The sequence below is a fragment of the Pollachius pollachius genome (assembly GCF_949987615.1).
Source record: "Pollachius pollachius genome assembly, chromosome: 11".
Lineage (NCBI taxonomy): Eukaryota > Metazoa > Chordata > Actinopteri > Gadiformes > Gadidae > Pollachius > Pollachius pollachius.
The window spans coordinates 1,826,559-1,897,512 of record NC_136944.1 but is presented as its reverse complement, the minus strand read 5'-3'; the positions used below and the strand labels follow the sequence as shown (position 1 = coordinate 1,897,512).

At 46.6% G+C, this 70,954-nt stretch overlaps 5 protein-coding genes across 6 annotated transcripts in view; 3 read left to right on the top strand and 2 right to left on the bottom strand.

The window, feature by feature from the left end:
• eci1 (enoyl-CoA delta isomerase 1) overlaps nt 1–11,877 on the bottom strand; it is a 15,949-nt gene extending 4,072 nt beyond the window's left edge. Inside the window, exons 1-4 of the mRNA XM_079746954.1 lie at nt 11,748–11,877; nt 10,347–10,463; nt 6,206–6,333; nt 4,552–4,698 (exon numbers count right to left, since the gene is read on the bottom strand). Of these exons, the coding sequence (XP_079603080.1) occupies nt 4,552–4,698; nt 6,206–6,333; nt 10,347–10,463; nt 11,748–11,790 (435 nt within the window). The 5' untranslated portion in view covers nt 11,791–11,877. The remainder of the gene's footprint in view (nt 1–4,551; nt 4,699–6,205; nt 6,334–10,346; nt 10,464–11,747) is intronic.
• Nucleotides 11,878–18,159: 6,282 nt separating this feature from the next.
• engase (endo-beta-N-acetylglucosaminidase) lies at nt 18,160–30,570 on the top strand (the record flags this gene model as incomplete). Its single annotated transcript, XM_079747051.1, has 14 exons — nt 18,160–18,326; nt 18,486–18,559; nt 19,481–19,682; nt 22,454–22,602; nt 22,729–22,883; nt 22,993–23,141; nt 24,422–24,605; nt 24,745–24,851; nt 25,643–25,754; nt 26,311–26,561; nt 26,723–26,838; nt 27,325–27,424; nt 27,860–27,968; nt 29,071–30,570. 14 exons carry the CDS (start codon nt 18,160–18,162, stop codon nt 29,470–29,472), a joined length of 2,277 nt encoding a protein of 758 aa, XP_079603177.1. The 3' UTR covers nt 29,473–30,570.
• A 77-nt stretch (nt 30,571–30,647) lies between these two features.
• On the bottom strand, nt 30,648–43,422 carry scpep1 (serine carboxypeptidase 1). 2 transcript variants are annotated; one of them, XM_079747188.1, is made up of 13 exons: nt 43,305–43,422; nt 42,938–43,071; nt 37,497–37,586; nt 37,182–37,337; nt 36,698–36,772; nt 35,983–36,055; nt 35,356–35,393; nt 34,704–34,832; nt 34,550–34,634; nt 33,019–33,132; nt 32,425–32,562; nt 31,067–31,230; nt 30,648–30,934 (listed from the first exon to the last, which is right to left on the bottom strand). In XM_079747188.1, exons 1-13 carry the CDS (start codon nt 43,369–43,371, stop codon nt 30,872–30,874), a joined length of 1,326 nt encoding a protein of 441 aa, XP_079603314.1. In that variant the 5' UTR covers nt 43,372–43,422; the 3' UTR covers nt 30,648–30,871. The 2 variants fall into 2 exon arrangements, with proteins under 2 accessions (XP_079603314.1, XP_079603313.1); XM_079747187.1 differs by having other exon boundaries at nt 42,938–43,074; nt 43,305–43,393.
• Nucleotides 43,423–43,770: 348 nt separating this feature from the next.
• On the top strand, nt 43,771–52,537 carry coil (coilin p80). Its single transcript, XM_079746451.1, has 7 exons — nt 43,771–44,054; nt 45,224–46,370; nt 46,744–46,833; nt 47,179–47,226; nt 50,598–50,667; nt 51,056–51,147; nt 52,334–52,537. Exons 1-7 carry the CDS (start codon nt 43,813–43,815, stop codon nt 52,379–52,381), a joined length of 1,737 nt encoding a protein of 578 aa, XP_079602577.1. The 5' UTR covers nt 43,771–43,812; the 3' UTR covers nt 52,382–52,537.
• A 1,331-nt stretch (nt 52,538–53,868) lies between these two features.
• Nucleotides 53,869–70,181, top strand: rab11fip4a (RAB11 family interacting protein 4 (class II) a). Its single transcript, XM_079746146.1, has 15 exons — nt 53,869–54,069; nt 56,916–57,003; nt 57,478–57,566; nt 60,638–60,879; nt 61,172–61,303; nt 61,411–61,545; nt 63,407–63,442; nt 65,058–65,160; nt 65,257–65,360; nt 66,190–66,330; nt 66,611–66,692; nt 67,046–67,183; nt 68,746–68,880; nt 69,379–69,522; nt 70,044–70,181. Exons 1-15 carry the CDS (start codon nt 53,917–53,919, stop codon nt 70,161–70,163), a joined length of 1,842 nt encoding a protein of 613 aa, XP_079602272.1. The 5' UTR covers nt 53,869–53,916; the 3' UTR covers nt 70,164–70,181.
• Nucleotides 70,182–70,954: the final 773 nt, after the last annotated feature.

Here is a 70,954-nt window from a genome sequence, read left to right as displayed (position 1 = left end):
CACAGTGAGTGAACGAACTGTCAGCGATTCAGCGACTAGTGGGTCTGGGAGGAGTCGACTGAGAACGAACGAGGCGAACGAGACAAACGAGAGAGAGGAACCAGTTCAGTTTGTTCGTCTTAACGATTCGTTCATTCGAACTGATTCGTTCGCGAACGAGTCAACACTAGTCACCACCCGCACTTGGAACTCCGGTACAGACATGGCGATCCCTCTGCTCCACTGGAGAGTTTCAGTTATGCCGATGGGGAGATTGTCGGTCTTGTCCACGCCAGTCGCAGGGAGCGTGACGTCACATACGAGACATGTAGTCTTTCTCATTGTGTTTTCTCTACAGCCTTTAACTGAACAATTGAACAATATACGGTCAAAATCCCAGTAGGGCCGAGATCGTTTATTGGCCAGTGGCATGTGCCACCGCGACCACTGACATAATATGCCGTTCAGGAACGGCATATGCCATTCAGGAACGGCACATGCCGTTTAGGATCGGTAACTGCCGTTCAGGTGGAACGGCATATGCCGTTCTGGAACGGTAAGTGCCGTTCCCAACAATGCTATATGACACCAGCACGCCCCGCCTCCTCCGTATCATTTCAAGACAAGTATTGCCGTAAATGTAAAGCTATACATATTTGGTCTTTATCGACACTATATCACAACATAACACCGTAAATAAAGGGATTTATACGTTTCTCGTGTCCGTTCTGTTAGTATATGTGCGATCTGTTTGTTGTTGCTTTTGAAATGACAGATGCTTTTGAAAACAGCCGGACTTGCTCCGGTGACGGTAGTTAGCCTAGCCACCTAAACAGGTCTGACTAATCGATAACAGAGATTTAGAGCTATAGTCTATGACTAGAGGCAGGTCCCTATATCTACCATGGGGTGGAACTGTAGCCTATGGCTAGACAGTCATCCATTTTTCCACTCGTGTTTTATCAAGGTGTCCTAGTAGCGTAGCCTATATAGCCTACTGTATGACTGCTTCAACTCATAACTATTCAATAGGCCAAATATTAAGTTTTGCATTTGTTCTTATTGGTGTTTAACCCAAAAATTGAAGTAGGCCTACAGGTTCCTATCATTTAACACTGATCCAGTGTCATAAACCTTTCTATACCGACATGATCCAGTGGTATCCTGAACGGCATATGCCGTTCCACCCGAACGGCATTTACCGTTCCAGAACGGCATATGCCGTTCCTGGACGGCATATGCCGTTCCACTTGAACGGCAGTCACCGTTCCTAAACGGCATGTGCCGTTCCTAAACGGCAAATGCCGTTCCACCTGAACGGTAGTTACCGTTCCTAAACGGCATGCCGTTCCACCTGAACGGCAGTTACCGATCCTAAACGGCATATGCCGTTCCTGAATGGCAAATGCCGTTCCTGAACGGCATATGCCATGGTATGTTAGTCGTCGCGGTGGCACATGCCACAGGCCAATAAACGATCTCGGCGTCTCTATTTATATAATTATAATTATAATTTAAATCCACAAACAACATATGTGTAATCCGGGGCATATAAAGACTGGGAACAGAAAATAATTACTTTCTCTCCATTGAAACGCATTCATATTTTTCGATCTCATAGGTCCCATAAACTCTAACGGAAGGGGCGTGACTTCGCCAGTCTATGGCAGAGGGGTGCAAAACAACTTTCGGCCAGTTGTGTTTTTCAGTGATAGGGACCTATTTATTGAATGATTTACCAATGGAAATAAAAACACAAACTGAACTGAAAACATTTAATAGAAAGGTGAAATACTGGCTGAAAGAAAATCTAACATTTAACCACTGAGTCCAGACCATAAATAAAGGAGCAGATTGCACGTACACATACACACACTCTGTTGTCCTTGTTATAATGTATTGTCTGTGCCAGATGCCTGGCTGTTCGCACATGGCTCCCAGACCCCGGGAGCTAAACGCGGCCCAGGCCCACGCCCCTCACTGTCAGGCTGGGTGTAGGCCCCTCACTGTCAGGGTGGGTGTAGGCCCCTCACTGTCAGGCTGGGTGTAGGCCCCTCACTGTCAGGGTGGGTGTAGGCCCCTCACTGTCAGGGTGGGTGTAAGCCCCTCACTGTCAGGGTGGGTGTAGGCCCCTCACTGTCAGGCTGGGTGTAGGCCCCTCACTGTCAGGCTGGGTGTAGGACCCTCACTGTCAGGCTGGGTGTAGGCCCCTCACTGTCAGGCTGGGTGTAGGCCCCTCACTGTCAGGCTGGGTGTAGGCCCCTCACTGTCAGGCTGGGTGTAGGACCCTCACTGTCAGGGTGGGTGTAGGCCCCTCACTGTCAGGGTGGGTGTAGGCCCCTCACTGTCAGGCTGGGTGTAGGACCCTCACTGTCAGGGTGGGTGTAGGACCCTCACTGTCAGGGTGGGTGTAGGACCCTCACTGTCAGGGTGGGTGTAGGCCCCTCACTGTCAGGGTGGGTGTAGGCCCCTCACTGTCAGGCTGGGTGTAGGCCCCTCACTGTCAGGGTGGGTGTAGGCCCCTCACTGTCAGGCTGGGTGTAGGACCCTCACTGTCAGGGTGGGTGTAGGACCCTCACTGTCAGGGTGGGTGTAGGTCAGCGGGTGCGAGCGAATGTGTTGGGTTTGTGTTGTTACGTGATGTACTGTTTTGTGATGTTCTTAATGTCTTTAAGTTTATGCATACATGCATACATTGCGCTGCTCATGTAATGTGGTAACTTGTGACTGTGTAACTCACACTTTGTAGTTATTTTAGAAATAATATTAGGATGATCTTTTTTAGAAAGGCCTGACCAGTGACTGGGGTTGCAAATTAGCCAACTGGCTAGAAACCTTCTATGCAACATATCTACATCCACATTGTTATGGAATTGACTGCTAATTGTTTATGTAATAATGTGCACTGCATTGTCCCTGACAAATAAATAATAATAATGAATAAGAATCTGACCCCTCTATTGAATGGTCTGGGCGAATAGAGTTAAATTACACCAAACAATCACAACTGCCTCACAGCAAATCCCAGAACGGGCTTAGTGGGGGTGGGAATCTCTTGGCACCTCACGATTCGATTCCGATTATGAGGTCAAAGATTCGATTCCAAAATGATTATCGATGCAACAATTTTTTCACGCACATTTCCATGCGTGATTTTCAAAAATATATATATACATCTGAGTTTTCTACTCAGAGTTTGCTAATCACTTCTTACTTTTGTGATGATCATTAAAGACATCAACAGATTAATTAAACTTATCTAATATTTTATTGGCGAAAAAGCTTTTGTCACAAATATGACTTTCTATGAACAATGCAATAATCAATGCAGCTTGCATTACAACACAATATGGAAGTATGTAAAAAATAGGTTTCAGTTTTCTTTTCTTTCTAATCTTTCTTTTCTGTAATGAAAGAAAAAGCTATTCCTGAATTAGAAGGAGTTCTTGTGTCTGGTTGTGAGTTTGCGTGCATGCTATGCGTAGGCTGAATTGCAATCGTGTCAAGACAAATCAGATTGGCCAATACACACTGAAGATAAATTAAATAATTTTAAAATTACTAAAATGATCCCTCTCTTGCGAACAGAATGTTGCAGCAGGAGAAAAATAAATAAATAAAACTTTTCTTTTTCTTCAATTCCGATTATTAATTTATCTGCATCGAGACAGAATCGTTCTAGAGAGAATCGCGATGCATCGAAGAATCGATTATTATTATTATTATTTTTTTTTTCTAGTGGTTAGTAAGGTTAGCGTGGAGAGAGCAAGGTAAGAGTAGGGTTAATGCACACTGTCACATTCAGAATTGAATACAAGGTCCCCCTCCTCACCCACCAGTGCATCCACGGACATGCCCCCCCCTGCCTCCAGGAGCTCCTCACCCCGCAGACCACCTCACGCACCCTTCGCACACACCCTCAGACCACCTAAGACCAAGCTCCGCACCATAGGCGATCAGGCTTTCTCCGCTGCTGCTCCAGGACTATGGAACGCCCTCGCTGACCACCTGAAGGCCCCACAGACTACAGCTGTTTTTAAACTAAACCCTAAGACTTATCTTTTTTAAAAAGCCTTTTGCTAATTTCTCTTTTACTTTATATGTATTATATGTTCTAACAACCCTTTTATCGCTCTTAAACTCTGTAGCACTTTGAGATTTTCGAATGTATTTGCTCTACAAATAAAATGTATTATTATTATTATTATTATTATTATTATTATTATTATTATTATTAATGCAGCTCCCTGCTCTTAGGGGCTAAATCTGCTCCTAGGGTTAAGGTGCTCCATCTATTATGGGCTAAATCCACTCCTAGGGTAAAGGCGCTCCATCTATTAGGGGCTAAATCTACTCCTAGGGCAAAGGTACTCCATCTATTAGGGGCTAAATGTTCTCCTAGGGTAAAGGTGCTCCATCTATTAGGGGCTAAATCTACTCCTAGGGTAAAGGCGCTCCATCTACTAGGGGCTAAATCTGCTCTTAGGGTAAAGGCGCTCCTTCTATTAGGGGCTAAATCAACTCCTAGGGTAAAGGCGCTCCTTCTATTAGGGGCTAAATCCGGGCACTCACATTGATCGCTGCTATGGTGGCTAATTTGGAGCCGTAGAGTTTGAGCCACAGCTCCTGCACCGCTTTCCAGAATTCCCCGCAGTGTTCCGGGCTTGTTTGGTACATCTCCAGGATGTCAAGCCCAGCAGAAAAAATCTTTGGGAGAGACTAGATGGACACAAGTAAAAATATGGGTGTTACTGTTGCTGGATTTGTATGAGTCTGTTGGTTGTTGTGACACATTGCATTTGTAAAACATTGGAAACATCATCACCAATTACATGGATATAATGACAGGCGAGATAAAATGACAATCGTATCTTATATTCTTATTAGTGCTGTCAAGCGATTAAAATATTTAATCGCGATTGACCGCATTAATGTCATAGGTAACTCGCGATTAATCGCACATTTATTTATATTCTAAATATCCCTTGATTTCGTGCTGCTAGCCTTTTAATGAGATCAGAGAGTGTTGAGAAGGACAGTAAGAAGAGAGACCTGCAGTGAATTCAACCCGGTCCACTTGACATCGGGTAGGTGCATGATAGTGGTAGGCCTACTGTAAAACTTCAATAGCCCAGGCTTTTATTTGTTTCAATCACTGAACTTCCGAACAAAACTCTTGCTCAGCAAAGATGGGGAATACTATAACATTTATTATTTAAACCAGTATGAATATTCCTACCGCACGTAGGCCTATACACATTACCAGGCTATCGAATAACGCCTACACACACACACGGTGGCGGAGTGGTAATCGGGAGAGTCGGGAGAATTTCCGGTGAGCCGTTAACGTTTCGGGGCTGTCGGTCTGATTACTGCGGGATAAAAGTATTGTGTTAAGAAAAGCAACCTCTCACTCACTTAACAGACGCAACACTCACACACTGTCAAGGTCGCAACCAAGTTGATTTTGTCTAGAGGCGAGTAACTGAGCGGCCCCTCCTGAAGTGGTACAGCCCAGGAGGGCCTTGAACTGCAATTGGTCAGAAAGACGTAACAGCATTGAACTCTCGTGCAGGCTCAATCACAGAGACACACAAACACACACACACTTTTAAGGAGTTTTCCATCCACTCCGTTTCCTTGCTTGCCCCAACAAGTTTGTGCGGCGTGCTTGTTGTTTTGTTTCCGGTGTAGCTAGATCCGGTATGGTGTTGTAGTTTTTCTAACGTGACTAGTTGCTGCTAGACAGCTGATTTGAAAAAATGACAACATTTGCCAAGCCAAAAGAGCGTTAATCGAGCGATAAAAAAATTCACGTCGTTAAAATTGGTTCGCGTTAACGCCGTTAATAACACATTAAACTGACAGCACTAATTTTTATATTCCTATATAATTTGTATAAAAAATAATTTGCCCAACACATTTACCAGACACTTTTATCAAAAGCGACTTACAACCATTTACACAGCGACGGCGGAAACAACCATGCAAGGCTACAGCCATCTTGTTGGCAGCAGTTAGTGTGAGGTGCCTTGCTCAGGGACACCTCGACACTCAGCTAGCGAGCATCCTTCTGTTTACGACTTACCCGCTTTACCTGAACTAAGCCGACACTACACATGGATGGATGTGGGGAATATCAAAACAACAGTTGCTAGCATGGTACAACCCAACTAGACAGTAAGGTTGAACAAGTGTTTCCTGTCTTTAAAGCGTGGGGACCTACTGAGGTGATGATAACTCCACGACAGCTCTTATCCATCTCAAGCTTCTCCAGTGTTGTGGTGAACTCTGTCAAAAGATCCAGGTTCAGGCTGTTGACAGGTGGGCTCTGCATCCACATAACTGCTACTCCTACAAGAGGCCACACCCACTTTAATGAATAACACAAGGTGCAGGGGTTACCTTACCCTAATCCACTTTAAAGAATAACACAAGGTGAAGGGGTTAGCTAAGCCTAACCCACTTTAATGAATAACACAAGGTGAAGGGGTTAGCTAACCCTAAGTCACTTTAATGAATAACACAAGATGAAGGGCTTAGCTAACCCTAACTCACTTTAATGAATAACACAAGGTGAAGGGCTTAGCTAACCCTAACCTACTTTAATGAACAACACAAGGTGAAGGGGTTAGCTAACCCTAACGCACTTTAATGAATAACACAAGGTGAAGGGGTAAGCTAACCCTAACCCACTTTAATAAATAACACAGGATGAAGGGATTAGCTAACCCTAGCCCACTTTAATGAATAACACAAGATGCTAACCCTAACCCACTTCAAAGAATAACACAAGATAAAAGGGGTTAGCTAACCCTAACCCACTTTAATAAATAACACAAGATGAAGAGCTTAGCTAACCCTAACCCACTTTAATGAGTAACACAAGATGAAGGGGTTAACTAACCCTAACCCTGTTTAATGAGTCGCACAAGACAAAGGGGTTAGCTAACCCTAACCCACTTTAATGAATAACACAAGATGAAGGGGTTAGCTAACCCTAATCCCACTTTAATTAATAACACTAGATGAAGGGGTTAGCTAACCCTAACCCACTTTAATGAATAACACAAGGTGAAGGGGTTAGCTAACCCTAACACACTTTAATAAATAACACAAGCTGAAAAAATTAGCTAACCCTAACCCTCTTTAATGAATAGCACAAGGTGAAGGGGTTAGCTAGCTAACCCTAAACCACTTTAATGAATAACACAAGGTGAAGAGATTAGCTAACCCTAACCCACTTTAATTAATAACACACGATGCTAACCCTAACCCACTTTAAAGACTAACACAAGATGAAGGGGTTAGCTAACCGTAACCCTGTTTAATGAGTAACACAAGACAAAGGGGTTAGCTAACCTTAACCCAATTTAATGAATAACACGAGATGAAGGGGTTAGGTAACCCTAACCCAATTTAATGAATAACACAAGGTGAAGGGGTTAGCTAAGCCTAAGCCACTTTAAATAATAACACAAGATGAAGGGGTTAGCTAACCCTAACCCACTTTAATGAATAACACAAAGTCAAGGGGTTAGCTAACCCTAACCCAGTTTAAAGAATAACACAAGGTGAAGGGGTTAGCTAATCCTAATCCTCTTTAATGAATAACACAAGGTGAAGTGGTTAGCAAGCTAACCCTAACCCACTTTAATGAATAACACAAGGTGAAGGGGTTAGCTAACCCTAACCCACTTTAATAAATAACACAAGCTGAAAAAATTAGCTAACCCTAACCCTCTTTAATGAATAGCACAAGGTGAAGGGGTTAGCTAGCTAACCCTAAACCACTTTAATGAATAACACAAGGTGAAGAGATTAGCTAACCCTAACCCTGTTTAATGAGTAACACAAGACAAAGGGGTTAGCAAACCCTAACCCAATTTAATGAATAACACGAGATGAAGGGGTTAGGTAACCCTAACCCAATTTAATGAATAACACAAGATAAAAGGGGTTAGCTAACCCTAACCCACTTTAATAAATAACACAAGATGAAGAGCTTAGCTAACCCTAACCCACTTTAATGAGTAACACAAGATGAAGGGGTTAACTAACCCTAGCCCACTTTAATGAATAACACAAGATGCTAACCCTAACCCACTTCAATGAATAACACAAGATAAAAAGGGGTTAGCTAACCCTAACCCACTTTAATAAATAACACAAGATGAAGAGCTTAGCTAACCCTAACCCACTTTAATGAGTAACACAAGATGAAGGGGTTAACTAACCCTAACCCTGTTTAATGAGTCGCACAAGACAAAGGGGTTAGCTAACCCTAACCCACTTTAATGAATAACACAAGATGAAGAGCTTAGCTAACCCTAACCCACTTTAATGAGTAACACAAGATGAAGGGGTTAGCTAACCCTAACCCAATTTAATGAATAACACAAGGTGAAGGGGTTAGCTAACCCTAACCCACTTTAATGAATAACACAAGATGAAGGGGTTAGCTAACCCTAATCCCACTTTAATTAATGACACTAGATGAAGGGGTTAGCTAACTCTAACCCACTTTAATGAATAACACAAGGTGAAGGGGTTAGCTAACCCTAACCCACTTTAATAAATAACACAAGCTGAAAAAATTAGCTAACCCTAACCCTCTTTAATGAATAGCACAAGGTGAAGGGGTTAGCTAGCTAACCCTAAACCACTGTAATGAATAACACAAGGTGAAGAGATTAGCTAACCCTTACCCACTTTAATTAATAACACACGATGCTAACCCTAACCCACTTTAAAGACTAACACAAGATGAAGGGGTTAGCTAACCCTAACCCTGTTTAATGAGTAACACAAGACAAAGGGGTTAGCTAACCCTAACCCAATTTAATGAATAACACGAGATGAAGGGGTTAGGTAACCCTAACCCAATTTAATGAATAACACAAGGTGAAGGGGTTAGCTAAGCCTAAGCCACTTTAAATAATAACACAAGATGAAGGGGTTAGCTAACCCTAACCCACTTTAATGAATAACACAAAGTCAAGGGGTTAGCTAACCCTAACCCAGTTTAAAGAATAACACAAGATGAAGGGGTTAGCTAACCCTAATCCTCTTTAATGAATAACACAAGGTGAAGTGGTTAGCTAGCTAACCCTAATCCACTTTAATGAATAACACAAGGTGAAGGGATTAGCTAGCCCTAGCCCACTTTAATGAATAACACAAGATGCTAACCCTAACCCACTTTAAAGAATAACACAAGATGAAGGGGTTATCTAACCCTAACCCTGTTTAATGAGTAACACAAGACAAAGGGGTTAGCTAACCTGTTACGTATTTTAGGAACACAAGCTGTATTTCCCTCACTTAACCAATAGGGGGTAGGACCAAATATATAAGCCGTAAATACTACACATAGCCACAAGGGAAAGCAGGACATTACTGAAGGCTACAATAGATACTTTAGCCACAGAGGGCAGCATCACAGACCAGGCGGGGAAAACCGAGGATTACGTCACACCGGTTTCTCTCCGAGTCTTCCGGTCCTCGCTGAGCCCATAAAGAAGACCACCTGGCCACGAAACCTTTAGAACTCTCCCGGCAGCGATTACCATACGTGGGTTTGTGGTTAGGATCAGCTAGGAGAACACTCTCGCACGTGCTAAGGCACATCTCCAATCTCTCTTTACTTCAGAGCATCAGTTTACCATACCGAAAATACTTTATACAAATAAAGTCTCGTTAAAGCTATTCCTTTGGATTCGACCCCTCTTTCCAAGAAAAACATTGCAAACCCTAATCCACTTTAATGAATAACACAAGATGAAGAGTTTAGCTAACCCTAGCCCACTTTAATGAGTAACACAAGATGAAGGGGTTAGCTAACCCTAACCCAATTTAATGAATAACACAAGGTGAAGGGGGTAGCTAACCCTAACCCATTTTAAATAATAGCACAAGATGAAGGGGTTAGCTAACCCTAACTCACTTTAATGAATAACACAAGGTGAAGGGGTTAGCTAACCCTAACCTACTTTAATGAATAACACAAGGTCAAGGGGTAAGCTAACCCTAACCCACTTTAATGAATAACACAAGATGAAGGGGTTCGCTAACCCTAACCCACTTTAATGAATAACACAAAGTCAAGGGGTTAGCTAACCCTAACCCTAACCCAGTTTAAAGAATAACACAAGATGAAGGGGTTAGCTAACCCTAAACGGCGGGCACCTCTTAAGTGATTGGTCAGATGCTGCTGTTCTAAACCACTCCGAGGGCAAGGCATGGAAACATTAGGGATAATGTGGTACACAAGAAAATTAAATATTTAGAATAGGTCTAGTCGTTTTTTGATATTTAACGCAGAAATCGTACATATTATGACTTTAACAGAAGACACACAAAAATACCTGTGCTTTGGTCAAGAACTACTTCAATCTTGGAGGAAGTGTTGTTGTTCCTCTCCTGACAAACCAAGTGTGGGAGGGTTCGAGGTCCATGTCTTGAGAAAACCTGAGGCAGGAACCCTTTGAAAAAGAAAGGAATGGATCAGTTCATTATTTCTTATCGTGTGACATACTTGAGTAGGTAGCAATGATTCATTGAAAAGAATGCATGTTTTCTTAAAGTAGTAACAAAATGATTACACTAGAAAATTCAATCGTTTTTTAGTTGTAAGGACTAGAATAGTCTAACTTATATTCTATTTTAATATAAAATTAGTAGTCTAATAGTAGACCACAGGCAACTGTTTTTTATTTTTCTGGAATGTGCACAGCATTGTTCCACTATACGATCAATGGTGGCTGGCACCACTACTTTACACTTAACTACGCCTCACTACTTTTAGTACCACTGCTTTAGTTTTCCAACTATTATTGCTTACTTTATATTTTATTGTATTTGTATTATTATTATTTATTAATGTGATCTATTGTTACTGCTACTTTTAAATACTTTTTTTTTTATTTTTTTTACTTATCTTTATCTCTATTTACCTTATCTTGTATTTTTGCTGCAATGTGACTGTTGAGGAACCAAGCCTACGAATTTATTCTTGTGTAGGCCTATTTATACAAAAAGATGCATAAAATAAACTCTAAATCTGAATCTATATTTTATTCTAATAAATAAAGAAAAGCCATCAACTTGAAACTTTATTATGCATCTAAAACAGAAGTCGGTTTTGGTCCTCAATGACGTAGTGACTTTAAAAAACTCTAAATAACCCTGCACTTCTATGGACTCTATATACATACTTTATGCTTTAATAACAAGGCTCTTCGACTTGTAACGATTTCTGCTACGGTTTGTTCCATATATTGCATAATCGTAATGGTTTATCTGCTTTGATATGTTGACAATGTTGTCTCGTTGTTTTAGCTTTAAATTAAACTCCAATGTATGCATAGATGACTTGTATTTGTATGCCTTAATATGTTGTTGGTTGTAAAACTTTCACAAAACTTATTTAGATGATATAGTAAAACTGCAGGATCATGATTTAGATCACTTTGTAGGACTGCAGGATCATGATTTAGATCACTTCGTAGGACTGCAGGATCATGAGCACCTGTGTGTTATATATATATATATATATATATATATATATATATATATATATATATATATATATATATATATATATATATATATATATATATATATATAACCAAGTATAACTGCAGATAGGAGCTGCATAATAAACCAATGACCTTTGTTCCAGTTCGCACACATTATCCAGTCGTCTCTCATGCATGTGACAAGATGTCATGCTTAGTTAAAACCATATTCTATTAACATGTGTTTACCTGCAACGCCGCACTTAGAGAGTCTTCTCAGTGCGTTCGCCATGCTGTCCTGAAGGTTGAGTTGGTAATAGAAGATAATAGAAGAAAAAAGGTTAGACTTCTGCTGTTCGCACAAGGAAGAGGCGGTCCGCGTTAACTCCGCCCACTCTACGCGTCGTCGCGTCATCTGCGACCCTGAGCGATAAAAGCTCAGGGTATATATATATATATATATATATATATATATATATATATAATAATAACGGCCGTTAAACAGCTCATATATATCTATATATATATATATATATACAGAATAATACAGAATATAATAATATATATATATAATATATGTATAATATATATGATAATAATAATAAGAAGAATAATAATAATATATGATCATTTAATAATATATAATAATAAACAGCTCATAAAAACGTTAACGTTTAATTGTTTGGATTTAACCAACTACTCTATTGTTATGCTGATTGTTTTAAATTCATAACATTTTATACAATTTGTGTATTTCTTCATTGTATGGGTGGCCCGATTAAAATGACAACCGTTTACATTCAGGCCTAAATGGTGTGTTGAGAATTCGTTCCCATTTTAGACACAGTGATTCGATTTTCCTGGTAGGAAGACGGAATGTCTGAGCTATAATGAAGCGTACCATCAATTCATTATTAACAATTCACAAAATGATGCGCACACACACAAACTCACTATTTGTGTATAATTGGCTGTTTTCCCATGTAGAAAGTTGCACTTTCGACACAATCTGCTTAGAAGCAAAACAATAGAGTAGCAATACAATTTACTAACAAAATTAACAGCAGGAAATGAACACCGAAATACTGGGAAGAAAAGCTTAAAGATGGAGAGATGAGGAGGGGAAGTCGCTTTACCCTGAGAGACACATTGGAGAGGGAGAGAGAGTGAAACAGGGTGGAGGCTGTTAGGGTGGAGGCTGTTATGGTGGAGGCTAACCCTTAGTGTGTGAGGGAGGGCGCTCGACACAGATTGGCAGGACTCGGACCAGTACTGTGCTATAAACGCACCACAGACATCACCGCTGTCCTGACCAGTAGGTATAACCTTTAGCATTATTCTTTTTGGTACTGATTCTGCATATTTATATATATTTTCTGTATATATTTTTTGTACATTTGGGCCTAATCCGTACCTTACCACCATGGCTGTACAGAAATAGACATGCTTCCAGCTGTAATGAGGATAATGAGATTGTGAGTTTGTTGTTACTGCATGTTAATAACCTTATGGTGAGGGTACTGCCTTACGAACTACTGTCAACAACTGATTGTAGTTTGGTGGTGAACTACACTGTGGTGATGTACATAAGAGATAGACCGACTGAGATGGATGGATAGAGTCCCCTGTATGGGGTTTTGCTGAATTGTATCATTAGCCTTTTGCCCTAAAGCCTACGTTCCACTGTGTGTTCGTTTGCGTGTTTGTGTGTCCATTTGGTGTATTGGGTATGTTCGGTTCTGTTGGTAACATGCAACACCACCTGCTTCAGTACAGGTGTGATCGAAGCTTTATGGAAAATCTATAGCTGTACGTCACACATCCCTGTTACCGTGGGAACCTACAGCAAGTATCCTGAAGACAAGAGCCTCCCTCACTCACTCACTCACTCACTCACTCACTCACACACACACACACACACACACACACACACACACACACACACAACCAACCAGCACGCACGCACGCACGCACGCACGCACGCACGCACACGCACACACACATCCCCACTATATGGATCTGATGGAATCTGACAATGCTGGCAGTGGATGTGAAGAGGAGGACTGGAGACTATCTTCTTCAGACTTCCTGGATAATTTCTCTAACCAATCAGAATCTCAGGGGGAGGAGTCAATGTTTGGACTGTCTGAGTTAGGTTGGTAAAAGGCTATAATATAAACTTTATAGCTATACAGTATAATATGCTTCTAGAAATGTCTAAAATGACAATATAGCAGATAATATTTGTGTTATACATAACATATATCAAAAACTACAGCAACACAACTACATAACCTCTATTGTACTTTTCTTATTTGTGTTGTTCAAAATAGTGTGTGTGACTGCGGTGTGCATTCTGTTGATGCTGCTTGGCATTCTGGGTAATATGTTAACTATCTTGGTGGTTTGGCTCCGCCCCCACATGAGAAGCTCCACCTACTTGTACCTGAGTAGCATGGCAGTGAGTGATCTGCTGATTCTACTACTGCTCCCCCTGGATCTGTATAAGGTACCCTAACACGTACACACACACACACACACACACACACACACACACACACACACACACACACACACACACACACACACACACTTTCATATTTCATATGAGTACGTTTTAATTGGTAATTGAACTTTGGAATAATTTCAGGGAAACAATAGCAGTGACATGAACACTGCAGTTACATGAACACTAGAGTGACATGAGCACTGCAGTGCTGAGGCTGGTCTATGTTCTCTGGTTCTAGTGACTCCTGTTCCTTCTCTGTCTGAAGGCATTTCTCTGTTTCTTCTGTGTCTCCCTCCCATTCCCGCTGTCACACTGACCAATCCCTCACCCTAACCCTAACCCTCACTCTAAACCTAACCCTCACTCTAACCCTCACCCTCACCCTAACCCCCTCACCCTCACCCTCACCCTCTAACCCTAACCCTCACCCTAACTCTAACCCTCCCCTTAACCCTCCCCCTCACTCTTACCCTCCCCCTCACTCTTACCATCCCCCTTCCCCTTAACCTCACCCTCTAACCCTCACCCTAACCCTAACCCCTTAACCCTCACCCTCACTCTAACCCTCACTCTTACCCTCCCCTCACCCTAACCCTAACTCTCACCCTCTAACCCTCACCCTACCCCCCCACCAGCTTTGGAGGCCACGGCCCTGGCCCCTGGGGGACGCGGCCTGCAAGCTGACGATGTTCCTCTCCGAGTGCTGCACCTTCTCCACCATCCTCCACATCACCTTCCTCTCTCTGGAGCGCTACATGGCCGTCTGCTGGCCCATCGTCACCAAGACCTTTGTGACGCGCCAGCGTACCAAGGCCCTGATTGGCTGCCTGTGGCTGGGGGCGGCGCTCAGTGCCACGCCCGTGCTGCTCATGGTCGGTGTGGAGGATATGGGGCAGGAGGCGGGGCAGGGGGCAGGCTGGGTGGAGGTGGAGGTGCAGCGGGCGGAGAGGAGGGTGGACTGGACAGGAAGCGGACGGGGGGAGGATGAGGGATGCCTGACAGGGGGGTTTGTGTCCATGCCGCGGGACGGGGCAACAGAGCGGTGGCCGGCAGGGGGAGAGGGGGAAGAGGGAGAAGGGGATGAGACGAAGGGACGGGTTGAGGGACGCCAGCAGAGAGAGAGCGGGACGGAGGGGGAGGCCGGGCTGTCTGCAGCGGCGGCAGGAGAAGGAGAGGCGGACAAAGGTGGAGGAGAAGGTGACAAAAGGAAGAGTGAATCTGGAAGATCAGGGACGGATGCTGCAGGGAAGGAGAGACCACTGAGGAGAGATGAGCTAGACGGAGGAACAGAGACCCAGCCGGACAACGCAGAGTGCCGCTGCACGGACTACGCAGCCACCTCTGGCCTGATGTCAGCCATGATGATCCTGTCGAACCTGTACTTCCTGGTGTCGCTTGGCATCCTGGCCGTTGTCTACAGCCTGATTGGACGTACACTGATGCTCCGCCCTCCAAGCAGCCGAAGAGATAAAAGCCATCGGTACACTGTCAAGATGCTCGGTGAGAAAAACGGTACACAATACAATACAAGCTGAATTCAGACCTCTGTGGACCCCACGTTGAATACAAGATGAATGCCACAATGTGCAGGCCTACCCTGGTCTTGGGAGTGTACATGTAGGCGGCTCTGGGCAGATCTGTGTCGGGTGCAGGTCTTTGATTTTTTCTGGCTTTCTGAAACAACCCAAGACTCCTTACATGCTCCTTGACCGTCTTTAACCCTGGGAGCAGTGCAGTTAGGACTTAGGTTAACCCTAACCATGGGAGCACTGCCTCTAGTGATAGAGTTAGGACTAAGGTTAACCCTAAGCATGGGAGCACTCGCTCTAGTAATGGAGTTGATTTCCATTCTGTCTTACCACATGTTATATTATTATCCTCCTCTCTCCCCTCCTTCCAGGAGTCAACATCCTATGTCCATTTTATCGCATGGTTATTATTGTCTTCTCTCTCTATCCCCCCCTCCCTCCAGGGGTCATCGTCTTGGTGTTTGTCCTGTGCTGGCTGCCATTCCACATCGGCCGGACTATCCTTTCCTTCTCCCTGGGCTCTACGGTCGGACAGGAAGTGTACATGGGAACCAACATGGACCCACAGCGGCCTTCTGGAAACGTGACGGACGGAAACACAGCCAAGATGGCCGTCCCAGACGGGCCACTGAATGAGGTCACGTATGCACACACCCTACGAGATCACGGAGAACGACCCTTCAACACAGGAAGGCTGACAGAGCACTCGGAGGACAGACAGGCAGACATGGAGGACAGACAGGCAGACACGACGCCCGGTCCTGCGGACGCCCGCCTGCCCGCTGCCACAGAACCCGACCTGTGGACCCCCAGTTACGAGCCGCCGCCCCAGGTCCAGACGGAGGTCCAGATGGAGGTCCAGACCGAGGTCCAGACGAAGGCCCAGACGGAGGTCAAGATGGAGGTCCAGACGGAAGTCCAGACAGAGGCCCAGACGGAGGCCCAGACGGAGGTCCCGATGGAGGTCCCGATGGACCCCTACCTGCTCTACCACCTGACTCAGTACTTCAACCTGGTCTCCTTCATGCTGTTCTACCTGAGTGCCGCTGTCAACCCGCTGTTGTACAACCTGATGTCGGGCCGGTACCGCCAGGCTGTGCGCAGCCTGACACGCGGCCTCGTGCACCCTCGCAGCGGCTCGGGGAGCGGCGTGCGTGCCCTGCCCCCGCCCCCCTCGACCACCACCATGTGAACCTTGTCCGAACGAAGGAAGGGCCATGTTTATTGTTAGACATATAAGATGTAAGAATCAATGGAAGTGAATACTTAGCTCTCTAGATGTGTGTGCATATCATTAGTAGGAAAACCTTTACATGTGTTTATACGTCTGTGTGTGTGCGTTGTGTGTGTGTGTGTGTGTGTGTGTGTGTGTGTGTGAGTGTGTGTGAGTGCTCTTACATCTCTATATGTTACAGGGCTATTCTTGGAATTGATGCCATCAGGCAAACGGCTGATGTTTGGTGTGTATTGCATTACACACTGTGATATGTCAGAAGTTGATATTAATGTTTTCATTAGAGTCTCTGGTTCTCGGGAGCACAATCCCGTTCAGCGAAGCCAGCAGCAGGGACCACAGTCCACACCTCGTGGAGAGGTACATGTCATAATAACCTCCACTCAGAGGTACATGTCACTAAAGTCCTTTAATATTCAACCGAAGGGGAAGGTATTGTTTGATGAGGACTTGGATATGCTACTGTTCTGTCTGATTGAATAGTGTTGTGGCCATGGTCTACATTTTCCGAGATGGTAAAGGATGGTTATTTCTACTCATCTGAATGCAAATTCTTTGACCTCACAGGGGCCAGCTCTACACGACAAGAGCTGAACGTAAACTACAAACTCGTTCCTCTGAACCCCGGTGTCCCAAAATCGACGGTCAACTGAACGAGCTGCTCTTTATATATTTGGTCATTTAAAAATATTTTTATATAGATATAAATAAATGTCTTGTACTGTGTCAAAAGACATTGCTTCTGTATTTAATCACTCATACTCTTACTACTATTTTAAATAATCAAATGCCTTATAAGGAAGGCAGTATGCAAGCATATTATATATATATATATATAATAACTAGAATCAATTATATAATGTACAAAATAATGACACGACATTCACTTCTATAGAAAGGAAGATATTTTTAAAGGCAATAACAGGGGTGATGTTGCTAACAGTAATTATAACAGTGCTGCTATGAATCCATTGAGTTTACAATAACCCTTGGCATGCAGGTCAACTACGGCCTATATAATCTACAGTGTGTAACCGACCGAGGGGCGGAGTGATACCGAGGCACTCCGTCTAGTGCTGCATTCAAGACAACTCAGAACTCAAAGAAGCGATAAGTTCCGAGTTGTCTCGAACCCGGAACCTGGAAAGGATAAGTTATATATATGAGGAACATTTGTCCCCTTCATCATTCACTTGTTTAATTTAGTTTAGTTTCCGATTGTTTTGATGACATCAAACTCTTTGGAGCGATACGACGCAGCGGTGGAGAAGGGCAGGAAATGACGTAAAGACCGGAACCAAATAACTAAAAGATAACTATTAAGCGTTTATCTAAGGATGGATCCCGACCAGAAGTAACTAAAGATACCTACAAAGTCTTAATCTGCGGATGGATCCCGACCAGGGCGATGGACGGAGGGTCGGGGGGCTGGAGGGGGACCAGGGCGATGGACCGGGGGTCTTGGGTCTGGAGGGGGACCAGGGCGATGGACCGGGGGTCGGGGGGCTGGAGGAGGACGGAGCGGCGGCATCGCAGCCCCCCGCGGGGAGCGGCGGGTGGGCTGATGATCCTCACTTATCTTTATTATACCTCATTATTATAACTCTTCGAGTTCCTTCTTGTCTCCTTCAGGCTGGAGTCCTTTCTCTTATATCTTATTTCATATATATATATATATATATATATTATAACATGTTCCTTCACGTCTCCTCCAGGCCGGAGTCCTGTCTGGATCACTCCGATTCAGACGATCATGAATTCGTAACATTCAGACCATCGTCTCTTCCAGGTGACTCCTTGTCATCCAAATGACTCTGCTGCTGTAATAATAATATAATAATATAATACAGGTTACGACTGTTAGACTGTTGATTTAAGACACTGTTAAAAGGCCAGTTGTATAACCACCCTTTTTTTACCACCTTAATGTTTTAACTTCTTCTCTTATTGTGGTTTATGTTCATATTATGTGCTTTTCTTCATGCACATTTTATAACGGTTGTTTCTATAACTTGTGGTATCAAATATGTTCAAGACTATTAGTGTTGATTGTGCTGAACGATCACTGAGCACACTGTGTTGGGAACACTGGCGTGTTTACTGGTCTTTATCTTATGTTTCTTTCCCTGTTGGGAACACTGGATTTACTGATCTTTATCTTATGGTTCTTTCCCTGTTGGGAGCACTGGTGTGTTTACTGGTCTTTCCTTAATGGTTATTTCCCTGTTGGGAACACTGGTGTGTTTACTGGTCTTTATCTTATGGTTCTTTCCCTGTTGGGAACACTGGTGTGTTTACTGGTTGTTATCTTATGGTTCTTTCCCTGTTGGGAGCACTGGTGTGTTTACTGGTCTTTAGCTTATGTTTCTTTTCCTGTTGGAAACACTGGTGTGTTTACTGGTTGTTATCTTATCGTTCTTTCCCTGTTGGGAGCACTGGTGTGTTTACTGGTCTTTATCTTATGTTTCTTTCCCTGTTGGGAACACTGGGTTTACTGGTCTTTATCTCATGGTTCTTTACCTGTTGGGAACACTGGATTTACTGGTCTTTATCTTATGGTTCTTTCCCTGTTGGAAGCACTGGTGTGTTTACTGGTCTTAATGGTTCTTTCCCTGTTGGGAGCACTGGTGTGTGTACAGGTCTTTCCTTAATGGTTATTTCCCTGTTGGGAGCACTGGTGTGTTTACTGGTCTTAATGTTTCTTCCCCAGAGCAACACTACGCCCCAAGCACCTCAGAGCCGGTCAGCAGCGGCCTGCGGACGCTCTCTGAGCTGCTGTCCTGGGGGAGGAGCTCTGCCAGCCCCCTGGACGTGGCCACCGTGCTCCTCGCTGGGCGGGACCCCCCGCTGGCGACCAGCAACCACCGCACCCTGGTGTCACATGACATGATGGGGGGTTACCTTGACGACAGGTGGGACCTGTCAGCTCTTTAGTTAAGAGGCTGCTCTGTTAATTCATAGAGGAAGAAGATTCATGTACAAAGGCTTTGTTAAGAATTTAAATAAGTTAACATTTCCACGAGACTAGGTTGATGTTATTATTTTTATTCTTATTAGGGGTCCTACAAAACCGTAGGAACCTTATTAATAGTATCAATGTTATTATTGGGGGTCAAGTAGTGAAGCTGCGAGACACCTATTGTTTTCGTACATTTTCCTATTATTATTATTATTATTATTATTATTATTATTATTATTATTATTATTATTATTATTATCCTTCAATGGGAGTCTATGGCAGGCCATAGAACGCCTTGGTGAAAAGTTTTGGCACACTGGTTCAGTACAGTCCCATTATCCCATCGAGCAAATTTGAGGTTGCTAGCTCATGAGCTCTAGCGCCACCAATAGGTCAAATTTGGACATGCATTCATGTTTATAACTTTTGACCCATTCATCCAATATTCACAAACAAGGTATCATTTGATTCCTTGGTCCAAGACAAGTTCAACGCACCCTATGTCGTCGTTTTGAGCCATGATGGATCTTCCGCCATCTTGGTTTATTTATACCTTCAAAATCTATCTCCTATCACAAATTTTGTCCAATCATCTCGAAACTTGACAGACATGATCATCAGGCCATGCTTGATAAAACATATCGGACCGATTTATCAAATTCAAAACCGTTTGGCCGGGACAGCCAATCAAATTCGACTGCAAAGTCGCCAAACAGGAAGTAAGCCAATATCTAAGCAGCCCTTTGACATATCATAACCAAACTTGGTACATAGACCCATGGGGACAGTCAATGAATTTGGTGACCATTGACCTCTAGGGGGCGCTATAATTAATAAAGACGTGTTTTAACTCCTCTCTCTTCACATGAGTATATTTCAAACAAATGTTCAATGTCTGGTGATACTATCAGACCTCCCCATGTAGCTAGTAAATGATTTCTCACAGAAACATCCGCGACAGCCAATCAAATTCGACCCCGAAGCCGCCAAACAGGAAGTAAGCCAATATCTCAGCAGCCCTTTGACATATCATAACCAAACTTAGTACATAGACCCATGACATCAATGGCAACATCAGAATTTGGCCGCCATGTTGAAAGTTGTCGAAATCAATAGTACATATCCACAGGACACAAATTATGTCCAATCATCATGAAACTTGCCAAATATGATCTTCAGACCAAGCTGAACAAATGTGCCAAACAGCTTTTTCAGATTCAAAACCGTTTGGCCGTGACAGCCAATCAAACTTGACGGCAAAGCCGCCAAACAGGAAGTAAGCCTGTTCTCAGCATCTCTTTAACATATCATAGCCAAACTTGGTACATAGACTCATGACATCATTCTGGGGACATCCACACAATTTGGTGACCTTTGACCCCAGGGGGACGTCAAACAGGAAGTGAGCTCATTTCTCTGCAAGGCCTTCATGCATCCATACCAAACTTGGCTCATAGTCTTATGACCCTATCCTGGTGATGCCCAAATAATTGGGCATCATCAACGCCTAGGGGGGCGTTGTTAGCAGCAAGTCTATTCCGGCCCTTACAAAGCAACTTCAATGTATTTTCATTGTGATCACCATTTGCCAATATCATCATGTAGCCACCTAACCGATTACATCTTTCCAGCAAAATTCGTTTATTGAGTCCCATTCTGCTTGACCCCCACATTGCTGCTCGCAGCTATATTTATTATTATTATTACTTTTGTTAACCATTAACCCTATATTATTCTTAATATATTCTTCCTGAGAAATTCAGCGATATCTAAAAAATGACATGGTCCAAAGTTGTGTATATTGGCGGGCTTGTAGAACTTGTACAATGGGGAAGGGAATAACAGGGGGCAGATTGGCCCTTAAGTGGAGCTATTTGGATTTGATGCAATGACCACAAGTTGGCCGAAGGCTCACAGTCAATGCCTGAGGTCATAAAAGCTGCTTGGCCCGCCTGTAGCAGGTTAGACCTCACCATAGACCTCAACATGCAAGCTGAACAAGTGTAGCAATTGACCAGAGAAGGCAGAGATATACATTTTTTTGTAAAATACAAATGTGTGACGTTTTAACAGCTAAAGGCTTGGCTGTCTACAATGGCTCAAAAGAGGAGATCCCATAGTATACCCATTCCAAATTTCAAGCCTATATCTTTTATTTGTTTGGAGTTGGTCTAACATTGGCTCTCTTCAATGCTGCCTGAGCCTTAAAGGGGTACACACATCTTTCTCTGAAGTCTGTTTTGATGGATTTTGCTTTGTTTACTTTAGAAACATCATTGGTGATGATTTTGACATGTTGACTTCCGGTAAATCTGTTTTGAAGCCAAACCGAAAGCCATCTTACCATCCCTACCAAGCTCACCATACCTCCACGTATGGAAGACTCCTCCTCCTCAAATTCTATCTCCTCTGCGCGTGGCACAACGTCCCTGTGGTGTGGTGCAGAGCGTGTGGACATGAGATGGGGTCGCAGGTTAGAGTCCGACCCAGCCCATTGTGAGATGAGGGTATTTTGATGTGTGCATTAGGCCAGGCTCACCATTGGTTGCCATCATGGACTCCAGCCTGGTGAGCTTGACTGGAGGAGTGCAGGTATGATGAAGGTTTACAAAGTTGAGATGGCAGGAGCATGGGCTCTGGCACTGAGCCAATCGTAAACCAGCTAGTCTAAGAGCATGTGCTGCCTGGGAGGCGTGTCCTCATGATGTGATTGGTTCCTTTAAGGTTCGTCCAGGGGACAGAGGCGGTGGCACCCTATGCCTTCTACCACTGGCAGCACATCGACATCTTCAACTACTTCACTCACAACCTGGTGACCATCCCCCCGGCCGTCTGGATCAACGCGGGCCATAGGCACGGGGTCCTGGTGATCGGTGGGTGTTTTAAAGAGTTATGGTTCACATGCACCCTGAACATGCTCTTTATCTGCTCACCTTCCATTTATGTTTATCTTTTTCAAGTTTGAAAACCAAGCTAAATGAGTATCTGCTGTCGTCCAGGGACGTTCATCACTGAGTGGACGGAAGGTGCCGCGGTGTGTGAGGCATTCCTCAAAGATGAAGAGTCTTACCGGCAGGTCGCCGACAGGCTGGTTCAGATCAGCCACTACCACGGCTTCGACGGCTGGCTCATCAACATCGAGAACAGCCTCAGTGTGAGTAGCGGGGGGTGATGGTTAATGAGGAAGGGGACTCGCTTAGCTAAACCTCCCATCTTAGAGACAAGCGTTGAAAGGCAGCGTTGAACCTAAAGGCCTTCCTCAGGAAGTGGCCGTGAGGAACACGCCTCTCTTCCTGCGCTACCTGACGGACCAGATGCACCTGCGGCGGCCCGGGAGTCTGGTGATCTGGTACGACAGCGTGCTGGAGGATGGGAAGCTGCAGTGGCAGAACGAGCTTAACACACGCAACAGGTGAGGAGGGTGAGACCATGGACACAACAGGGAAGGAGCATGAGACCATGGACAGGTGAGGGGTTAGCCTCAGTCCTATGCCACTAAACCCTCAGCCTTATACCCCCACCCTTATACCCCCACCCTTATACCCTCACCCTTATACCCTCACCCTTATACCCCCAGCCTTATACCCCCACCCTTATACCCTCACCCTTATACCCCCAGCCTTATACCCCCACCCTTATACCCTCACCCTTATACCCTCACCCTTATACCCCCAGCCTTATACCCCCACCCTTATACCCTCACCCTTATACCCCCAGCCTTATACCCCCAGCCTTATACCCCCACCCTTATACCCTCACCCTTATACCCCCACCCTTATACCCCCACCCTTATACCCTCAGCCTTAGACCCTCACTCTTAAACCCTCAGCCTTATACCCCCAGCCTTATACCCCCACCCTTATACCCTCACCCTTATACCCTCACCCTTAGACCCCCAGCCTTATACCCCCACCCTTATACCCCTACCCTTATACCCTCACCCTTATACCCTCACCCTTATACCCCCAGCCTTATACCCCCAGCCTTATACCCCCAGCCTTATACCCTCACCCTTATACCCCCAGCCATATACCCCCAGCCTTATACCCTCACCCTTATACCCCCAGCCTTATACCCCCACCCTTATACCCCCAGCCTTATACCCCCAGCCTTATACCCTCACCCTTATACCCTCACCCTTATACCCCCAGCCTTATACCCCCAGCCCTATACCCCCACCCTTATACCCCCACCCTTATACCCCCAGCCTTATACCCCCAGCCTTATACCCCCAGCCTTATACCCCCAGCCTTATACCCTCAGCCTTATACCCTCAGCCTTATACCCCCAGCCTTATACCCTCACCCTTATACCCTCACCCTTATACCCCCAGCCTTATACCCCCAGCCCTATACCCCCACCCTTATACCCCCAGCCTTATACCCTCACCCTTATACCCCCACCCTTATACCCCCACCCTTATACCCTCACCCTTATACCCCCACCCTTATACCCCCAGCCTTATACCCTCACCCTTATACCCTCACCCTTATACCCCCAGCCTTATACCCCCAGCCTTATACCCCCAGCCTTATACCCTCACCCTTATACCCCCAGCCTTATACCCCCAGCCTTATACCCTCAGCCTTATACCCCCAGCCTTATACCCCCAGCCTTATTCCCTCAGCCTCAGTCCTCTGCCTTTGAGGAGTTCTGCATATGGACGATGAACTTGTTTTCTGTTTTTTTCAGGATGTTTTTTGATGCCTGTGATGGTTTGTTCACCAACTACAACTGGACGGAGAGCAGCCTAGAGGCCATAGGCTCCATGGCTGCTGAGGATCCGGCCCTCGGGGGCCGGCGGGCCGACGTGTATGTGGGGGTGGACGTCTTCGCCAGGGGGGAGGTGGTCGGGGGCATGCTGGACACGAACAAGGTGCTCATGAGATAAGATGGACTTTATTGACCTGGAGGCAAGCGGAGCGTTGGTGTGTTTAAAGTGGGGCAGTGTAGTGCGGTGGATATAGTAGACTTTCATATGATGGTTGAATTAACGGTTCACCTCTCGTTCACAGGCACTAAAACTCATTCGGAAACACAACTTCTCAGCGGCCATCTTCGCCCCGGGCTGGGTGTACGAGAGTATTCATGATAAGACCAGCTTCCGCATCCACCAGGACAAGTGAGATCCTTCTGCCCTGAAACACTGAACCAGCTTAAGTCCTCCTGTGAAACACTGAACCAGCTTTAGTCCTCCTCTGAAACACTGAACCAGCTTTAGTCCTCCTCTGAAACACTGAACCAGCTTTAGTCCTCCTCTGAAACACTGAACCAGCTTTAGTCCTCCTCTTAAACACTGAACCAGCTTTAGTCCTCCTCTGAAACACTGAACCAGCTTTAGTCCTCTGAAACACTGAACCAGCTTTAGTCCTCCTGTGAAACACTGAACCAGCTTTAGTCCTCCTCTGAAACACTGAACCAGCTTAAGTCCTCCTCTGAAACACTAAACCAGCTTTAGTCCTCCTCTGAAACACGGAACCAGCTTTAGCCCTCCTCTGAAACACAGAACCAGCTTTAGTCCTCCTCTGAAACACTTAACCAGCTTTAGTCCTCCTCTGAAACATGGAACCAGCTTTAGTCCTCCCCTGAAACACTTAACCAGCTTTATTCCTCAGTGACTGGTGTCTACTGGGTGGTGCTGGTCTAATCAGGTCAAAGGTCTCTAGTGACTGCTGTCTACTGGGTGGTGCTGGTGTAATCAAAGGTCTCCAGTGACTGGTGTCTACTGGGTGATTTAATCAGTTCTCCAGTGACTGGTGTGTACTGGGTGGGGCAGGTTTAATCAAAGGTCTCCAATGAATGGTGTCTACTGTGTGGGGCTGGTTTAATCAGAGTTCTCCAGTGACTGGTGTCTACTGGGTGGGGCTGGTTCAATCAGAGTTCTCAAGTGACTGGTGTCGGATGTGGTTTCAGGTTCTGGGCGCTGCTGTCGGACTTGCTGGAGCCCCATCGTTCCACCACACCCCTCCCCTTCGTCTCATCCTTCTGTCAGGGCTTTGGGAAGGCCCTCTACTGGAGGGGCCAGGTACGACACAACGACACAATAAGAGCTAACCCACTAAAGATAAAAAGATTAATTCATTCAACCTACATAAAATAAAATAAAGTCCAGCTTCTTTGTTTCATCTGTTTTGTATTGTACTTATCCAATCACATCTACCACCTTTTGTAGTGTCTTGCAGCACTGGCCTCTACTGTCGAAACAGCAAACATGCCTGCTTTCAGCAAAATTAGCCTACCCACTGCATCTACAGCAGTGTTAATTTAGTTGACTAAGACTATGACGAAAACTAAATAAAAAGTCAGATATGATGACAAAGACTGTGACGAATATAACTGACTCTAAACAACGATAACTATATATTATACTTTATAAGCTTTGGTATTAAATATGTTTTGTGGCTCCAGACACATTTTAATTGGCGGAAGAGGAACACAAATGGCTCTTTTGATAGAAAAGGTTGCAGACCCCTGGGTTAGGGTGATTAGGGTTAAGGTGATGATGGGCGTGGTCATTCTCTACCTCTGATCATATGATCTTGGCCGGAGGCTCTGGTTAATAAGACTCTCTCTCCCTCTAGCTGGAGAAGAGGGGCGGGTGGTTCAACCTCAGCGCCCAGGAGCTGCAGCCGCTGTACGGCCAGGAGGCCCTGAGGGCGATGGCCCCCCCGGAGGAGGGCGGGGGGCTGAGGGCGAGGGGCCCCCCGGAGGAGGTGGGCGGGGGCAGGGTGCTGATGGCGAGGGGCTGCCCGGAAGAGGCCTGGAGCGGGGGCAGCTCCCTGCTACTGGAGGGGCAGCTGCCTGCCGCCGAGCCCCCCGGAGTCGGGTTGAGGTGGGTGTCTGCATCACAAGGGGAGCAGCCCTCCAGTCTCCTATTGGCCCTCATGTTCTCTCTCTCACTCCCTCGCCCTTATGTTCTGTCCCCCTCCCCCCTCTCATGTTCTCTGTCTCTCTCCCCCTTCATGTTCTCTCTCTCTCTCCCTCCCCCCTCAGGGTCTTCTCCCTCCAGCTCCCCCTCCCCCCCGTCTCCCTGATGACGCTGGTCTTCAAGTCTTCAGCCGGAGTCAGCGTCTCACTGGAGTTACACTGGATTAAAGACAAAACGATGGGTGTGTGTGTGTGTGTGTGTGCCAGAGGCTTTATAATCAGGTCAGTGTTTCCCCCAGAAAATGTCAAGTGTTAGTCAAGGTGGTCAAAGAGCGTGGGGGGCTTGTGTCGTGGCCCTGCGGTCTTCGGTGAGGGTTTCAGTTCGAACGGCTATTGTTTTGAACAGTATCACCGATGCATTATTTATCTTTTTTTTTTGTACATGATGGAAGTATGTTTTCTTTCCCTACGGGAGTTTTGTACTTTGTTGATGCATAATAATTAAAAAATTATAAAAAAAATAATAATAATACATTTATATATATATATATTTTTTTATAAATTGGAAGTCAAGGCGGGGCCCTATTGTTGTTAAGGCGGCCGCCTCAACCATACAGTGCTGGGGGAAACACTGCAGGTACAAAGCATTATGTGACATGGTCTTAATGCTGCTAATGAATGAATGGACTACCTGTTGAAATCTGCTTTGTGTTCCCTCCCCTGGCCAGAGGTCACAGGTCGCCCTGTGGCCCTGGAGGACTCGGACCCCGTGGTCAGGACCCTGGACCGGCTCAGTGGAGGCTGGGGCCGCGGCGGATGGACCGTCCGGTGTGTGATGGTGGATGATCTCATACAGTCTAGGGCTAGAATGGGAATGCTAGGGTTAGCCCTAGAATGGGAATGCCAGGGTTAGCCCTAGAACGGGAATGCCAGGGTTAGCCCTAGAATGGGAATGCCAGGGTTAGCCCTAGAACGGGAATGCAAGGGTTAGCCCTAGAACGGGAATGCCAGGGTTAGCCCTAGAACGGGAATGCCAGGGTTAGCCCTAGAACGGGAATGCCAGGGTTAGCCCTAAAACGGGAATGCCAGGGTTAGCCCTAGAACGGGAATGCTACGGTAAGCCCTAGAATTGGAATGCTAGGGTTAAGGTAAGCCCTAGAATGGGAATTATAGGGTTAGCCCTAGAATTGGAATGCTAGGGTTAGGGTAAGCCCTAGAACGGGAATGCTTGGGTCTGATGGTCTGTGCCCGGGGCCCCCCTAGGTGCTACCGTCTGGAGCTCCAGGACTGTGAGCTGAGAGAGGTCCTGGTCTGGGTTCAGCGGGAGCAGCCCCACGACGTGGCCTTCTCCTGCCGTCTGGGGGAGGTGATGGTGAGACACTGAGCCTCTTCACCACCCACACAACATCATGAGGAACGTTGGCTGAACGGGAAGCATGCTCCCGGTAGAGATTGGCGATATGGCCTAAAATCCATTTTGCGATATACATTGCAGCCTCTTGCGATAACGATATATATCACAATATAAAATCATAAAATAACCGTTTCAGAACAGGTTACATAGACCCTAAGGAAAGCCAAACTGCTAAATGTATTTAAAAAAAAGAGAAATATAGTATGTCATTTCGAGAACATTTATTGTGAAACACTGTAATCATACAACATAATGTTGCAGATAAATAAAATTAGTATTGGGTTTCTTTCCTTTAGTGCAAAACATTCTAAAAGGCACTACACTTAGTTTAAGTCCTTGGTTCTTAAATGCCACCTAAGATGCAGAGAACAGGAAAAACGGGTGTCTTTCTAGATAAGGAACACTTACAACAGGACACTGTACTGACAATTAGGGATGGGCATGATTAACTGATGATCGATCATTGATTGTTAAGATTTTTGTCGATTCTGTGATATTTTTAACCATCAAAAGGAGGTTGACCCAGCCGGAGAGGTGATCTCGGAGACGTTGCTCAACATGGAGCAAAGAGGAGACGGAACGTCTTTTGGATATTCGGGTCCGATATCCAAAAGACATTCCGTCTCCTCTTTGCTCCATGTTGAGCCACCACCCGACGGTCCGACAAAAGCAAGTAAAAAGTATGCTGGAAAACATAACTTAAAAATGCCGATGCATTTAACACATTCCGAGTCAGGATGAGGGAGAAGGAGTTGGACCAGTCCGCAGATCAATGTATATCACGCTGGATATCCATGATTGTTTACTTTCACCGGTGCTTCCCCCACCCCCCCTCCTTTTTCTTTAACGCTTTACGCCCCGCGATAGAGCGATAGAATTAAAATCTCTATCGTAGGCCATTTTTGTATCGTTTATATCGCGCATTACTAGCTCCCGGTAGGATAAGGGGACAGGAAGTAAGAAGTCCCTCACTAGATTCATGGGCACCGTTTCAGCCAACCCCAACCTGGGAAAGTTGGTTATATATAAGTGACGTTTCTGACCGCCTGTTAACCTCCAGGTCCTGGACCAGGCCGGTCTTCAGGCCCCTAGCGAGGCGGTCCAGGGGGTCTGCATCGTGGACGTGGTGTGGTTGCGGGGCCCCGGCGGCCCCGGGCCCCTGTGCCTCAGCGCCACGCTGCGCTGGAGCTACCCCCCCCGGCTCTGGCGCTACTTCCGCCTGTGGTGGCGGCAGCTGAGGGGCCCGGGGCCCCGCGTTCAGGCCGGGCCCCCGGTGCCGCTGGGCCGGGCGTACTCCACCCTGTTCCGCCTGACGGAGCTGGAGGTCCCAGGGGCCCCCGCCAGGGTGGAGCTGATGGTGGAGCCCGTCCTCAAGGAGGGGCTCCTTGTCCCAGAAGGGCTCTGGGGCCGGCGGAGCCTGAGCTACTCAGGACCAGTAGAGACCAGTGGAGACATCAACTAACCTGAGCTACTCAGGACCAGTAGAGACCAGTGGAGACATCAACTAACCTGAGCTACTCAGGACCAGTAGAGACCAGTGGAGACATCATCTAACCTGAGCTACTCAGGACCAGTAGAGACCAGTGGAGACATCATCTAACCTGAGCTACTCAGGACCAGTAGAGACCAGTGGAGACATCATCTAACCTGAGCTACTCAGGACCAGTAGAGACATCATCTAACCTGAGCTACTCAGGACCAGTAGAGACCAGTGGAGACATCTAACCTGAGCTACACAGGACCAGTAGAGACCAGTGGAGACATCAACTAACCTGAGCTACTCAGGACCAGTAGAGACCAGTGGAGACATCATCTAACCTGAGCTACTCAGGACCAGTAGAGACCAGTGGAGACATCATCTAACCTGAGCTACTCAGGACCAGTAGAGACCAGTGGAGACATCATCTAACCTGAGCTACTCAGGACCAGTAGAGACCAGTGGAGACATCATCTAACCTGAGCTACACAGGACCAGTAGAGACCAGTGGAGACATCTAACCTGAGCTACACAGGACCAGTAGAGACCAGTGGAGACATCATCTAACCTGAGCTACTCAGGACCAGTAGAGACCAGTGGAGACATCATCTAACCTGAGCTACACAGGACCAGTAGAGACCAGTGGAGACATCTAACCTGAGCTACACAGGACCAGTAGAGACCAGTGGAGACATCTAACCTGAGCTACACAGGACCAGTAGAGACCAGTGGAGACATCATCTAACCTGAGCTACACAGGACCAGTAGAGACCAGTGGAGACATCATCTAACCTGAGCTACACAGGACCAGTAGAGACCAGTGGAGACATCATCTAACCTGAGCTACACAGGACCAGTCCAGACATCTAACCTGACTTAGAGGACCACTAAATACCATGAATCCAATCCTAGCCTGTAAAGGACCGTTCAGGGACAACTTGATGAAGACCTCTTCCTCAGCCTGCAGAGCTACATGAGGTTTCCCTGGAGGGGAAATCCTATTCGTGCATCTGGCTGAAACATGTTCATGAACCATCTGTTGCAGATAGAACCTAAATAATTTGTGTAAAATGCTTTACGAAATAAAACATCAATCCTATTAAGAATTTTGTTTTAATTTTTGGGAACCATTTGTTCTAAATAAGAATAAATCTCTTCACTTAGGAAAAAAACTGCCTTTATTGTTTACAACAGCCATAATAAACAAATATCCCTCAACGTGGTTACAGTACAGGGTAAACAAGATTGTCAAAGAGCACTTTGAGAAAAGTAGCGTCAGGACTGCCGAATCACCATGTTCAGTCAGGACTGCCGAATCACCATGTTCAGTCAGGACTGCCGAATCACCATGTTCAGAGTCAGGACTGCTGAGTCATCTTCAGCGTCAGGACTGCTGAGTCACCATCTTCAGCATTTGTAAAGCCATGGCCCCCTGGTCGGAGGGAATCTGGAGGGACAACATTAAGACGTTGGCCATACAGCCATCTCTCCAAATGCACAACAGGGCTTTGCCCATAAAGGTTTGTCATCTGAAAACTGCTGCTTGACCACTTTGGCAAGGCAGCTCAAACCCCCCTACCATGTGGCCCGCCTTCAGGATCCAGTAGAAGGAGAAGTTCCTGTAGCGCTTGTAGAAGGCTCCGGTGGTCCCGGGGGCCGCTGGGTCATCCAGGGGGGTCCACCTCAGGCCCTTATAGGTGGGGAGCCCCTCCCAGGCCAGAGAGTTCACCCAGCGCTCCTGACCTGTGGACAGTCACCGGTCAGATGGAACAAAAACTGGAACCTAACCCTAGAGGGGCGTGAGGAGGCTCCTAGAGGGGCTGGAGGAGGCTCCTAGAGGGGCTGGAGGAGGCTCCTAGAGGGGCTGGAGGAGGCTCCTAGAGGGGCGTGGCGAGGCTCCTAGAGGGGCGTGAGGAGGCTCCTAAAGGGGCGTGAGGAGGCTCCTAGAGGGGCGTGGGGAGGCTCCTAGAGGGGCGTGGGGAGGCTCCTAGAGGGGCGTGAGGAGGCTCCTAGAGGGGCGTGAGGAGGCTCCTAGAGGGGCTGGAGGAGGCTCCTAGAGGGGCGTGAGGAGGCTCCTAGAGGGGCGTGAGGAGGCTCCTAGAGGGGCTGGAGGAGGCTCCTAGAGGGGCTGGAGGAGGCTCCTAGAGGGGCGTGAGGAGGCTCCTAGAGGGGCTGGAGGAGGCTCCTAGAGGGGTGGTACGAGGCTCCTAGAGGGGCATGAGGAGGCTCCTAGAGGGGCGTGGGGAGGCTCCTAGAGGGGCGTGAGGAGGCTCCTAGAGGGGCTGGAGGAGGCTCCTAGAGGGGCTGGAGGAGGCTCCTAGAGGGGCGTGAGGAGGCTCCTAGAGGGGCTGGAGGAGGCTCCTAGAGGGGCTGGAGGAGGCTCCTAGAGGGGCGTGAGGAGGCTCCTAGAGGGGCTGGAGGAGGCTCCTAGAGGGGCGGTACGAGGCTCCTAGAGGGGCGTGAGGAGGCTCCTAGAGGGGCGTGAGGAGGCTCCTAGAGGGGCGTGAGGAGGCTCCTAGAGGGGCGTGGGGAGGCTCCTAGAGGGGCGGTACGAGGCTCCTAGAGGGGCGTGAGGAGGCTCCTAGAGGGGCGTGGGGAGGCTCCTAGAGGGGCGTGAGGAGGCTCCTAGAGGGGCTGGAGGAGGCTCCTAGAGGGGCGTGAGGAGGCTCCTAGAGGGGCTGGAGGAGGCTCCTAGAGGGGCGTGAGGAGGCTCCTAGAGGGGTGGTACGAGGCTCCTAGAGGGGCGTGAGGAGGCTCCTAGAGGGGCGTGGGGAGGTTCCTAGAGGGGCGTGAGGAGGCTCCTAGAGGGGCATGAGGAGGCTCTTAGAGGGGCTGGAGGAGGCTCCTAGAGGGGCGTGAGGAGGCTCCTAGAGGGGCGTGAGGAGGCTCCTAGAGGGACTGGAGGAGGCTCCTAGAGGGGCGTGAGGAGGCTCCTACCCATGGTGTCCACGATGAGGTCCAGCTGCCCGTTGTAGACGCTCACGTTGACCCCGGCCGCCAGAAGCTGGTCCACCAGCACCACCACCGGCCTCATGAAGTCTCCCGCCATGGAGCTGAACACCTCCTCTGCCTGGCCTGAACACACCAGTCAGACACACACACACCAAGTTCACTTGTAATCCCAGACAGGAAGTGAGGTCAGAGAAGTCTGAGCAAAGTAAGTAGTTAGACGGAGCAATTAGAGTTAGATGGAGCAATTAGTTAGACGGAGCAATTAGAGTTAGACAGAGTAATTAGAGTTAGACAGAAGTCTAGTGATGGAGATCAAATATAAACTAATATAATTATGCGATATAACTAATTCAGTGCATAACAAAAAGTGGGTGCTCAGAGACGCAGTTGGCCGTCGTTCAGGTAAGGGGAAGCCCTCTACATCATCTTTAAATGAGGTCATTCTTTCTGACCTGGTTCTTCATTTAACTTTATAGAAGTACGTACGTGAAATGGCCGCCATGAGCATTAATGATTTAACAGCCAATCAAAGCCCAGACGTTGGACAGAGCATGGCTCCAGCTCTTCGTGACCTCCTACCTCCCCAGGTAACGTTGTGAGGGATCAGCCCCAGCTTGTCCCGGATCTCTCCGTTCATCAGCTGGACCAGAGACTGTCTGTGGAGCGGGCGGATGTGGCGCCGGGCGAGCAGAGCTGTCAACAACGGGAACAGTTAGCAGACGGACAGACAGCTGTCACCACAACGGGGAACAGTTAGCTGACGGGCAGACAGCTGTCACCACAACGGGGAACAGTTAGCTGACGGGCAGACAGCTGTCACCACAACGGGGAACAGTTAGCTGACGGGCAGACAGCTGTCACCACAACGGGGAACAGTTAGCTGACGGGCAGACAGCTGTCACCACAACGGGGAACAGTTAGCTGACGGGCAGACCGCTGTCACCACAACGGGGAACAGTTAGCTGACGGGCAGACAGCTGTCACCACAACGGGGAACAGTTAGCTGACGGGCAGACAGCTGTCACCACAACGGGGAACAGTTAGCTGACGGGCAGACAGCTGTCACCACAACGGGGAACAGTTAGCTGACGGGCAGACAGCTGTCACCACAACGGGGAACAGTTAGCTGACGGGCAGACAGCTGTCACCACAACGGGGAACAGTTAGCTGACGGGCAGACAGCTGTCACCACAACGGGGAACAGTTAACTGACGGGCAGACAGCTGTCACCACAACGGGGAACAGTTAGCTGACGGGCAGACAGCTGTCACCACAACGGGGAACAGTTAGCTGACGGGCAGACAGCTGTCACCACAACGGGGAACAGTTAGCTGACGGGCAGACAGCTGTCACCACAACGGGGAACAGTTAGCTGACGGGCAGACAGCTGTCACCACAACGGGGAACAGTTAGCTGACGGGCAGACAGCTGTCACCACAACGGGGAACAGTTATTTTATTTCCTCGTCCTGTAGACTGAGATGCTGAGCGTGTTGGAGCCGGCTTTATGGAAGGTTTCATATCTTGAACAAAGACATGCCAAGTCACAGATTGGTTATTATATTGCAGTTTCTCTCCGCTCGGTAAATTCATGTTGTATGTTTGACACCTATTCATTCTTGAACATGGGTGAAAACAGACATTTTAAAATTGGACGGGGACAATCTTTTGTTTTTACAGAGGCTGTCCAATTCATCTGATGAAAAATATGCATCTTAGATGCTAAAAATGTTATTATTTTCTTCAAATGACGCTTATGTAAAGCAATTAGTTAGGAGGAGTAGCTCATCATCTAGGTAGCCAGATCTAGTGAGACGGCCCATAGAAAGACGCCAGATTCTCATTTCATAGCATTAAGCTCCAGTCACTGTGCCCCATTTAGCCCTCTGACCGGTGGGTAAGCATGGCATTGTCAACAGGAGTAAAACAGCCTCCTCTGCATTTCTGGTTGATGAACATTCACCAAACACGCACATGTTAAAATAACACATCACATGTTTGTGCATATCCAATGCAAGCTTTTAAAAAGCACATGAAAGAAATAAGTAATTCAGTGTAAGTCGTCTCTGCTTTTTAGAAAAATCCATAAATAGACCATTTCAGAGTCGTACCAATACAGTCCTCCTTTGCCAGTGAAGAGAGTTCCTCGTCCGGCTCTTTGGTCAGGATGTTGTAGAAGTTCACCCCATTTGTGTTCTGCAGGCAGATGGAAACATTGAAGCATTGGTTGCACGTTGGGCTGTCTCTCCAGGTTCTCAAACCAACCTGTTCTATGACGCTCTCTGCAACAGACCACAGCTCCGTGGCCTTCTGGAAGCTCTGCTCCTCCACCGCCTTCCTCACCGCTTCCGCTGCCTCACTGACCTCCAGGAGGCCGTAGTCGTCTAGCAGAGACTGGACAACAGACTCCTTATGGGTGGAACACTGTTCAGTCGATAATAAAGACTGGACAACAGACTCCTTATGGCTGGAACATTGTTGACTCGATACCAAAGACTGGGCAACAGACTCGTTATGGGTGGAACACTTTTCACTTGATTCCAAAAACTGGACAACAGTCTCCTTATGGGTGGAACACTGTTCACTCGATACCAGAGAATGGACAACAGTCTCCTTATTGCTGGAAAATGTTAACTCTTCAAACAAGATTAAAATGGAAATGGGGAACTCAGAGTGGAGGACGATGAAACGGGGACCAGGGAAACCATTTGTCAAATTAATGAAAATGTTCACGATTATATGGGAGCAGATCACAGTAAACTGGCAGTAGAAAGCATCATGGGGCTGGAACATTGAGCTACAAACCACTGCATAGATATATAATGTACAATAACAGTTGTATTAGTGATGTGTCATGTGTCAACTAATAGACAGGTTACCATTCAAGTCAAGATTAAAATATCTATCATTAGCTTACTGTGCTGTAGAGATATGGACCCCAGGTCAGCACCGAATCTGTAAGGAGAGAAGAGTTGTGACTCAAGGGAACACATGACGAGCTTTCAGCCTCTGTGTCCACATCGTTTCTATAGTTGAGCATCGAAGCAAACCTAGCACTGAAGCTAACCTAACACCAAAGCTACCCTGGGCGTAGCTGACCGGTCCCACTTGCCAGATTGTCGCTCAAAGTACAATCAGCTTCCATCTGACCCAGGAGGAAGCATTCCAATCAGATACAGTTAACGTTCTAAAAACGTATGAAGACCACCAAAGATCTCACTCAGTCACACATGCCAATTGCTTGTGCGGTAATGGGCTAAATGTCTACTTTTATAGATAGTATACTATATATATGCATTTATGTATACTATATGTATAAACCACATGTCCAGCGATTTGCTGAAAGCTGACTATGTGTTCTGAGATCTGCATGTTATTCCTGATTGGTCACATGGACCATGGACCAGTACATGCCTACAGGGAGATCCACATGGACCAGTACATGCCTACAGGGAGATCCACATGGACCAGTACATCCCTACAGGGGAGCTCCACATGGACCAGTACATGCCTACAGGGGAGATCCACATGGACCAGTACATACCTACAGGGGAGATCCAGGAGTCCCCGAGGGCCACGCCAGCAAAATTGCACTTAACAGAACCTTGAGTAACAGCCTGTGTGGAGAAGAGTCACTACAACATCATGTCAAATGTACACATCTCAAGAAGGACCACCCCCCCCCAGGTTCCAGTATCAAGAGAAGATATCTTCAACCACCACCACCACCCAATTTCCAGGAGAAGATATCTCAACCTTAAGTCACAAATCTGAACATTGTAAGCACTTCCCTGCACTTTTGGTATTTCTCAGTTTCAAGAAAGCAGATATAAAAAAAGTGGAATGAGTTCATCAAGTAATAGTTACTGAAACTCTTTTCTTGACATCTGAAACCAATAATTCTGGTATCCCCATATCTGACCTAACCGACTCGGTAACCCCGGGCTCCTTGCACCATGGCAACCCCATCATTTAACCCTGGCCACCCAGCTCCATGGTAAACCCATCATTTAACCCTGGCCGACCAGCTCCATGGTATCCCCATCATTTAACCCTAGCCAACCAGCTCCATGGTAACTCCATCATTTAACCCTGGCAGCCAAGCTCCATAAATGAAGAACTCCATAAATGAAGGTCGAATGATGGACCGTGGCCGTCGCTCAGCAGTAGTTCCGCTCTACCACAGCACCATCAGTCATCATGACCCCCTCATGTGGAGCTCACGTTAAAGGCCAAGTGGTCAGAGGAGTCAGAAGTACCTTTGAGAGCTCCACTGAGATTGCAGCAGCCATCTTGCCTCCGTATGACTCAGAGAAAATGTAGAAGGGAACATTCTGCAAAGGGAACAACAACCAAGCCTCAGTGATTCTCAATACCCTAACAGGCCTGTTTTATAATTAGACTGCGGACAAGTCTAAAAATACATATACATCATCTTCCCCATTTGGTATGATGTTGTAAAGCACACAAATTATTCTTCAATGTTCCTGTACTAAAGAAATAAAAAAGGACAGCTGGAAGTAAGGAGGGTGAAATGGACGTCATTCAGAAGCCCCCGACCAAGAAAACAAACGATGAGTTGATGAAACGAGAGTGACGGCCCAAACAAAACCTTGTTCGCATTTTTCTTTTAGAATACTAAGATCAACCAGCCCAATGACTCAGAGTCAGAGGCCAGTTCCTTGTGGGCGCTGGCAGGAGTCTCGTTGATTCGGGCGGGAGAGCAGGACCTGGCAGTTGTACCTGGAGCTCGCTCCTCTGGGTGAAGAAGCTTCTGAGAAGAACCAACATGTCTGAAGCCACTGTGGCCACGTCCCGGGCGAAGCCATCCGGCCCGTCCACGTAGCTGAAACCAGTTCCAACCGGGTTGTCCACAAACAAGAGACTGGCCGTCTGCAACTAGAAACACAACAGGGATCACCAGTGTTCACCTCAGTAAAGGTCCACCACAGTAAAGGTTCCCTCCACAGTGAGGGTCCCCTCCACAGTGAGGGTTCACCACAGTGAGGGTCCATCTGAAGTCATGTGTAAGGCAGACCTAGCGAGCGTGACGTTTACCCAGGAGGTTTTGCGGGGCTGCTGCTCCCGATCCAAGGGACCGATTTCCTCAAAGTTCCCAAAGCCAGTGGAGGATCCGCCAGGACCGCCCTGTGGACGAGGAGTGTAAGTGCCATTTTGCCATATTGTAATTTAGACTTAGATATTATTAGGATTTAGATATTATATATTTAGATTAATATTTAGTGATTGTTTATTATATCGATTAACTAATTGTTTAGCATAGTTTTGCTTTTTAGTTTAATAACTGTTTAGTGTACTTGTTTTCATTGCTTATACTTATTAGAGATGCATAGGACATTGGTTGCTATAGAGGGCGCTGTTATGCCGTAGCATTGAGGGAGAGTAAAACTGTTTTGTATCTTTTTATGGCATTCAGTAAAGACGAGCGAAGGCACTGTTTTTTCGACCGTCGTTTCAACAGTAAACACGCGTAGATCTCGTTCTTTCTGCTAAAGAGTGGTTAATCGACTGAATATGTTTAGAGCAATTTACAAATGCACAAGAAGGGAGTTTTAGCCACTACATTAAGTAGAAAAAACAGTTCGCCGAGGGCGAGAGAACATCGTTGGAAGCCGAGGGAAGATGTGCCGCGCTGGACGAGACCGGATTAAGCTAGCCAGCCAGCTAATGAAGTAGCTAGCTGTGGGGACCACGCAGTACACCAGACTGGAATTCCAAACGACTTTTCAATGATGGATGAGTACACAAAGAACAAAGATTAATTACTGGATAAGCTATAGCTGCATATTTGATGTCCATGATGAAATAAGGATAATTCATTGTAATCAACATAGCCAAGATGTGCGTATAGCCAGTAGTCACAAAGGACATATTTGAGAAAACTGCTATTGCTAGTTATAGTCATATTAGCCCATAACGAGCTTGAGTTTGACTCTGGAAATAAAGACAGCCCTGGAATCTTTCTTTTGAAGACATGCATGTTTTGAGATTAAAGGACTGTTGATCTGGATTTCAGAAGTTTGCAAGAGTTTGCTATAACAAGAGACTTAGCTAACATTAACAGCCAATTGAAATGTCGGATTTGGATGAAACCAAAATGGAAGGCAATGTCGAGCTAGACATTAAAAGAAAGATCAAGTTGACCACAAAGGCCCTAGAAAAGAAACTTGATGACAAGATGAAACTCAGGAAACGTGTATTAGCACGCCTTGTATCCAAAAAAGAGGAAATAGAAAACCTCATGAAAAATGATTCCAATGCACTTCTAGTAAAAAAGGAACATCTTATTGATTACTCAAAATTCCTGAATGATTTTACTGAAGTGAACTATGGAGTTAGTATGCTGTTATCAGACGATGAAAGGGAAGCTGACCAGCAGTATTGGAGTGAGCCAAATCTTACATTGTATGAGAACCTTTTGACCAAACTGGAGCAGTGGATAATAGAAGCAAGACGACACGCTATGGTCGCTAACGAACAGGCTGCTACTGAACAGGTGACTCCAAAGGATGGCACGAAGACACAGCAAGGTGAGTCCGCCATCGAAGATGTGGATCCAGACGACAGTGCATCCGCAGTACTAGAAGAATGTAGGTCATTCACAGCACAAAGTGTACGCAGCAGACACTCAAATGTATCCAAAGCGTCATCTCATGCATCGTCTCTGCGTAGGAAAGAGGAAGTTAACCGTGCAGCCCTACTCGCACGCGCAGCTGCGCTTAATAAGAAACAGGCACTGCAGTTGGAAGAGGCTCAACTGGAAGCACAGCTGAATGTCAACAAGATTCAGTTGAAGGCTCAAATGGAGGAGCTAGACGTTGAAACTGCAATCGCAGAGTCCACAGCAAAGCTACTAATTCTGGAAGAATACAATAATACAGATAACTTGGACGACGACGGGATGAATTCCTACCACGACAAGAAAATGCCGACAGCAGCAACCATTGAACATCATACTCCAGATATCAAACCAAAATTGACAAGCAGTTTTAGAGTTATCCAAGACAACAGTGCTTCTCACAGGCCAACTAGACACACGTCTTATGTGCAAGCAAAGAAGAAAAACAATAACACAAGTACAAGTTCTGATGGGAAGCAAGTTGAACTCGGCAAAGTGATACTGAACCAGAGGGATATCACAGAGATGTTAGTCACACAACAGAGACTAGTCAACCTACCTCAACGAGAAGTCCCTGAATTCAGCGGTGATCCTTTCGAGTTCCTGCCATTCCTGAATGCCTTTGAGCACATCATCCACAGTCGTACAGACAACGATGAAGACCGCTTCTACTATCTAGAGCAATTCACCAGCGGTGAACCAAGAGAACTTGTGAGAAGTTGCCAACACATGAGCGCACGACGAGGCTACAATGAAGCAAGAAAGCTCTTGACCTATCACTATGGCAATGAGGAGAAAATAGCTGCAGCCTACGTGGATAAGCTGTCAAAAGGCCTCAAATTAAAGCAGAAGATGCCAAGTCACTTCACAGCTTCTCCATCTATCTCACCGGATGTAACAATGTCATGGAGGACATGGAGTACCTCGAGGAGATGAACAGCCCGAGCAACCTTCGGATCGTCGTGTCAAAGTTGCCCTTCAGACTTCGTGAAAGATGGAGAGTTATAGCTTTCGACATACAAGAAAGAAGGGAGAAGAGCAAAGTTCTCTGATCTCGTGATGTACATCAACAGACAAGCTAAGATAGCTTTACATCCACTGTTCGGTGATTTCAAAGAGTCCTTCGAAGTGAAAGAAAAGAGCAAGTCAAACACTAGATTTACCACAAGTGTTAGGCCAGATGAAGGGGTTGCCTCAGAACTTGGAAAGAACAAGCAGACAAGCAACGCGTTTCAAGAGCCATGCCTGTACTGCAACAAAAGACACAACCTGAGCACGTTACAAAATAAGAAGTCTGCCAAACAAAGAGAGAATCGAGTTCCTTAAAAGGTAAAGGACTTTGTTTCGGGTGTCTGACCCAAGGGCACATGGTAAAAGACTGTAAAAAGAGAGCCACATGTGAAATCTGCAGCAAGAACCACCCAAGCCTGCTTCACAGCAAAAGGGACGAGAACACCGACCAAGAGAACGCCAGGCCTGAGAAAGGTCAAGGCTCCACCAGCGGACACTCAACTCCACAAGAAGATGCGTCAGCCAAGAGTGAAGTCACGGCAGTCACCGGGGCCGGAGGCAATGACTGTATCCTGTCTATCGTGCCCGTGCGCATCAAATCCAAGAGGAGCAACACGACAATAGAGACGTACGCGTTCATGGACTCAGGAAGTTCCGCTACGTTTTGCTCTGAAAGGTTGATGAGACGGCTTGGTGTCCATGGTAAGAAGACTCAAGTGCTACTCCGTACTATGGGCCAGGAGAAGCCTGTGTCCTGCTACGTGCTCTCAGATCTAGAAGTGTGCGGTCTGACAGAGAACAAGTACATAAGCCTGCCAGACGTCTACACCCACACAGACATACCTGTAACAAAAGACAATGTTATTGAAAACGACTTGGAAAGATGGCCACATCTACGGCAAGAAGTACGGCTACCACAGATCGACGCAGATGTTGAGATACTGATCGGAGTGAACGCTCACTCTGCAATGGAGCCGTGGAAGATAATCCACAGCCAAGACGACGGGCCTTATGCGGTAAAGACGACCCTCGGTTGGGTAGTTAATGGCCCTCTCAAGAAAGGTGACGATCACCACAAGTCAAGCCTCAGTCAAAGGGCTTCAGTCAACAGACTCTCAGTCAGCGGCATGGACAGCATGCTGCTGCAGCAATACAATTACGACTTTCCGAAGCAAGCCTGCGAAGAGAAGTGAGAAATGTCACGAGAGGACATTCAGTTCATGAAGACTGTGACTGAGACAACCAAGAAAGTCAACGGGCACTACAGCATTGGGATGCCTCTCAGGAACAAAAATGTGGTAATGCCAAACAACAAATGTGTTGCCGAGCAACGGGCGTCAAACCTGAAAAGGAAACTCGCCAAGAACTCCAAGTCCTCCACTCCTCTTGACACCGACTCGTGTATAAACGCAGTGAGACATTTCATAGCCAGAACAGGAAAAGTGGAGGTTATGAGATCCGATAATGGAACGAACCTGGTAGCTACAGAACATGAGATCCGCCGGGCGATGAAAGAATGGAACCAGTCCCAGATCTCTGAGGCTCTACTGCAAAGAGGAGTCACTTGGATCTTCAACCCGCCTGCCGGGTCGCACCACGGTGGTATCTGGGAGCGACAGATAAGAACAGTCCGGAAGATACTTACCAACCTTCTGAAGCTCCAGTCACCGGATGATGAATGTCTGCAAACTGTGATGTGTGAAGTAGAAGCAGTGATCAACAGCAGACCCCTTACCAAGTCATCTGATGATGTGGACGACCTCAAGCCACTGACGCCGAATCATCTTCTCCTGCTCAAGGGAAAACCAGCACTCCCTCCAGGTGTGTTTCAGAAGGAGGATCTATATTCAAAACGAAGATGGAGGCAGGTGCAGTATATCTCTGACATCTTCTGGAAGCGCTGGTCCAGAGAATACTTGCCCCTACTGCAAGAAAGTCAGAAGTGGCTGGAGAAGAGGAGAAATGCGAAAGAGGGAGACATCGTACTAATCGTGGACGAGAGGGCTCCAAGAGGGTCCTGGTTAATGGGAAAAGTGGAGAAGACAATCCCCGATGCCAAAGGGTTTGTCCGTCGGGTCCTTGTCAAAACAAAGACCAGCACCTTAGAGAGACCCATAGATAAGTTGTGTCTCCTGCTCGAGATGGAAGAATCTCATGGACAATAAAGGACATTATTATTTAGAACTTTATTATTTTCCATAGTTGCCCATCTTGTGGCCCTCACCTAGATTGGTCAAGGTTGTTTATGTTGTTTTAGACCTATGAAAGAGGACAGAAGGAATTAGAATATGCAAAATTATTCTTTAGTTTTAGATAGGTAATTGTCATCCCCATGATGAGCAATTAGGGGCCGGAAATGTAAGTGCCATTTTGCCATATTGTAATTTAGACTTAGATATTATTAGGATTTAGATATTATATATTTAGATTAATATTTAGTGATTGTTTATTATATCGATTAACTAATTGTTTTGCATAGTTTAGCTTTTTAGTTTAATAACTGTTTAGTGTACTTGTTTTCATTGCTTATACTTATTAGAGATGCATAGGACATTGGTTGCTATAGAGGGCGCTGTTATGCCGTAGCATTGAGGGAGAGTAAAACTGTTTTGTATCTTTTTATGGCATTCAGTAAAGACGAGCGAAGGCACTGTTTTTTCGACCGTCGTTTCAACAGTAAACACGCGAAGATCTCGTTCTTTCTGTCAAAGAGTGGTTAATCGACTGAATATGTTTAGAGCAATTTACAAATGCACAAGAAGGGAGTTTTAGCCACTACAAGGAGGCTGATGGGAACCAACACACAACAAGGCTTCATCATTATGATCTCCCAGACGACCAGACCTACCTGCAACCACAGGACCAGAGGCAGTTCCTGGTAGGAGGCGGGGCTGTTGGCGTAGTACAGCCACCAGAACATGTGGGCGCCCTCCCGGACGTCCACGTACCCCCACGCCTCCTTCCCTGGGGAGGGACGCCGGGCTGCTGGGGTACAGGCTCATGGTGGTCATTCAGTATCGTAGGAGGTCCAAACATCAGGTGGGCTTAAGCGTGAAGCAGTGCACTGGCTAGAGGACACTCTGAAGGCATGCCTTGTTATCATTGACACTTATGGCTGGTTGTAACAATATTATTATATATGGTATACTATTAGTATAACTTTAAACCAGTTTCCTCCGGTTTAAGAGCAGATCCTCAATGTGAACACAACATACCTGCACTGACCACCGCCGCCAGCAGGGGAAGCAGCCCCAGTATGAAATACGTCGTCGTCTGCACCATGATTGAAACGTACAGCAGACCTCCCGTGGAGCCTCTTATAGCAGCAGAACGGTCACGTTACGTGACGGTCATGTGACAGCAGCAGAGCGTTCGCGTGACGGTCATGTGACAGCAGAGCGTCCACGTGACAAGGATCAGCTGGTTAAATCACAGAGGCTTTTTGAATATCGATATAATAAAATTATGTATTTTATATTTTATTTTATACAATCAATCGTTTTTTTTAAACAGATATAAAAAACTCAATTTAGGCCGACCGCTTATAATTGCAATGACTTGTTTAAACGACTGATTAAAGTTGTTAACACGCGATAGAGCCTCCGGAACACCGCGGAGCGGTACTGCGCATAACCGGAACACCACGGGGTGGTACTGCGCATAACCAAAACCGAACAGGGAAGTGTGGCGGTATAGTTGAAACACGCGCCGCCGAGCTTCACCATGGTTTCCAGCAGCTCCGTCCGCGTGCGGCTCCACTTCGACTACCCGCCCCCCGGGGAGGAGCGTCGCCGGGTCTGGCTGCTCGTGGACTTGGACCAGTGCCGCGTGGTGGCGGACCTGGAGTACGTGATCCGGGAGCGCTTCTCCCTCAGCGCGAGGAGCGTGCTTAATCTCTTCATCGATGGCTGCTACCTGCCGCCCATCGAGAGCATCCGTGTGGTGCGGGACAACGACCTCGTCAGGTGGGGCTCCTCCGTCACCTCCTCCTCTGCTGTATCCGAGGCTGTCGCTATGGTTACATGTTATTACTCTGTCCTCCCTCTGCGGCATCCCAGGCTGTCGCTATGGTTACATGGTATTACTCTCTCCTCTCTCTGCTGCGTCAGGTTGTTATGGTTACTATAGTTACATGTTATTACTCCATCCACTCTCTGCTGCAACCCAGGCTGTAGCTTTGGTTACATGTTATTACGCTCTCCTCTCTGCTGCATCGAGGTTGTTATGGTTACTATAGTTTCATGTTATTACTCTGTCCTCTCTCTGTTGCATCACAGGTTGTTATGGTTACTATCGTTTCATGTTATTACTCTATCCTCTCTCTGTTGCATCACAGGCTGTCGCTATGGTTACATGTTATTACTCTGTGACATGTGCGTTCAGGTGTTGTAATGACATGTGTCCCTCTGACAGCATTTGGGTGGTATAATGACACGTGTCCCTCTGACCTAGTTTGGGTGCTGTAATGACATGTGTCCCTCTGACCTAGTTCGGGTGGTGCAATGACATGTGTCCCTCCGTCAGTGTTCAGGTGGTGAAATGACATGTGTCCCTCTGACCGTGTTCGGATGGTGTAATGACATGTGTCCCAGCGTTCAGGTGGTGTAATGATATGTGTCCCTCTGACCGTGTTTGGGGGGTGTTATGACATGTGTCCCTCTGGCCGTGTTCGGATGGTGTAATGACATGTGTCCCAGCGTTCAGGTGGTGTAATGATATGTGTCCCTCTGACCGTGTTCGGGGGGTGTTATGACATGTGTCCCTCTGGCCGTGTTCGGATGGTGTAATGACATGTGTCCCAGCGTTCAGGTGGTGTAATGATATGTGTCCCTCTGACCGTGTTCGGGGGGTGTTATGACATGTGTCCCTCTGACAGTGTTCGGGGGGTGTTATGACATGTGTCCCTATGACCATGTTCGGGTGGTGTAATGACATGTGTCCCTCTGACAGTGTTCGGGGGTGTTATGACATGTGTCCCTATGACCATGTTCGGGTGGTGTAATGACATGTGTCCCTCTGACCGTGTTCGGGGGGTGTTATGACATGTGTCCCTCTGACCGTGTTCGGGGGGTGTTATGACATGTGTCCCTCTGACCGTGTTCGGGTGGTGTAATGACATGTGTCCCTCTGACAGTGTTCAGGTGGACGGCCGACTGCTGACCAGCGGACGCTCTGCTGATCCAGAGGAGAGTCGATCCAGTAAGAAGAGTCGGCGACACTCAGAGGTCGAACCTGAAGAAACGGACGTCTTTATGGAGGCTAAGAAGATAAAGAGAAGGAAAAAGACAGAAGGTTGGGAGGAGGAGAGCGAGCCCTACCCCCCCGAGGAGGAGGAGGAGAAACACCTGAAGAAGAAGAAGAAGAAGAAGAAGAATAGGAAGGAGAAGACAGCAGGGGGTCGGGAGGAGGAGAGCGAGCCTTACCGAGAGGAGGAGGAGGAGGAGGAGGAGGGCGCACACAAGAAACACCTGAAAAAGAAGAAGAAGAAGAAGAAGGAACAGACGCCCACGTCCTCCAGCACACCGCTGACCCCAAGCGAGCAGCAGGTCCACAAGATTCCCAAACCAGCAGTCCTCAATGGTCCCAAACCAGCAGTCCTTAATGGTCCCAAACCAGCAGTCCTTAATGGTCCCAAACCAGCAGTCCTTAATGGTAGAGCAAAGCAAGCTTCCTCCTCAGACTCCAATGACAGTGAAGTGGAGGCCCCCGCTGCTCCCCGTATAACCTCCAAAGTGCAGAAGAAGACCCCTAGAAAGACCCCAGCGGCCCCCAAGGCACCAGCAGCCCCCCAGGGGCCTCTGAAGGCCCTGCCAGCCTCGGGGAAACGCTCCCAGCCTCGTTCCTCTTCGTCCTCGTCAGACTCTTCCTCTGAGGAGACTCCAGCCCAGAGAACCTCCAAACCTCTGGCTGGTGCCGGGGCCCTTCAGACTTCCCCCCCTCCGGGCGGACCTCGTACCTCCCTGACCCCTCAGACCCCGTCCTGCGCCTCGAGGCCGGGGCTGGGGTTGGGGCCGGGGCCGTCAGACTCTAGCAGCGAGGAGGAGATCAAGCTGGTGATCAGACGCCCACTGCTCCCCAGGCAAGGCCTGGGGGCGGAGCCCTGTACGAGAAATAGAGGGCGTGGCCGGGGGAGGGGCCAGCCCCTCAGCGGGGGAGGGGTCAACGGGGGGAGGGGGGAGGGTTGGGTCGGCAGGGGGATTCATCTGAACTACGAACAGGAGGAGCGACGGCACAGACCAGCGCTGGAGGACTCGCTGACCAACAGCTTGGTGACTCTCCAGGTAAGACCGCCGTCTGATTGGTCCACCGCTCGGTTACGCTCCAGGTAAGACCGCCGTCTGATTGGTCCAACGCTCGGTGACTCTCCAGCCTCATGATGCTGAGTGGTCCTTGGGACTGATCCAGCCTCATGATGCTGATTGGTCCTGGGGACTGATCCAGCTACACTACACATCATATCAGCCATCTAAAGATTAAAGCCGGCTTTGCTGTGTTCATGTATTCCTGCGACTTGTGTATCTGCTACTCATACACATACCTGTATGTAGGTATGTGTATCTGTATGCGTATCTGCTACACATACCTACACACAGGTGTGTGTATGTGTCGCTGCCATCAGCCTTAGTTGTGTGTTGTCTCCTCTCTGGGGTCCAGAGCCCCGCTGACCCCCGACCCAGGAAGGACTACAGCAGCCTGCCGCTGCTCGCAGCCCCCCCCGGCGCCGGGCAGAAGATTGTCTTTAAGGTGAACTGGTTCTGACTGGTTCTTACATGGTTGGCTTCTAATGAAAAAGCTGCTGAGATAAGTAATAAATTGGAATGGAAGAAAGAAACTGGTGGACTGGTTTTTTGATCTGGTGCACAGCAACACCACTTGTTTCTGTCTGACCTGTCCATCAACACCACTGGTTATGTCTGACCTGTCCATCAACACCACTGGTTCATTGTCTGACCTGTCCCATCAACACCACTGGTTTATGTTTGACCTGTCCATCAACACATCTGTCCCCTACCTGACCTGTCAATCAACACATGTTTCCTCTATCTGACCTGTCCATCAACACATCTGTCCTGTCTATTTCCTTCACAGCTGCTGGAGCTGACTGAGAACTACACCCCCGAGGTTTCGGAGTATAAAGTGAGTCAGACAGATGACAGCCAATGAGGTCGGCTTCAGGTAGAACCACTTCCTGATGTAAGAGGGAGCTTGAATGAATAGTCTGTGAAACCCTTCAACAGTCCAGTGGAATCGCTCTATAGTCCAGTGGAGCGGTCAGTAGAGCGTTACACTTGGTTGTTTGAGGTCTAGTGGTCTGGACTGTTTGAGGTCTAGTGGTCTGGACTGTTGGAGGTCTAGTGGTCTGGACTGTTGGTCACTGGACTGTTTGAGGTCTAGTGGTCTGGACTGTTGGTCACTGGACTGTTTGAGGTCTAGTGGTCTGGACTGTTTGAGGTCTAGTGGTCTGGACTGGTGAGGTCTAGTGGTCTGGACTGGTGAGGTCCAGTGGTCTGGACTGTTGGTCACTGGACTGTTTGAGGTCCAGTGGTCTGGACTGTTGGTCACTGGACTGTTTGAGGTCTAGTGGTCTGGACTGGTGAGGTTTAGTGGTCCAGACTGTTGGTCACTGGACTGTTTGAGGTCTAGTGGTCTGGACTGGTGAGGTCTAGTGGTCTGGACTGTTTGAGGTCTAGTGGTCCTGACTGTTTGAGGTCTAGTGGTCCTGACCGTTTGAGGTCTAGTGGTCCTTACTGTTTGAGGTCTAGTGGTCTGGACTGGTGAGGTCTAGTGGTCTGGACTGTTTGAGGTCTAGTGGTCCTGACTCTTGGTCACTGGACTGTTTGAGGTCTAGTGGTCTGGACTGTTGAGGTCTAGACTGTTGGTCACTGGACTGTTTGAGGTCTAGTGGTCTGGACTGTTTGAGGTCTAGTGGTCTGGACCGTTTGAGGTCTAGTGGTCTAGACTGTTGGTCACTGGACTGTTTGAGGTCTAGTGGTCTGGACTTATTGAGGTCTAGTGGTCTGGATTGTTTGAGGTCTAGTGGTCTAGACTGTTTGAGGTCTAGACTGTTGGTCACTGGACTGTTTGAGGTCTAGTGGTCTGGACTGTTTGAGGTCTAGTGGTCTAGACTGTTGGTCACTGGACTGTTTGAGGTCTAGCGGTCTGGACTGTTTGAGGTCTAGTGGTCTGGACTGTTTGAGGTCTAGTGGTCTGTTACTGTTTGAGGTCTAGTGGTCTGGACTGTTTGAGGTCTAGTGGTCTGGACTGTTTGAGGTCTAGTGGTCCTGACTGTTTGAGGTCTAGTGGTCCTGGCTGTTTGAGGTCCACTGGTCCTTACTGTTTGAGGTCTAGTGGTCCTCACTGTTTGAGGTCTAGTGGTCCGGACTGGTGAGGCCTAGTGGTCTGGACTGTTTGAGGTCTAGTGGTCCTGACTGTTTCAGGTCTAGTGGTCCTGACTCTTGGTCACTGGACTGTTTGAGGTCTAGTGGTCCTGACTCTTGGTCACTGGACTGTTTGAGGTCTAGTGGTCTGGACTGTTGAGGTTTAGTCGTGCTGACTGTTGGTCACTGGACTGTTTGAGGTCTAGTGGTCTGGACTGTTGAGGTCTAGACTGTTGGTCACTGGACTGTTTGAGGTCTAGTGGTCTGCACTGTTTGAGGTCTAGTGGTCTAGACTGTTTGAGGTCTAGACTGTTGGTCACTGGACTGTTTGAGGTCTAGTGGTCTGGACTGTTTGAGGTCTAGTGGTCTAGACTATTGGTCACTGGACTGTTTGAGGTCTAGTGGTCTGGACTGTTTGAGGTCTAGTGGTCTGGACTGTTTGAGGTCTAGTGGTCTGGACTGTTTGAGGTCTAGTGGTCTGGACTGGTGAGGTTTAGTGGTCCAGACTGTTGGTCACTGGACTGTTTTAGGTCTAGTGGTCTGGACTGGTGAGGTCTAGTGGTCCGGACTGTTTGAGCTCCTAGTGGTCTAGACTGTTGGTCACTGGACTGTTTGAGGTCTAGTGGTCTGGACTGTTTGAGGTCTAGTGGTCTAGACTGTTGGTCACTGGACTGTTTGAGGTCTAGTGGTCCTTACTGTTTGAGGTCTAGTGGTCCTGACTCTTGGTTACTGGACTGTTTGAGATCTAGTGGTCTAGACTGTTTGACGTCTAGACTGTTGGTCACTGGACTGTTTGAGGTTTAGTGGTCTGGACTGTTTGAGGTCTAGTGGTCTAGACTATTGGTCACTCGACTGTTTGAGGTCTAGTGGTCTAGACTGTTTGAGGTCTAGACTGTTGGTCACTGGACTGTTTGAGGTCTAGTGGTCTGGACTGTTTGAGGTCTAGTGGTCTAGACTATTGGTCACTGGACTGTTTGAGGTCTAGTGGTCTGGACTGTTGGAGGTCTAGTGGTCTAGACTGTTGGTCACCGGACTGTTTGAGGTCTAGTGGTCTGGACTGTTTGAGGTCTAGTGGTGTGGACTGTTTGAGGTCTAGTGGTCTGGACTGTTTGAGGTCTAGTGGTCTGGACCTTTTGAGGTCTAGGGGTCTAGACTGTTGGTCACTGGACTGTTTGAGGTCTAGTGGTCTGGACTGTTGGAGGTCTAGTGGTCTAGACTGTTGGTCACTGGACTGTTTGAGGTCTAGTGGTCTGGACTGTTTGAGGTCTAGTGGTCTGGACTGTTTGAGGTCTAGTGGTCTGGACTGTTTGAGGTCTAGTGGTCTGGACCGTTTGAGGTCTAGGGGTCTAGACTGTTGGTCAATGGACTGTTTGAGGTCTTTTGGTCCGGACTATTGGTGACTGGACAGTAGGGCTGTCACTTTTGAGAAAAATCAAGTTTGAACGGACATCGAATATCAAGCAATGTATTTGAATATCTACGAACCTGGACTTGCTAGAAACACCAGTCTATCAACTTGATCAAGTGCGGCTCTCTTTTTATTCACGATGTTTCCTGCGGACAAGAACACACAGTCAGAGCGCACAGACGTGCCTGGCACACACAGGTATTTGCGGGTCAATGTTGAGAGAAGTGGGTATTTGTTTTCCATTCAGGCTGGCTGCTCTTTGCCTTACCCATTTTTTAAACAGGATGTAGAATTATTCGCCTGATAGGAGCGCCCACGAATGGATGCGATGGCAAATAAATAAAAACCAAACGGTCTAATCATAGAGTGTAAAAAATGCGTTACACAACATGGTACTTTTAAACAAATCATTTATATATATATATTCGAATACGGATATTTCACGTCATATTCGAATGCATATTCGAGTATCGAATAAAAAGTGACCGCCCTACTGGACAGTTTGAAGTGTTTCCTTCACTGCTGACCCTGACCTGCTGACCAGAGATGGAGTGTGAGGCCTGATAATCAGCAGCAGTAGAATGCAGTGACAACACATACAGTGCCCCAACATTATAGATCCTTTATAGAACGGGTTCTCCAGAAACCTTTCTGGGTCTGACCTCAGTCCTCTCCAGCCATCACTATGTTGGACCATGACTGTTCTTCATTTCTTATTTCAGGAGGGGAAGATTCTCCATTTTGACCACGCCACCAAGCAGGTGGAGATGGAGCTACTCAGCTCATGGCACGGTAAGAAGTGATCCCTGAACAGGAGACCTCTGACTACTGGGGGGTCTACTGGTCTGAGTGGGGGTATACTGGTCTGCTGCTGGTCTGACTGGTCTGACTGGGGACTACTGGGCTGAGTGGTGGTCTGACTGGTGGTCTGACTGGGGATCTACTGGTGGTCTGAATGGGGGTCTACTGGTCTGACTGGGGGTCTACTGGTCTGACTGGTGGTCTGACTGGGGGTCTACTGGTCTGACTGGTGGTCTGGTCTCCACACTATATAAAGTTCCCTACGGTTGTTTTGATCAGTCTATAGAACTGTGTGGGCCTTCTCTCCGGTCTGTACAATGGGACTTCCTGTTTGTACAACGTGACTTACTGTCTGTACAATGTGACTTTCTTCTCCCAGCCCCTGCAGAACCCGGTAAGTTCGACCTGGTCTACCAGAACGCAGACGGCTCGGAGAGCGTGGAGTACGCAGTGTCCCGGAGCGGCTCCCGGGTCAGTGGGCTTACAGTTATACTAGTTAAAGACTAGTTAGTACTTGTTATTAGAGATGGCCGATATGGCCTAAAATCCATATTGCGATATACATTGCAGCCTCTTGCGATAACGATATATATCACGATATAAAATCATAAAATAACCGTTTCAGAACAGGTTGCCTAGACCCTAAGGAAAGCCAAATTGCTAAATGTATTTAAAAAAAAGAGAAATATAATATGTCATTTCGAGAACATTTATTGTGAAACACTGTAATCATACAACATAATGTTGCAGATAAATAAAATTAGTATTGGGTTTTGGGTTCTGAAAGGCACTACACTTAGTTTAAGTCCTTGGTTCTTAAATGCCACTCAAGATGCAGAGAACAGGAAAAACGGGTGTCTGTACAGATAAGGAACACACACTGTACTGACAATTAGGGATGGGCATGATTAATTGATGATCGATCATTGATTGTTAAGATTTTTGTCGATTACGTGATATTTTTAACCATCAAAAGGAGGTTGACCCAGCCGGAGAGGTGGTCTCGGAGACGTTGCTCAACATGGAGCAAAGAGGAGACGGAACGTCTTTTGGATATTTGGGTCCGATATCCAAAAGACATTCCGTCTCCTCTTTGCTCCATGTTGAGCCACCACCCGACGGTCCGACAAAAGCAAGTAAAAAGTATGCTGGAAAACATAACTTAAAAATGCCGACGCATTTAACACATTCCGAGTCAGGATGAGGGAGAAGGAGTTGGACCAGTCCGCAGATCAATGTATATCACGCTGGATATCCATGATTGTTTACTTTCACCGGTGCTTCCCCCCCCCCCCCTTTTTCTTTAACGCTTTACAACGCCCCAGACCTTTTTGTCCAATGATTTAACGTTCTTTGCACACATGCAGGTTTGTTGACGAATTCTGGCACTGTTGCGAAAATTACAATGTGAAAAGGAATTGCACCAAACTAAAAATTAAACATTGTATTTTGCGTCATCAACATGCATTATCGCGATAGAGCGATAGAATTAAAATCTCTATCATAGGCCACTTTTTATCGTTTATATCGTATATCGTTTATATCGCGCATTACTACTTGTTATAGTATGTGTATGTAGTGTGTGTGTGTGTGTGTGTGTGTCAGGCTTAAGTGTGCAAATAATAAAAGGTTTTATTGACACCCCCCCACTCCCTAGGTGACGGAGCGCTGGGACTCGCTGCTCGAACCCCGACTGCTGATCTAGATCATCCTCCTCTAGATCGGCTGCTCCTCCTCTAGATGCTCTAGATCAGTTTCTCTCCAGTTTTTGTAATGTTGTTCCCACATCGACCATATGGTTAGATGGTAAAATGTGTTTGGACTCTTATGAGCATATTTTAATACGAAACTACTAAGGTTATGGCTGTTTTTGAGGATTAAGTTACCATTGTAATTAATTCAAAATTTTTTAAGTTTTAATAAATAAATTCAGCATTCTTTGTAGTATTCTTTCTCTATTAAAGCCTGGGATAGTTTGGCCTTATGGTTTCTTTTAGACCCATCGATGTTAATGTTATTGGGGGTCAAGCAGCGAAGCTGCGAGACAACCTATTGTTTTCGTACGTTTTCTTATTATGCTGCCATGGGAGTCAATGGCAGCCCATAGAATGCCTTGGTCAAATGTTGTGAAATTTGGCACACTGATTCAGGAGAGTTACATGATCCCATGAAGCAAATTTGGGGTCGCTAGCCCATGAGCTCTAGCGCCACCAACAGGTCAAAGTTGGACATGCATTCATGTTTATACATTTTGACCCATTCATCCAATACTCACAAACAAGGTATCATTGGAATCCTTGGGCCATGCCTTGGGCTATGTCGTCATTTTGCGCCATGATGGATTTGTGTTTTAAAAGATGTGTTTTAACTCTTCTCTCTTCACATGAGTATATTTCAAACAAATGTCCAATGTCTGGTGATACTATCAGACTGCCCCATGTAGCTAATAAAATATTTTCATTGGTAACATCAGAATTTGGCCGCCATGTTGAAAGTGGTCAAAATCAATAGTACATATACACAGGACACAAATTATGTCAATCATCATGAAACTTGCCAAATATGATCTTCAGACCAAGCTGAACAAATGTGCCAAACCACTTTTTATACCTTTATACCACAGATACTACCCTATATATTATGTATCATATAGAGGTCTACCCAGTCTATATTATATATAATATAGAGGTCTACCCTATATGATAAATTATATTATAGATTTCTATATGATATATTATATATCATAGAGGTCTACCCTATATATAATATATTATATATCATAGAGGTCTACCCTATATATATTATATTATACATCATATAGAGGTCTACCCTATATATGATATATTAAATATCATGTAGAGGTCTACCCTATATGTGACATATTATATATCTACCCTCTACTATATATTATATATCATGGAGAGGTCTACCCTCTTGTTATATATCATGTAGAGGTCTACCCTCTTATTATAAATCATAGAGGTCTACCCTATATGATATATTATATATCATATAGAGGTCTACCCTCTATACGATATATTAAATATCGTATAGAGGTCTACCCTCTATACTATATATTATATATCATATAGAGGTCTACCCTCTTAATTCACTGAAAATGGTTCGGCCCGTTCGACCGGAGGAGGTGGTGACGTCACAGCATCACTTCACAGAAACGATGGGACCCGCGTGACGTTACAGCTCTTCGTCCAAGCATCTCTGCATCTCAACATCACCACGATGGACGGATACGCGCTCCCCGACCGGAACCAATTCCTGCAGTTTTTGAAAAAACTTAAAGAAGTGTTTGACGCGTGCGACGAGCATGCGGACGGCTTCATCCGCGTGCAGCGCTTCGTGGACCTCGGACTGCGCTTCGGACAGGGAGATGAGGTAAGGGTCTCTTCAGGGAAATGCGGGAAGGTTCTTTTTCAGGGGACGAGGTAATGGTCCTTTAAAGGTATGAGGTAAGGATCTTCTTCAGGGGAATGAGGTAAGGGTTTTCTTACGGGGATGATTAAAGGGGATAAGGTAAGGAATGGGTTAGGGTTAAGGTTATTTGTTGATGCAGGGGTCAGGTTAGTTTTAATATAAAGCGATCTGTAATTCCACAACATTGTTTATCCAGTGAACTGGTGATCACCTCAAAGCCTCAGTGAAACAGGAAGGGCTGCTATAGACCTCGTCTCCTTTAAATCCCACACAGATGAGACGTCAATGTCACGTTTATTTTAGCAGTACAGTCTGGGGAAAACTAGAGCGGCCCCTTTCTAGTTGGTACGACTATAATGCCCTCAGTACGAGGCCAGTGTGTGTTACCAGACTCACAGCAATCATGGCTTTATGGCTTTCAACTTGCTACCAGCTGAAGATAGCCTCAGGCTCTGGAGGTGTATCTGCTGACCTTCTGATCCAGCATGCAGCTGGTCTGGGCAGGTTGTGGAGTCTCAGCTCTGAGGAGAGGTTCTGCTCTCTGTCTGAGAGGCGTCTGTGGTCTTCATACTCCAGATCCTCCGCCCCGTTCCTCCAGCTGTCGTCGTTTCCCTCCTCCCTGAACCTGATGCTTCGCTCTTTAAACTTGATATACTTATTGATCCCGAGGGGAAATTCACCCTCTGCATTTATGCCATCCCTGCTAGGAGCTGCGGGCGGCCCCTGACCCCTGACCACACTGGGAGTCCAGTGAAGGCCCCACACTGGGAGTCCAGTGAAGGCCCCACACTGGGACCAGCCCCCAGTGTGGGCCTTCACTGGGGGGTTCCCGGTCTGGGGCCTTGACCAAATGGAGGGGAGGGTAAGTTGAGGGTATTTTGTCGTGTTGGAGGAACCCGATCACAAGAACAAACCCACATGAACACGGGGAGAAAATGGACACGTGAGGGCTAATGGTGCATTTTAGTATTCACTGCGAACCGACTCGAACCTCGGATGTGACGTCACGCCCACACTTCAAGCGTTTTATTATGTTTTGCTCGGTCGTTGGAGAAAAACATGGACGCCACCCGGAAAGCTGTTGTCGCGGTAGCATTGGCAGAGTACCAGGCGCTCCAAAATAAGTAGGCTATAGGCCATAGGCAGAGGTACGGACGGAGTAAGGTATTGCAGTAATACGAGTGATTGAAATTGCCATTTAAACCACCAAAGCGGTCCAAACACAATGAAAACAGTTCAGACTTCAAGTCACCCTGGGCGCAGCCATCTTGAATTCTGTCTCGGAATCCTTGCTCGGCCTCCTCTGAGTTCATCCAAGCAAGCAAGTTCGCCTTCCGAGGAAAAGGGGCGTGTTTATGCGTGTCGCTAGGCAATGTCCTCGGACCTCCGACATGGATGGATAATAAAACGCACCATGACCCTCCTTGGATGGAACCGAGGACCTCCTGAACCCAGGACCTCCTGGACCCAGGACCTCTGGACCCAGGACCTCTGGACCCAGGTCCTCCGGACCCAGGACCTCTGGACCAAGGACCTCCTGAACCCAGGACCTCCTGAACCCAGGACCTCCTGAACCCAGGTCCTCCGGACCCAGGACCTCTGGACCCAGGTCCTCCGGACCCAGGACCTCCTGGCTGTAGGGTTAGGGTTAGGTTAACCAAGTGCTTAGCTGTTAGCAGTGATGACCACTAGGGTTAGGGTTAGGTTAACCTAGTGGTTAGCAGTGATAACCACGCTTATGTAAACCCACAACAGGTTCACGACGGCGTCCAAGCAGCTGCGTGGTCATTGTGTTGCGTCAAAGTGGAACCATAACTAAGCCTTCACACATGCACCCCCCCTCAACGGGTAGATACTAACACATGCCCCCCCCCCCCCCCCCCCCCCCCCCCCCCCCCCCCCACAGGGGCCTATAGTACACGAATACTACTCAAGCCTATAGTTCAGAGACAATATAACACGTATACTGGCAGTATAACATGTATACTTGCATTAGAAGTCATTTCGTGAGTACTATATCTTCTTCATCTTATTTAAATGTCTTGTTAAAGACATTACAGAATAAAGTTGTGTAGCGGTCCCACAACTGAAGGCCCAGGCGTTCCTCTGCTCCCCTTTCATATCAGCCTTTTTGTTGCCCCCTTGATCATTTCTTTGAATCACGGTTCACAACAGAGTGGTTCTGCTCAGCACGCTCGGTACAGCTGGGTGTCCCTGGGATTGCACATGGGTTCCTTTTGCACATAAATAGAACTGACGCAAAGGAATCTATTTGTGTGGCGCAGAGAGAGCTCTGTTCTGCTGGGGACTTTGGGGAGGGGGGGGGGGGGGGTAGCACTCCATGCATTGAATTTTTTAATGCTACTTATATAACCAAGCCTTTCTGTTTGAAGGAACTGTAATGTAATATTTATCTAATGGCTTGTTTCTTAGAAGTTGACTGGCTAGCTGGCGATGGGATGGAGGTGTTTACTGGGTGATGGTTTATGTTTATCATACGCCTCATAGGAGGAGCAGGTCTAAGTCCGAAGAGCAGGTTCATGGTGCAGTCCCTCCGCTGGCCTGCAGTTAACTGGAAGGTTGATAGGCGGCCCGTTGAGTGGCCGAGGTTCTAAGATGTTAGGAGAGGTAAATAGTAAAGGTACAGCGAACATTGAACACTTTATCAAGAATTAATAATCACCCAACTAGCTCACCTAATGTGACACATTTGATCGTCCTACAGATAGTAATGGGGGGTATTAGACTGAAACTTAAACCTCCATTGAGGAGGACGTTTGAACCTCTCCTTCTGGTCCTCATCACAGGTCAAGACGTTGACCAAGTTTCTGGACCCCAACGCTCAAGGGAAGATCAACTTCAAGGACTTCTGTCATGGAGTCTTTGCCATCAAAGGTAAAATAAAATAAAAAAAGAACAAGTGTGTTTCTAAAATATGCTTCACAATGATGTATTTCGAATGATGACAAAATTCTTAATAAAGACAATGATGATAATGCTGCTGTGGAAAGCACAAAGGGTTCATGTCCATTCATTATTCAATTAGGCAGTTATTGATGCTTGATAACACCAAGTGATTATATTGATAACTTAACTAGATTTATTATTATATTATAATTATATTATACTCTATATTTGAACGGCCTGTGTTCCACAAAGAGAAAATAGATTGAATCAGTTTGAATTCTAAAACTCTGCAGCCTGTCTCAGAGTTGATTAAAATCATTTGGAGCTTTCGTATCACTGCTCTCAGTCATACATTTAAAAGGATGAGGTCCTGGGCTTCATAAGGAGAGCGTTGTAGCGCACTTTTCCACATGCTGTGTCACACACAGAACCTTCTTTACTTCATGTCCCTGCTCCCGGCAGGTTGTGAGGACATGTTTGAGGCGGCTGTGGGCCCTTACTTTGTTCCTGAGGTCCGGCCTTCCTTCACAGACAACGGCTACATCTACCAGGTGGGCTCCACGCTTTACACTTGATGTTATTGTCATTATTGCCTGATTATAATTAATATCCCTGTCACTTGGAACCCTATGCATTGTTGGTCTATCTCTGGAGAAGATATGGGTAAAGTAAATAGTTACATAATTAATAAAATCATAATAAAATAAAACACTAGGAATACCCGTCATTCAAACATTGACATTTTGAAAACGAGGTATACTGAATTTTTTTTTTAAATGAAAAAATGGAATTTCAAGTTTTACCTTTTCAAAAACACGATTTCAGATGAACAAAAACTAATTCAGATTAAAAAATTGAATTGCAAATATTCTAACTTCTAGAGAGAGAGAGAGAGAGAGACATGGCGGATGTCACTGTAAGGGGGCTGGCTCATCTGAGCAGTTGCCTAGCAACCCCCAGAAAGAGAGAGGTGGTAGACTGAAAGACTGTAGACAGAAGTCGTTCTATCAGGGAGGCACGGCTTTGTGCTCAGCAACTGTTGCCAATTCTACAGTATGGATGGCCGCATGCGTGCATAGCGATGTCTGTGGTGTGTGTGTGGCATGGTGTGTTATGATGGGTGTATCAATGTGTGTGTGTGTGGTGTGTGGTATGTGGTGTGTGTGTCGTTCTGAACCCCCCTCTGTTTCTAGTCTGAAATATTGTGGCAAAAGCATGTGATTCTCCAGTACTGGCTTTGTTTGTTTGTGTGCATGTGTTTTGGACCACAGACTTTACTCAAAGACACACATGGCTGGAGGAATGGAGGATAGACACGTCTGTTAAGGTGTGTGTGTGTGTGTGTGTGTGTGTGTGTGTGTGTGTGTGTGTGTGTGTGTGTGTGTGTGTGTGTGTGTGTGTATGTGTGTGTGTGTGTGTTCTGCATGGGGAGGTGGTTGGTGTGTGCATGCGTTGTGTTTGTATGCAAAAATAACCAAAAACCATCAGCATCATAAATTAGCGGGGGCTCTTGGTTTGAAACACTCTAGAACTGTTAAGTCACATGTTTGATGACGAGCGATGGCGGGAAAGGTTGTTGGTTCATCCTCCTGCAGAACACGGATGTATTACATTTTTCTAACCCTCGTTTTTTCCTTTCCTCAACATTTTCATATTTTGACACAGAAGATAGTTTCTGCTTCAACACCCAGTCAGAGAGATCAATAAAATATGATTAATATTAGTTAGGGGTCCGAGCAGCAAAGCTGCTTGGTCCCCTATTGTTTCTGTAACGTTTTTTTTTTCTCTCAAATTCTGTAAAAGTCATACTGCAGCCTAAACCATAAGTCAAAAACTTTTGAAATGTTCAGGTATGGTTACCAATAACCCCCACAACCCATAAACCCAAATTTGTGGTACTGCACCAAAAGGTGGCGCTATTGTAAAAAATCATGAATTTGGCTTATTTCTCCTCACCAAATTGACCTGGGTCTTATGCCCTAAATTTTTTTACTTTTCCCACAATTTTATATTAAAGTCAAACATGATAAAAAGATTCACATGCTACAAAAATAATCAAAAATTCACCAAAATCGCCAAATAAAATCTTTAGACCAAGCCTCACAAAAATCATCAAACAGAATTTGTTTTACTTAGTTCCATTTGAGAAATATTGGCCAATAAATTTGGAGCCGTTAGCCCAATTTTTCTTATATGACCATTTTGTTATTGTATAAAAAAACATACGACTATTATTAGGTGGATACCAATACCCCCCACTAATAATAAACCCGAATGGTGGTACTGCACCCAAAGGTGGCGCTATTTAAAAAAAATATGAACTAGCCTTATTTCTCCTTACGAGATTGACCTGGACTCAAAATTATTTCATCATATTGATCTCTGAAATCAGATGCATCTTTTTCACCCTGGTCTTCTGCTCTAAAAATGTTTACTTTTCCCACAATTTCATAGAAAAGCCAAACGTCCACAGTCTCAACCCATTTTTCCTATGTTACCATTTTGTTATTGTATTACTACCATACGGCTATCATTAGGTGGTTACCATTAACAGTGCAAATTTTCAGATCTGTACTATTTTAAGAAAGCCCTTAATTATCTTGTGTAATATGTGCTTGGAGTTTTCTTGATGTTGTGTGCTTATCAATCAACATTTTCCGCATGTGAATGAGGCTTAATGCAGTTCAGGAATGTCAGTGGCTCAATGGGATAATGCGTTGTACTGGTGATCCTTAGGTTGAGAGTTCGAATCCTGATTAGAGCATTATGAACAAGCTAAACATAACATTGTGTTATTGCCACTCATTTAAGAAACACAACATTGAACAGAACCTGAAATTCATCAGGCAATAAACATTCCGGCTCATTAGTTTCCAAGAATCTGACTGCCAAGACACAGTATGGCATTAAGGGGAACTTCTTCGTTTACAATTTTTTCTTCATAATTAACTGTCATATTTATATTTCTTCCGTTAGTGTTCTTGACTATAAATGTTTAATTTCCCCAGAATTTCAAAGATTTTTCAGGTATATGCTTTTAAGAAAGCCCCTAATTCACTTGAGAAATGTGTGCTTGGAGTTTTCTGGATGTTGTATACTTATCAATAGACATTTTGACAATGTGAATGGTCAGAACCTGAACAACAGTGAATGAGGCTGCAGTTCAGGTTTATCAGTGGCTCAATGGGCACCTTATACAGGTGATCTTTAGGTTGAGAGTTCGAATCCCGATTATAGCATTATGAACAAGCTGAACATGACATTTGGCCATTGCTTTGCAGCTCACCTGAAAGCCGAGGCACAGTATTGCATTAAGTGTAACATCTTCATCCACATCTTTCCTTCTTAATTATATGTCATATTTATATATCTTCCATTAGTGTGTTCTTGACTTTTAATTTTGCTCGGACCCCGTTAATAACCGCTTGCGGTTACATTTATTATTATAATCATTATTATTCAATGCCTTTCATCTCATGCCTCTCCCAGTATAACCCTCCACCCAGTACAACCCTCAACCCAGTATAACCCTCCTCCAAGTATAACCTTCTTCCCAGTAGGACCAGTATAACCCTCCTCCCAGTAGGACCCTCCTCCCAGTATAACCCTCCTGTACTCGTAGAATGGCGAGGGCCGGCGGGCCCCAGCAGTCACGGTCTGCACGCGGCCCCACCTGGACCGGGGCCCCTACACGAACCAGGGCCCCTACCCGGACCGGGACCCCTACCAGGGCCAGGACCGGGGCCCCTACCAGGGCCAGGACTGGGGCCCCTACCAGGTCCCAGGGGACGGGGACATGATGGACAGCAGCGCTGAACACACAGACGAGCCCGACGCTCACTCTGACGCGGGAGTGGAGGACGGGTGAGTGACCCTCAGGGGCCGACACAAGGGGGCACGTTACACGCGTTGCACAAATTCTAACCAACAGATGTTAGAAAGCCTTTGTTCAGTTAGTGGCTGTCGATCGCACTGATTCATTTCAGATCGTATTGTTATTGTGTACATTTCTCTTACAAATGTATTTAATTTACTTACAGTGCAGGAAATCCTATATGTGTGTTTCTATGTGTGTGTGGTTTGTGTGTGAGTGTGTGTGTGTGTGTGTGTATGTGTGTGCGTGTGTGTGTGTGTGTGTGTCTGTGTACACATGAAGCTCCTCTCCAGCATCGGCCATCTTGGGCGAGGAGCAGTTTGAGGACTACGGTGAGGGGGTTGACCTCACTCCCAGCAGCCCTGGGGGCGAGGAGACACACAACACCGGCTTCTCTGACCGGGGGACCACCAGGTACACACACACATACACATACACACACACATTCATTCACTCACTCACTCACTCACTCCCCTACCTGCGGATGCTCTTGGTTGTCCATATGTTGTGTGTGTGAGCAGTGCAGGCCAGACCCCTCCAAAGATGCGTCCCCTTGACAACAACGAGCTGCTGGATGTGTTTTGCTCGCAGTGCTGCAAGAAAGTCAACCTTCTGAACGACCTGGAAGCTCGCCTGAGAGACCTCAAGGCCAGCAGGTGACGCACATAACCACGCAATTGCACACACGCACACGCACAAATACACACACGCACACACACTGAGTGACTTCAGTCAACTTCAATCTAACATTGTGCTCTATAGAGGGATTATCAGTCTACGTCACTCCCCGCTCTACGCGCATGTCGTTGGCAGAAAGAGACAAGAGCGACAAGAGCCACAATCATGTCTTGTTGTGCGGTTGGTTGCACAAACCCTTTTAATAAGACTGATTATCCCATTCATTCTACTTCTTGCTTGCCGACATAATAAAACAATTCAAATACTATAATAGTCATGCTTTTTCTTATTCGTATTGCATGCGTATTAAATGTATACTCTGTTTGAGTTCATCTCCCTCAAAAAGTAGTCCCCTTTAATTACGATTGATCAAACATGTTTTTGACACCTCGAAGGGCATTATCCCGCTTATACCATGGTCACTTGCCAAAGAAAAAAGAAATCAAGATCATTCATTTATATTTTCAAGCGTTTTACAATCCAAATACAACGTTTTTCACATAAATAGGACGGACCGTACCTACGACTTGGAGACGGGAGGTATTCTAGTCCGATGAGCTATGAGCCAGAGAGGTAACGTTATGGACTGTACATATTTAAAATTCGAAACTCGTCCCAGCCTTTATACCACAGATACTCTAGGGTCTATAGCATATAACCGCATTGTCTGATTACAGTTTAATTCATTTTTCACAATTTACCAGCTCTCGTTTTGAAGAATAATCACCGCGCCATTCGTTTCAATGGGAATCGCGACGGCCTATACTTTCAACATAAAGTGTACATATTTATAATTCGAAATTCGCCCCAGCCTTTATACCACAGATACTCTAGGGTCTATAGCATATAACCGCATTTTCTGATTACAGTTTAATGTAATAGTAAGCTGAAAAAATCGCTAATTAACACCGCAATTGCAAATTAACCACACAGAGATAACCATGGCAACCGGTCAAACAAATTTTCTTTTTGCCATCATTCTGCGTGCCCATCCGCCGTGTTGATAAACAAATAATCCCCCTATAGTATCCTGAAGTATTAAAGTGGTAAATCTATAAAATCGTTTTGTTGACTTTTGCGACACCTTAGGCCATTTCTCCCCAGAGATTGGAACCTCGTCTCCATCGCCAACCCGTTTGTAACGCTCTCATGACTGCAGGGCTTTGCTTAGTGGGCCACAGGGTCCATCTCCTTCTGTTTCCCCATTCGATAGTAGATAGGGACTTAACTGTTTACATGAAAACCCTTGAGATTGGCACTTTAATCCAATTGTCCCATCATCCCCCTAATTGAATTGGTTCATTAAGGCCTCACTTAGATAATTATGGTCCTTCCAGCCCTCACATCTCTAGCATTGAGCGAGAGAGCATGACTGATGTAAGATGAACTGTCTCTCAGTGGTAGTGGTCCAACACTGGAATACTAGAATAGCCTCCTCACACAAACGCTGACACCCAGTAATACTGATCTGAAACCAGCTCAGAGTGTGGGCTGTTGTCATAGGAACAGCATCCCACTGTGGACCAGTGGCAGCTGTGTGTGTGTGTGTGTGTGTGTGTGTGTGTGTGTGTGTGTGTGTGTGTGTGTGTGTGTGTGTGTGTGCATGTGTGTGTGTTGGTGCATGTGTTATGCAATAGTTAAAGCCCCCCCACACATCTTGTTATCAATAATTGAAGTTATTGTTTAATTTCAAATTCTCTATAGAATCAATCACCATGAAATGAAGCAAATCCATGTCCTTCACACGTTCTTCATCAGTACTACTAACTATTACTACTAACATCAGTACTAACTATTACTACTAACATCAGTACTAAACTTCTATTCTTGGTCTTCCAGCCCAAATAGGAAGATGTCCAGTCGAGCTTTTGGACGGTATGTGACCTGCTCTTTATAACTAACTATAACTATATCATAACTATATACAACTAACTATAACTATAATTGTATATAACTAACTATAACTATGTTATAACTATATACAACTTACTATTTCTATAACTATAGAACGCTGACCTGCTCTATATAGCGAACTTTAACTATATTATAACTATACATAACTAACTATAACTATATTATAACTATATATAACGAATTATGACTATATAACGCTGACCCATTCTTTATAACTACCATAACTATAACTATATATAACTAACTATAACTAAAATTATATAACTAACTACAACTATAACTCTAAATATAACTCTTACTATAGAACGCTCTATATAACTAACTATAACCATAGAACGCTCTATATAACTATCTTAAACCATAGAACGCTTTATATAACTAACTATAACCATAGAACGCTCTATATAACTAACTATAACCATAGAACGCTCTATATAACTGACTAACTATAGAACGCTCTATATAACTAACTATAACCATAGAACGCTCTATATAACTAACCATAGAACTCTATATAACTAACTAAAACCATAGAACGCTCTATATAACTAACTATAACCATAGAACGCTCTATATAACACTCTAACTTTAGAACGCTCTATATAACTAACTATAACCATAGAACGCTCTATATAACACTCTAACTATAGAATGTTCTATATAACTAACTATAACCATAGAACTCTACATAACTAACTATAGAATGCTCTATATAACTAACTATAACCATAGAACTCTATATAACTAACTAAAACCATAGAACGCTCTATATAACTATCTATAACCATAGAACGCTCTATGTAACCAACTATAACCATAGAACGCTCTATAACTAACTATAACCATAGGACACTCTATATGACTAACTATAACCATAGAACGCTCTATATAACTATCTATAACCATAGAACGCTCTATGTAACCAACTATAACCATAGAACGCTCTATAACTAACTATAACCATAGGACACTCTATATAACTAACTATAACCATAGAACGCTCTATATAACTAACTATAGAACGCTCTTTATAACTAACTATAGAACGCTCTATATAACTAATGATCACATTAATATAACTAATGTGATCACATGAACATTGTTCAATAACATTCAACCCTAACCTCCCTCTGTCCTCTCCCACTGTCCCTCTGTCCTCTCCCTCTGTCCCTCTCCCTCTGTCCCTCTCCCTCTGTCCTCTCCCTCTGTCCCTCTGTCCTCTCCCTCTGTCCCTCTCCCTCTGTCCCTCTCCCTCTGTCCCTCTGTCCTCTCCCTCTGTCCTCTCCCTCTGTCCCTCTCCCTCTGCTCCTCTGTCCCTGCCTCCCTCTGTCCCTCTCCCTCTGTCCCCTCCCTCTGTCCTCTCATCCCTCCCTACATCCCTCCCTCTCTCTCTCCCTCTGTCCCTCTGTCCTCTCCCTCTGTCCTCTCCTTCTCTCCCTCTGTCCTCTCCCTCTGTCCCTCTCCCTCTGCCCCTCTGTCCCTGCCTCCCTCTGTCCCTCTCCCTCTGTCCTCTCCCTCCCTCCCTCCATCTGTCCTCTCCCTCTGTCCCTCTCTCTACCTCCCTCCCCCGGTCCAGCCAGTTGTTCCAGGCCAACGTGGGGGTGTTAGGCGGCAGTGCAGCGAGCAGCACAGAGGACCTGCTGGCTGACAGCATGGAGCCATGTGACATCACAGAGAAGGTTTACATAACTTCCAAATACAATAAGTATTCTGCTTTGATACTTAATACAGTATATTCTGTATATTGATTCATCCTTTTTTTGTTCTGGTAACAGGTCATTTTTCTAGAAAAGAAAGTAACAGAGTTAGAGAGTGACAGCGCGGCCAACGGAGACCTGAAGTCCAAACTCAAACAGGAGAACACCCACCTGGTCCACAGGTACACACACACATACACAGACACACACACACACACACACACACCTGGTACACAGGCAACCCCCCCCCACGCACACACACCCACCTGGTACACAGGCACACACACACACACACACACACACACACACACACACACACACACACACACACACTAGTACACAGGTAAACACATACATCTGGTACACAGGCACACACACACACAAACACACACACACACACCTGGTACACAGGTACACACACACACACAGACACACCTGGCACACAGGTACACACACACACACACACACACCCACCTGGTACACAGGTACACACACACACACACACCTGGTCCACAGGTACACAAACACACAAACACCTGGTCCACAGGTACATACACACACACACAAACACACACCTGGTACACAGGCAGACACACACGCACACACACACAGACCTGGTCCACAGCTGCACACACACACACACACACACACACCTGGTACACACACACAAACACACACACACACACACCTGGTCGACAGGTACACAAACACACACACACACACACACACACACACACACACACACACGCACACACACACCTAGTCCACAGGTACACACACACACAACTAGTCCACAGGTACACCCACACACCTGTAGGTTTACACCCACCCACCTGGAGTTACAAACACACTCACCTGGTCTATAGGTAGAAATGTGTTTCAATATATATCTACATATTTATGTATGTATGTATGTATGTATGTATACATACATTCATACATGTATACAGTCTTTGAGCGTAAGCGTGCGTGCCTTTGTGTGTCTGTGTTGGGTGTGTGCTACCCCGTCAGGGTGCATGAGCTGGAGGAGCAGGTGAAGGATACGGAGGTCCGCGCGGAGCAGAGCCTGGAGGAGGAGCTGAGGAGACACAAGGAGGCATACGGCCGCATGCAGAGGGAGCAGAGCACCGAGATCGAGCTGCTCAGTAACAAGTACGCACAAGCACCCGCACAGCAGACGCACACAGCAGATGCACAGCAGACGCACACGCACATCAGACTCACATACACACACACAGCAGACGCACAACAGACACACACGCACATGCACAACAGAGGCACAGCAGACGCACGCGCACAGCAGACGCAGGCACACAGCACACGCACAGCAGACACACACACACACAACACATATTGCATCTTCAGCATTTGCTGACAGTAGGCTCTGTGAATGTCTGTCTATTTGTCTGTCAATTTGTCTGTCTGTTGGCAGGGTGCAGCAGCTGGAGGAGAACAACCAGGAGATGAAGCTGAACGTGTGCAGACTCAAGTCCCAGACCGAGAAACTGGACCAGGTGGGCGGGACAGGAAGTGAGCCAGCGCTGAATATGCTTATGATCCTATTGGCTCCCAGTGTGGGGGAGGACAGGTTCTCTGGTTACTTGGAAGCTGCTGAAGGCCTTCCCCCCTTGGCGGTTAGGGTTAGAGTTAGCCTTGTTGCTAAGACAGAGGTGTTGTGTGTTCCCTGGTTACCTGGAGTCTGCTGAAGGCCTTCCCCCCTGGCGGTTAGGGTTAGGGTTAGGGTTACGGTTAGCCTTGTTACACACAGCACAGCTCGTGCTGTGTGTTCCCTGGTTACCTGGAGGCTGCTGAAGGCCTTCCCCCCTGGCAGCGCCTCGTTGTAAAGCAGAGGTGCTGTGTGTTCCAGGAGAAGCAGAAGATGACTGACCAGCTGGAGGACAGCAGTCTGCGGCTGAAGGACGAGATGGAGCTGTACAGGGAGGTGGTGGACCAGCTGTGGCTCCACCGCCACCAGTTCCACAAGGAGAAGGAGGCCATGCAGGAGGTCAGCTCCGCCCCTTCCGCCATCTCCTCAAATCAGCAAGCATCCCATGTTCCTGTCCGCACACGGACAGGTGTCTCTCCATCTCTGTGTGGTCTCTCCATGTGTCTCCTGGTGACGGTGTCTCCATGCTGTCTCCTGGTAATGCTGTCTCCTGGTGACCTTGTCTCCTGGTGACGGTGTCTCCACACTGTCTCCGTGGTAACGGTGTCTCTGGTGACGATGTCTCCACGGTGTCTCCTGGTGACGGTGTCTCTACGCTGTCTCCTGGTGACGGTGTCTCCTGGTGAAGGTTTCTCCACGCTGTCAACTGGTGACGGTGTCTCCATGGTGACGCTGTCTCCTGGTGACGCTGTCTCCATGGTGACAGTGTCTCCATGATGACGTGCCTCCTGGTGACGGTGTCTCCACGCTGTCTCCTGGTGACGGTGTCTCCACTCTGTCTCCTGGTGACGGTGTCTCCATGCTGTCGCCTGGTGACGGTCTCTATGTGACGTGTCTCCTGGTGACGCTGTCTCCTGGTGACGGTGACTCCATGGTGTCTCCTGGTGACGGTGTCTCCACGCTGTCTCCATGGTGGCAGTGTCTCCTGGTGACGGTGTCTCCACGCTGTCTCCATGGTGACGTGTCTCCTGGTGACGGTGTCTCCAAGATGTCTCCTGGTGACGGTGTCTACACGGTGACGCTGTCTCCTGGTGACATTGTCTCCATGGTGACTCTGTCTCCATGGTGACAGTGTCTCCATGGTGACGGTGTCTTCTGGTGACGCAGTCTTCACGCTGTCTCCTGGTGACGGTGTCTCCACGCTGTCGCCTGGTGACGGTCTCTCCATTTGACGTGTCTCCTGGTGATGCTGTCTCCTGGTGACGGTGACTCCATGGTGACGCTGTCTCCTGGTGACATTGTCTCCATAGTGACTCTGTCTCTATGGTGACGGTGTCTTCATGGTGACGGTGTCTCCTGGTGACGCAGTCTTCACGCTGTCTCCTTATGACAGTGTCTCCACGCTGTCGCCTTGTGACGGTCTCTCCATTTGACGTGTCTCCTGGTGACGGTGACTCCACGGTGTCTCCTGTTGACGGTGTCTCCATGGTGGCACTGTCTCCTGGTGACATTGTCTCCATAGTGACTCTGTCTCTATGGTGACGGTGTCTTCATGGTGACGGTGTCTCCTGGTGATGCAGTCTTCACGCTGTCTCCTTGTGACGGTGTCTCCACGCTGTCGCCTGGTGACGGTCTCTCCATTTGACGTGTCTCCTGGTGATGCGGTCTCCTGGTGACGGTGACTCCACGGTGTCTCCTGTTGACGGTGTCTCAACGCTGTCTCCTGGTGACGTTGTCTCCACGCTGTCTCCGTGGTGACGTTGTCTCCACGCTGTCTCCATGGTGACGGTGTCTCCTGGTGACGGTGTCCCCTGGTGACGGTGTCTCCACAATGTCTCCTGGTGACGGTGTCTACACGGTGTCTCCATGGTGACCGTGTCTCCTGGTGACGGTGTCTCCCCACAGTCTCCACGGTGTCTCCATGGTGTCTCCACGGTGACGGTGTCCCTTTGTGTCCGCAGGTGACGGAGGACCTCCGCCGGCAGCTGGAGCGGCTGCAGCTCTTCAGGCTAGAGGTGGAGCGGCCAGGGGAGGGGTGGGGGCGGGCCCAGGCCCGGGCGCGGGAGGTGCAGCTCGAGGTCAAGAGGCTGCAGCAGGTCAGCCTCCTTGAGGAACGTCTCAGGGCATCTAGGGGGGGGTCTGGGGGGCCTGGTCTGCAGCGGGGGTCTGGTCTGCAGTAGTCGGTTGATGTAACCATGACATCCGCTGAATATTATTATATATATGAATATATACATTGTTGACGAGGCAAAATTGGTTCTCACATGCGTTTCAGTCTAGGAGCTCTGAGCTCATTTCAAACCTCCTCTGGGTTATCAACAGAACGAATCCATCAGGGCCATACCGGATTGACCAATCAGAGCAGGGTGTGACACAACGGCAGCAGCCATTTTGGTTTCTGGAGATGCCTCGCCGGTACTCCGATTGGGCGAGCCTCTGTACGCCATCATATTAACCCTGCCCATATGAGATACATGGCTGTGATTGGCTGTTTACTAACCCTGTGTTCCAACGGCTTCCCTGACGGCCAACCAGACAGAAACCAACTGAGAAGATTAAAGGTTTAAACAAGGAGACGTCTCTGTGACCCTCAGGAGAACCACAAGCTGAGGGACCAGAACGACGACCTCAACGCCCAGATCCTCAGCCTCAGCCTCTACGAGGCCAAGAACCTGCTGGCCTCCCACACCAAGGCCCAGTGCCTGGCCGCCGAGATCCAGACCGCCACCCGGGACGAGGTGGGTCGCATGGTCCTGGTCTACAGATAGACCGCGACCTGGGTTCGGACTACAGACGTAGACTTTCTGATCTAAATCTGGAGGGTTGGGGGTCACTAAAGACGGTGAGGAGGTTTTTTGGCCTCATTAACCCCAGCTGCAGAATCAAGAAGTTCTAAATATTATTGACCCCATCTCCAGGTGGTAGAGCAGCCACGTGACGTGTCTTTAATCAGATGAGCTCCTTTGGTTTCAGTTCATATAATATAACATATATAATATAATATTATATATATATATATGACACATTGAGGCCGCTGTCTCAGCTGTCTTCGACCATATACTAGATGCAAGTCAGCATTTTAAAGACTGAAGAACACAGACCATTATTCCTTCGTGTCTGTAGGAGATGGACTTGTGTTAGTATTGTAATGTGTATGACATCTTTCAGTGTCATACACATGACACTGTGTATGACATCTTTCAGTGGTTTTGGGATAACATTAATAGATCCTATTTCCTCTCTCCCCCTCTCTGGTCAGCTGGTGGATGCTGTGAAGGAACAAGAAGAGAACAACTACCGCTTAAGGCAGTACATGGATAAGATCATTCTGGCTATTCTAGACCATAACCCCTCCATCTTGGAGATCAAGAAGGAATAAAAAAAGATCCATTTGTACACACACTATGATTGTGAGTTCCTACCATGCCAACCCATAGCCCACCTTCTGTTTACTGGACAAACTGGGCTCAATTTACCAAGTGCAAAGGCATTCCAAAATGTCTCCAACCTTTTGTCACATAATGAAAAGAGTCCGGTCTGGTTAGACGAGGGGGGTCACCTGGTCTACAGATAGAGACCGCCTCCTAGGCCTGTTGGAACCTGAGTCCTTCCAACACTTCCCAACACCTTAACTCTAGACCTTTCCAGAAGCCTTCCTGTGTGGTCACTCGTTGTGTAGCTTATTCACCAGAAGATTCACATTCACACAGCTTGATGACACTGAGCAACATGAGAATAGAAGGACAACTTGGTATACTTTAACAGATAACAAGGTCTGGATGTTATTAAAGCACAAGGCGCACAATTAGTTTAAAATAGAACCGTAAGTAACGAACATGATGCATATCTTGTGTCTACTTCCAGAGATCATGAGATATGTTTGGATTATGGAGGAAATAGTGAAACGCATTTACTCAAAGATACTTAATGGGCTCGTTCACACTTTTTGTCAGCAGTTAATATTTGATCTCAAATAGTATTGTACATTGCACATATTGTAATTATTACACATTTCCTCACACTCTATAGCACCATTTGATCAATTTAATGTTATAAATATATACAAAACGGAAATAAGTTGCATATTTTGTTGTTACAATATTCGATACATTTTTCTATTAATATTAATAGAAAAATGAGTTTGTTTATTAAGTTGTAAGGTTATTATAT

What these genes read in the sequence shown, in the direction of transcription:
- scpep1 (XM_079747187.1), bottom strand. Translation starts at nt 43,371, where the DNA reads ATGGTGCAGACGACGACGTATTTCATACTGGGGCTGCTTCCCCTGCTG. An exon ending in GGCGGCGGTGGTCAGTGCAG is followed by an intron (nt 43,075 to 43,304) that starts GTATGTTGTGTT and finishes CCTGTACCCCAG; the next exon opens with CAGCCCGGCGTCCCTCCCCA. An exon ending in TCACAACGTTACCTGGGGAG is followed by an intron (nt 32,563 to 33,018) that starts GTAGGAGGTCAC and finishes TGGTGTGTTCAG; the next exon opens with GCCAGGCAGAGGAGGTGTTC.
- coil (XM_079746451.1), top strand. Translation starts at nt 43,813, where the DNA reads ATGGTTTCCAGCAGCTCCGTCCGCGTGCGGCTCCACTTCGACTACCCG. An exon ending in CGGGACAACGACCTCGTCAG is followed by an intron (nt 44,055 to 45,223) that starts GTGGGGCTCCTC and finishes TCCCTCTGACAG; the next exon opens with TGTTCAGGTGGACGGCCGAC. An exon ending in CCGAGGTTTCGGAGTATAAA is followed by an intron (nt 47,227 to 50,597) that starts GTGAGTCAGACA and finishes TTCTTATTTCAG; the next exon opens with GAGGGGAAGATTCTCCATTT.
- rab11fip4a (XM_079746146.1), top strand. Translation starts at nt 53,917, where the DNA reads ATGGACGGATACGCGCTCCCCGACCGGAACCAATTCCTGCAGTTTTTG. An exon ending in GCTTCGGACAGGGAGATGAG is followed by an intron (nt 54,070 to 56,915) that starts GTAAGGGTCTCT and finishes TCCTCATCACAG; the next exon opens with GTCAAGACGTTGACCAAGTT. An exon ending in TCCAGTCGAGCTTTTGGACG is followed by an intron (nt 63,443 to 65,057) that starts GTATGTGACCTG and finishes CCCCCGGTCCAG; the next exon opens with CCAGTTGTTCCAGGCCAACG.